The sequence below is a fragment of the Nicotiana tomentosiformis genome, chromosome 9, assembly GCF_000390325.3.
Source record: "Nicotiana tomentosiformis chromosome 9, ASM39032v3, whole genome shotgun sequence".
NCBI classification, from domain to species: Eukaryota; Viridiplantae; Streptophyta; class Magnoliopsida; order Solanales; family Solanaceae; genus Nicotiana; species Nicotiana tomentosiformis.
In genome coordinates, this window is record NC_090820.1 from 74205385 (window position 1) to 74277473 (window position 72089).

At 36.7% G+C, this 72089-nt stretch overlaps 4 protein-coding genes, 1 long non-coding RNA gene and 1 other non-coding gene across 10 annotated transcripts; 2 read left to right on the forward strand and 4 right to left on the reverse strand.

Moving 5' to 3' along the window:
- Positions 1-1147: 1147 nt before the first annotated feature.
- On the forward strand, positions 1148-3547 carry LOC104100582 (transcription factor MYB35). Its single transcript, XM_009607840.4, has 4 exons — positions 1148-1327; positions 1580-1709; positions 2184-2604; positions 2904-3547. Exons 1-4 carry the CDS (start codon positions 1195-1197, stop codon positions 3219-3221), a joined length of 1002 nt encoding a protein of 333 aa, XP_009606135.1. The 5' UTR covers positions 1148-1194; the 3' UTR covers positions 3222-3547.
- Positions 3548-3627: 80 nt separating this feature from the next.
- On the reverse strand, positions 3628-9047 carry LOC104100583 (uncharacterized). 2 transcript variants are annotated; one of them, XM_070185645.1, is made up of 9 exons: positions 8658-9010; positions 7919-7990; positions 7492-7743; positions 5692-5897; positions 5375-5537; positions 4832-4960; positions 4535-4729; positions 3978-4100; positions 3628-3898 (listed from the first exon to the last, which is right to left on the reverse strand). In XM_070185645.1, exons 6-9 carry the CDS (start codon positions 4907-4909, stop codon positions 3806-3808), a joined length of 489 nt encoding a protein of 162 aa, XP_070041746.1. In that variant the 5' UTR covers positions 4910-4960; positions 5375-5537; positions 5692-5897; positions 7492-7743; positions 7919-7990; positions 8658-9010; the 3' UTR covers positions 3628-3805. The 2 variants fall into 2 exon arrangements, with proteins under 2 accessions (XP_070041746.1, XP_009623358.2); XM_009625063.4 differs by lacking the exons at positions 3628-3898; positions 3978-4100; positions 4535-4729; ... (1 more) ...; positions 5375-5537; positions 5692-5897 and having other exon boundaries at positions 7407-7743; positions 8658-9047.
- On the reverse strand, positions 6732-6803 carry TRNAN-GUU (transfer RNA asparagine (anticodon GUU)). The gene has a single exon. It is a non-coding gene; the product is annotated as a tRNA-Asn (tRNA).
- Positions 9048-10194: 1147 nt separating the features above from the next.
- On the reverse strand, positions 10195-13124 carry LOC104114572 (protein transport protein SEC13 homolog B-like). The gene is made up of 2 exons (XM_009625055.4): positions 12793-13124; positions 10195-11312 (listed from the first exon to the last, which is right to left on the reverse strand). Exon 2 carries the CDS (start codon positions 11276-11278, stop codon positions 10370-10372), a length of 909 nt encoding a protein of 302 aa, XP_009623350.1. The 5' UTR covers positions 11279-11312; positions 12793-13124; the 3' UTR covers positions 10195-10369.
- A 23262-nt stretch (positions 13125-36386) lies between these two features.
- Positions 36387-51550, reverse strand: LOC104089412 (uncharacterized). Of its 4 annotated transcripts, XM_009594311.4 has the most exons (15): positions 51329-51547; positions 51147-51244; positions 50174-50274; positions 49961-50039; positions 49554-49614; positions 49349-49395; positions 49179-49271; positions 48968-49058; positions 48218-48266; positions 45520-45636; positions 45286-45433; positions 44316-44408; positions 44171-44239; positions 42711-42753; positions 42343-42631 (listed from the first exon to the last, which is right to left on the reverse strand). In XM_009594311.4, exons 1-15 carry the CDS (start codon positions 51384-51386, stop codon positions 42531-42533), a joined length of 1248 nt encoding a protein of 415 aa, XP_009592606.1. In that variant the 5' UTR covers positions 51387-51547; the 3' UTR covers positions 42343-42530. The 4 variants fall into 4 exon arrangements, with proteins under 4 accessions (XP_009592598.1, XP_009592618.1, XP_009592611.1 ...); XM_009594303.4 differs by lacking the exons at positions 42343-42631; positions 42711-42753 and adding an exon at positions 36387-36650 and having other exon boundaries at positions 51329-51549; XM_009594323.4 differs by lacking the exons at positions 42343-42631; positions 42711-42753 and adding an exon at positions 36387-36650 and having other exon boundaries at positions 51348-51548.
- A 13188-nt stretch (positions 51551-64738) lies between these two features.
- On the forward strand, positions 64739-69354 carry LOC104089436 (uncharacterized). The gene is made up of 4 exons (XR_684750.4): positions 64739-65053; positions 66535-66645; positions 68185-68303; positions 69165-69354. It is a non-coding gene; the product is annotated as an uncharacterized lncRNA (long non-coding RNA).
- Positions 69355-72089: the final 2735 nt, after the last annotated feature.

The following is a 72089-nucleotide window of genomic DNA, read 5'->3' on the forward strand; positions in this document are numbered from 1 at the left end:
GATGTATGGAGATAGCAAGAGAGCAGGAATGGCTTGTTCCTTATCAAGTCATATTACGAGAGATTACTAAAGAGAGAAGAAATTACCTTTTCAAGCCGTTCTGTATGGATTCCCAAAGAAGGTGTGTATTTCTTTGTGTGGCTGGCAACGAGGGAAGTGATTTTAACAGCGGAAAATTGAAGGAAGAGGAAGATCACCTATGTTTCTTTTTGGTGTACTTACAAGGTGCCTATATGTATAGATGATTGAGTTTTTTTTGTAGGAAAATCATAAAAATTTGGTGTAGGTTCTCTTTTTCTTTTTTATATACAACTAACTATATATGGAGTTCTCCCCTTCGGTTAATAATATTATTTACGTTATCAAAGAAAAAATCATTGAGAGCAAGTTGAATCCTACTTGGGATCACTAAAGCGAGTAACACAATTTGTCATTTTCTTTTTCTTATTAATTAATTTACAACTCCGCTTCACTGCCTTGTATAGTAGTATTTTGGATGAAAAGAAAATCATGCTAAGCCAAAATGTAAAAAACTCTTGAAGAAAATGTCATGCTGACTCAATTTGTATTGTGGCTCTAGTTATAACAGATTCGGATTTGAATATGGATCGGCGAAGAGTTATTGCTTCAATGTGATTTCTGGCCAAAGGGAATCAGCTAAACCAAAAAAGTTCAATTATTATGAATTTATGTTCTATGCATTAATATCATAAAAAACTCTTACATTATCATATCAAATTAACTTACAAGTTACAACATCAGGTAATTTTTAGAATCAAAGTCTAACCTAGATAACGTGACTGATCATATTGCATTGATATTTTGTACAAAATATAGACACTTGTTAGGTAATATAACTTAAACTCCATTATTATTCTCTTGGGTCGACTGTGAGAGAGAGAGCATGCATTATTTTGGAAGTCACGTCAAAAAGTTTTCTTGAGCAGAATCATGCAAATGTTGCTAAAAGGGAGCCAAATTACATGCATTTCATGCCCTTTTTTAGGTTAATACTCTCCCCCCTCTCCAAACTTGCTTTCAGTGCTAATGAAAATTGCATTACCATTATATCAAACAATCTCTCTATTATTATTATTATTATTATTATTATTATTATTATTATTATTATTATCCTTCTCCATTCTCTGTCTCTCTTTGGTACTTGCAAATCTTGATTTTGTTTATCGTCTGATAATGGGAAGGCCTCCTTGTTGTGATAAAGCAAATGTGAAAAGAGGCCCTTGGACTGCTGAGGAAGATGCAAAAATTCTTGCTTATGTAGCCAGTCATGGAATTGGCAACTGGACCTTGGTTCCTCAGAAAGCAGGTTTGATCAATGTACTAAATATTCCATTTGCCGAGGCGAATACAGTACGAGTTCAACTAAATCAGTATTTTTACACGGAAATATATAAATATGTATGTGAAAAATATGTATGTGAATATAACGAAAATTTCAACAAAATACTAAATTTCGAACTCATACTTTTGGACACTCCGAATTTATCTCTATTTGTCGAATCATATATATCTACTCAAAAATGATAATTGGTACAAAATCTATTGGATGAATTTGAAGGTCTGAATAGGTGTGGAAAAAGCTGTAGGCTCAGATGGACCAATTATCTACGTCCTGATCTTAAGCATGACAACTTCACACCTCAAGAAGAAGAGTGCATCATTGAGCTTCACAAAACCATTGGTAGCAGGTTAGTTTTTTTTTTTTTTTTTAAATCATAATCTTCCTTGGTTCGCAAGTAAATAATTTGGTGTGTTTGGTTGACAGAAGTTATTCTACAGAAAATTGTTTCGAAAAAGGACTTATTTTGTGGTAAATATTTTCAGTGTTTGATTGAAGAGAGAAACATATTTCGAAAAAAATATTTATTAAAGATTGATGATATTATTAGCTAACTGGATAGTGATTTTAATGAAGTATTAAGAATTAATAATAATGTCTAAGTGTTGGTTTAAGAACTAATATGAAGTTAAGAGTTCATATAATTATGAAGGAAAATGATGACTTTCACGCAAAAGTGAGGGAAGTCATTGTCCCTCTTTTGGTGGAAAATGTTTTTCCTTGGATTATGCTTTCTGACAACCAAACATCTAAAAATATTTTTAGGAAAATATTTTTATGGGGAAAGCTTGATCATTAACAGCTTGTGGTTTGTATTTATCAGGTGGTCTTTAATAGCAAAGCAATTACCTGGGAGAACAGACAATGATGTCAAAAATTATTGGAACACAAAACTGAAGAAAAAGCTTGTGAACATGGGAATTGATCCTGTAACACATAAACCATTTGCTCAAGTCTTTGCTGAGTATGGAAAAATCAGTGGCCTCCCAATTCAAAATGCAAGAAATCATATCTGTTTGCCCAACAATACTACTGAAATATCAAAGCAACGTCCATTCTCATTACGAGAAAACTACTCCACTCAAAAATACACATGGGATCCTAAGGCTCAGTATCAAGTCATCCATGAGGAGACTCTTCAAACACACAGTTTTAGTGAAGTCTCCCCCTTGATTTCATCAGCAACTTCTTTTAACCCAACAGTATTCAGCTCATCGTCTTCTTACGCTTCCGTGCAATCTCAGGTTCGAGTCAATTTCACGTATGATCATTGAAAAAACCCTCTAGAATAGTAAAAAGTAACTAATCTTTATACACTATAATCGTAAATCCACAAAACTTTGCCCACAATAATAGTAAAGTCACATTGATGGGTATGTTTTGTCGTTATAGTGGATAAAGTTTAGTATCTTTCCAGTTATAATGGGTTAAGATCAATTACTTTAATATGACAAAAATACTTTGGTGACTTTACTATTATAGTGGTACTTAACTGTTATAGTAGAGAAAGTTGAGTGACTATACGTAAAATTAATCCTATCAGGTTCATACCACGGCATCTTCTTCGTCAACATCTACTTGGAACGAGTTTGTATTTGGAGATCTGTGTACATCCACAGATACAGAACAAAAACAGGAATACCAACTCCAAGCTGGGATATATTTGTCAAAGGATCTGTCAAATTCAGTTCACAAGGACAATCCTACTTGTGGGGAAGTGACTGAAGTTGAGGAAAACCAATCTGTTGTAGAAGCCACTTGTTCCTCTGCTGTGGATTCGTTCGTGGACACCATCTTGGCTCGCGACAAGCAAATGCTAATGGATTTTCCTCCACTTTTAGATGTATACCTTGATTATTGACTATTGATATACATGGTGTTATAATTTCGCGAGTTGGAATAAATGTTAAGAGGACCTTTTTGCTTTGCCAATTCCCTTTACCCCTATTGCTAGGAGCCTGTTTCGAGTTCCTCAGCTTATGCTCTAACTTCTAATAGTAACCATAAGAGATTTTCTATTTCCTTTTTATTATAGCCAAAGTAAAGGTTTCAAGAATGAAATGCCCTGCAAAGCGAACCGAAGAAAAGATTTAAACTCACAAGAGTGAAAGTATAGTCATCTATATGCCTAGAGAAAGCGAGAGAGATCACTCGTAAAAGCATACACCCCCCCAAGTGCATCTTGAATCTTTCTTACTCCGGCTGTGAAGAGACTTGAATCCACTTGACCAACACAACTTAATTCAGAAATTCATAGGACCAAGTGCTGAAGAAAATTCTCTTTTACTCATGTTTTATTTATACCAATGCACTTAACAAAATAAACTAAGACCTTATTTTGTAATTAAGTCAAACATAAGGAAAGAGAGTTTAAGTTCCTATGGAGTAATGAGTAGTCTTTTCGACCTGTCATATAGGTTCACCATGTCGAGCCGTGTACTTAATTCAGAAGCCTAGCTGCTGATAATTGGTGTAGTCTATCTCTTTCAATCTAATACTGCATAACATATTTTCTGGCAAGTCCTCTGCCTTGTTTCCCTGCAGCAAATTTACACGGCATATTAGATTTAAGTCTTGTTGAGCAACTTCAATCATCCTCGGGATTGCTAACAGCTACCTGAATTGTCAGACCAAAATCAAGGACAAACTTCTTTAATCTGTCTTTACAAGATTCCAATCCTTTTCTGGCAATATAACTGAATCTATGAATGTCAAAATCAATCTCAAAATAGTTTTTTCCCTGCAAGTAACCACGACAAAAGATTTCAGTAGGAACGTCAGGGATACATGCTCAATCCCCAAAAAATAAAGGGAAAAGGTCTCATCTTCTATACAAAATCGTCGCATATTTGCTTGCCCTTGTCCTTGACGGAGCTCCAATATGGACTTGGTGATTTCCACGTGTCAACATATTTCGGGAAAAATATCCAAATTTATCTCTCTAGTCTTGACTATGATTTAAAATTACCCTCCGCTATACTTCAGATTGGAGCTCTTTTTGGGTCAAGGGCAAATATGAGACTTACTATTTGTTAACGGCAGGAGTATGAATGGACCTAGAGTATAACGTAAGATAAAGTTTAAGATATTTCATATATATCCAGAGAGCTTGGAGACAACAAAATCGAGAGAGACAAATGCTCTATGCAAAAAAGTTTCTTAGTTTAATTTTACCAAATAAAATTCGTGTTGAGGACGTGAGAGCACAGGCTTTTCATTGTAAGCGTTCATGAGCTTTTGCTCAGCTGCACTTAACTGAAGATCCTCTATGTTTACAACTCGTGCCAAGAATTTCAATCTGTCCCGGAAGGGTACATTTTTATCTACAGGAAAACCTCTGATCTTCTCTATTTCACCACGAATTAACCTCTGACATGCAGATAGCAAGCAAAAGAATAGTTAGTCGGGAATTTATTCAGAATTGCCAAAATCATTAAGTGTATATTTTTTAAGCGAAATGCACGACTGTACCTGTATATTCTCTTGAAAATGGACTGGAAGTTCTTTTGAGTAATTTTCTGAGAGCTTGAAGTAGAAAACAAAACTCATGCCTTCCCCATTGTGTTCATTTTGGAAGATTGTGGGAGGGTACGATGGTATCTGAGATGATAAAACAATCAACCATTTAGTGCCAAAAAACTGAAATGAAAAACAGTCAATCATTTCTTCTCTGCTGCATCTTCACTTGTCTTGTTCTAAAAGCTTGACCTTGGCATAAGTATTCAGTCTAATATTTTGATTCAGGAACAAAATGTATGAGGCAGTTTGCTCGATGATCTGTTTACCAACTCAACCACTTGAAAATACTAAGTGTATATTAATTTGGTAAAAGAAGTAACGCCTTAAAATCAACAAAGTTTCGTACCTAAACTGACTTTACAAGTCGAATTGTAATTATAGACCTACTCCGCTTGTGTAAATTTCCGCATATGCCACCGGAATGGACATTGTTTGACAAGTTGTTCAACAAAAGAATAATGATATATATAAAGTGTTAGAGAAGTAAGGACACACCTGAAGATTTACTACAAGGATTGGAGGAACTACTCCAGATGAATCAACGGCTGGAAGTTCCACAAAACGTGCAATGTGATCAATTTTACGTGGTGATAAGAATACATCAACCCCAAAAGGATAAAATGCAGCATGGTTTGGAGCAAACTCTTTCTTCTTGTCCCTGCCAAACAATTTAGTGGGGTTAAACTTGATATTTAATTGAACAGAAGTAACCAAAGGAATTTGATTAGAGTTAAAAATACAGTAGAGTTAGACTATGTGTTATAAAATCTCATTTAACAAATCTGGTTCATCAAATAGTGGTATTATCTTACCTAATGTATCTTTTACCACGAACTCTGAAAGTATTTGGCTCAATTGATGACCAAGAGTTGGACAGTTTAGTCCGCCGCGGGCTGCATGGAACTTGAGAACCAGCGACCAGTCTTCGCAGAGAGGCCTTTGACGACACTGAAGATGCAAAAGCAGAAATGTTAATAATAAGTATTGATAGAAATAGTCAATATGTGTCAGGTGCAGCCTATGAATAACATATGCTTAGCAAGGAAACAACTGTTATCTGCAGATTACTGAGTATCGATCTATTCAAGATGACATAAGAGTGTACTATCTACTTTTCCATTTGTCCAAACTTTTTTAGCCTTTTAATTACATCCGTAATGTAATATTGACGTCAACTGGCTTAATATACTATAAGCATAAAATTCAAGGGAGAGAAGGGAAAGCGTAGCTGGCACGTTGAACCATGTCTGTCAACGGTGAAAGATAGCCCTAAAGTGAGGGCCCCGGAGATAGTATTTCTCAACTGTCGATCGACGTGACAATCATGCCTGCTTGACAAAGCCTTTTTCATTCAGTCTCCCAATAAACGAAAAAGGATTTCTGGTGACACGAAAGCTGTGCTCGACGCTCTCTTTCCTATTCCACTGCGCTAAGTGGTCTTTCCCTTTATTGCTGGATGACTACTATGGAAAAAGATGACGACTACTCCCTACTTCACCGCAGCTACCATGATCATAGCTGTCCCCACTGGAATCAAAATCTTTAGTTGGATCGCTACCATGTGGGGGGGTTCGATACAATACAAAACACCCATGTTATTTGCTGTAGGGTTCATCTTTTTGTTCACCATAGGAGGACTCACTGGAATAGTTCTGGCTAATTCTGGGCTAGACATTGCTCTACATGATACTTATTATGTGGTTGCACATTTCCATTATGTACTTTCTATGGGAGCCGTTTTTGCTTTATTTGCAGGATTTCACTATTGGGTTGATGTCCCACGATTCTGCTAGTTTAGAAACAAAGGAGAAGGACAGGGGTCGCTAGGTCAGAAAAGCGATAACTAAAAAATCTCCCCAAGTAGGATTCGAACCTACGACCAATCGGTTAACAGCCGACCGCTCTACCACTGAGCTACTGAGGAACAACGGACTTAATGTTGGAAGCCGACTCTCGTTCTTTGGACCAACCTATGACCGAATAAAAATGAGTTCGTCACTCTTTTTCACATACACCGGGAGAAAAGGTTACGATAGCAAGCCCCTCCCCGGCCGGAGAGCCTCCAGGACAAGGAGGCGGCGATCAACCATCCACTCTCGAGATTCATATTGATCAATAGATCTCCGCGTCGAATCAAAGATTTTTTAAGTTCGTAAGTAGCCCGCTTCATAACTATGAGACAATGGGGACAAAAGGGTTGTGCATCCATAGCACGGGAACTTAAAAAATCTTTTTAAAGGGCACACGTGATGAGTATGGCAGAGGGACTAGTTTACCCTATTGTTGACTTCACCAACCAAGGCTTCCATTCAGTACAGCTAACCATTTCATCTCTTCAACAAGTTTAGTAATTAGCATAACGGCCCTATTGTTCCGATGGAGAGAAGAACCTATGATTAGCTTTTCGGGAAATTTCCAAACGAACAATTTCAACGAAATCTTTTAATTTCTTATTTTACTATGTTAAACTCTATCCGTAGAGTAACAGAAATGGAGTTTCTCTTATTCGTATTCACAGCTACTCTAGGAGGAATCGGTGCTAACGATTTCATAACTATCTTTGTAGCTCCAGAATGTTTCAGTTTATGCTCCTACCTATTATCTGGATATACCAAGAAAGATGTACGGTCTAATGAGGCGACTAACTCCTTCAGCTCTCGCAGCATTTCTGTCCATGTTTCTGCTAGACACTTTGTCAAGAGTGAAACCATAGTCATCTCTGACAATATTTGGTTCCGCATTTGCAAATGATTGTTCATGTTTTACTGCAGAGTCAAAAGCCGCATTACTGTTGCAACAAACAGTATCATAAAACCTTGGAGAAATCGCAGTTGAAAAAGATCCACTGCCACTCTGTGAAAACACTGCAAATTTTGAAGTTACAGAAAGCATTGATCACTTATCCTGCCCATCAATTTCTATGTTTTTACAAGTGAAAGAAATGACGAGGGATGTAACACGAGGAGACATCATGTGCGTCAAATTCATGAAAGACATTAAAACAACGACTAAGAATGTTTATTTACTCAGATGAATTACCATCTTGCGCGCTATGAAAATCATTGCTACTTTCCGATTCAATCATCACCTCTGGGTCAAATTCTCCATTTCCTGTTTAGGCCAAATAAAACACATGGAGTCATATTCCAATCTAGCCAGTCCTACAAAATTTGCCGAGGGGAAGCTATAATCCAAAAGTATGAAAAGAACACTGTGCTTTTGTCTATGTTCCAGCTTCATAATTTTACCAAAACAGTCGAGACATTTCAATAGGCAAGCATATATTAAAAGCAAAAACTAAGAAATCTAACATGTAGTCAACAAATAGAAGCAGAATTCAACATAGTAGTCAAATGTTTCATGATCAAAACTAATCCTATATTGTTATTAACTCATCTTTAAGCTAAGAAAAAAAAAAGACAATGCTTTAGTGCAACAACAGAATCACAATCAATATAGATGATGGCTTGAGAAGGAAATCAGCTAATCGTTTTCCTTTCTTAAAATAATTTGTCAGTCCAACTTGAGCCGCCTCGACTATTCTACTGGGAATTTGCTACCTTTTTGGGGGTATAAATATTCAGACTAATCCAAATTCACAAATGTGGAGGGAATTCATCCATCTCACCACACTCGTTGATGGTACTTGCTACCTCTCACCAGTTAGATACCTAGTATCAGATAACTCTGCCACCAAAATTTAGACAACCGGTACCAAATAACTCTGCCCCTAAAGCAGCTTAGACAGATAGGAAGAGAAATCAGCTAAGAATTATACCTTTGGATAAAGAACTGGAGCAAGAAATATTCTTAGAAGCAGAGGGTTCAATCTTATTGAGCTTGTGAGATACAGAGTTCCTCCCTCCTTGATGTTTCTTCCTATGAAGATCATTCATTCCAATGCACCTTCTAGCTTTTGATCCACATGCTCCCATTTTCTTGTTTCAATTCTCAAAAGCACAACAAATTGGAATTATCTAAGCAACTACTGTTCTAGTAAATTCATCTTTTGAGAAAATTCCTTTTTGGGGTTCTTAAAATGATACCAAATTCATCAAACTGCTACTGCAATTTCCAAAAGGGACAACTTTATAAATGGCAAAGTTTAATTGGTTGGAATGGATAATTTATCAACGACAATATTCCTCGACCGTCCACATGACTACGGTTGTGTACCAAATTTTCATGTGCGAGTTCCGTGTTTCTTTATAATTCTTGCTACGTAAAATTCCATAAAATATGCTAACTTATTGATCACGTGTCTTAATATAATCCTTGTCACTTTCACAAGAAGCTTGAAGAATATAACCAGATTATCATATAGAAATGAATCTCTTAGTGGGTAAATAACTTATTTATTCACCAATGATGTTAATAATCAGAGCCGGGAAAGAGGTTGGCGGTGAAATTTCTTTAATGTATATAGTATATATTAAATGTTGAATCCATTTAGCTCTTCATACGCTTATTTTTTTTCGATAAAAATTCGGTCTCCGCCACTATACACTAATTTAATAAATGCAAGACATATACGCCTTTCATACACATAATTGTCACTTATCCATAATCAAAATGATATATATTCTCGGATTAAATTTTTAATGTTAAAATTAAATTACTTGATTTGATACAAATAGAAAATGCCGGTAAGTATCAGCTCTAGGGGACCCATAACTGAACTGTAAAAGTTGGAGACATGATTCTGTGGTACAAACGCGTCTGCAAGTGGAACCACAGCAAACGTTGTAGAAGAGAGAAATTGCAATGTTGTGAGCACACGTGTTACTTCTTACAAGTTGAAAACTCTGAATGTTAATAATGCGTTCGATTAAATAAAAATCTAACAAACATTGTTTCCGTTAAAATGATTGAAACGTCCTCAAAATCATTTAAAACATGTAAATTGACGAACAACAAAAATGATATGAAGAGGAATTAAGGATTTTGTTTTCAGAATATTATTTGAAGGATTACCAAAAAAATATTAGAAATAAAATAATAAAAATATTAGTCAAACCAAAAGTGCTCTTAAGATGAAAAGCCCAAGTAACCAACTTATGGCTTATGTTTATAAGCACTTTTGGTGTTCATAAATAAACAGTAATATCAAAGAATGCCATCATTCATCACTATGTCATTTATGTGCAATAAAAGTGAAATTCATGGGGAAAAAAGAAAATTCAGCAAATAAAACCTAGATTCTGATTTAGTGCAAATATAAGTCCGGACTAATTCAATCAACAAGGGGCAGAGGAATAAAAATTCCTCTAGGAGTGCATTCAGAAAGCAATATAACATATAGGACATACCAGCACTGGCCAAAACTAAAAATAAGGTATATAACCAACTTTTTGCAACTCCCTTAGCTTTAGCAGATTGATCATCACATGTACCAAATACAAACAAAAGGATCAAGTAAAACCAAATAGAGTAAAACTTAAACCAAAAGGCTAGTTCTCACTTGAGCTAGTAAATATTTTTACTTCGATTCTATTGGTCGACAGAAGTGACCTGTTGCCACTCCCCATCAACTGCTTCTTTCCACAATGTAACATTGTTGTCCCCAGCCGCCACTGCCAACAAGTTTCCGGTTAGAGACCATGAAACCCTCCAAACAGGAGTCTTGAAGTCTTTAAGAACCTTTCCCTCCCACTGATCTCCCTCCTTCGCCACAGTCCATATGACAACTGTACCATCCTCTGAAGCACTAGCAATTGTCGATTTAGGAAGTCCCAAGTTTGGTGCCCAGGCTACATCCCGCACCCAGTTAGTGTGCATCTGTAGTGCAGGGAAGCAGTCCATCTTCCAAACACCATTATATAACTTCCAAACCTTCACGGTGTTATCACAGCCACCGGATGCCAGCTTCTGAACAGGTTCAAGAACACCTGAACCAACTAACGCACCAGGAGCCATTGATGGCGCCCACGAGACTGCTATTACCCCAACTGGATGGGCTTGGTCAATTTTTGTAGTGTCCCAAAGACCATCTGACCTAGCAGTGTGAACTGAGATACAACCATCAGAAGAACCACAAGCCAAGCAAAGCCCAAGTTCATGAGGAGCCCATGAAATAGAGTTAACCGATGATTTATGGTCGCTAAAAACATGAGCTTGTGTCCACTCATTTTGATTGCCTTCCTTCCAGATTACAACTTTTCCATCATAGGAGCAGGAAGCAAGGATTGAGCCAAATTTTGGGTGTGCCCAAGCAACTTGCCAAACAGGACCAGTATGGCCACTCAGAGTGGCAAGGTGCTGTGAAGTTGAGTTGTTGCTGACTCCAACTATTTTTATGGTCATATCAGATGATGCTGTGGCCACACGTTTCCCATAATAGTCCATGGAAACATCATGAACTATGTCATTGTGACCCGTTTCAATCTTCTGTGCAGGCATCTTCCCTTTGCCTCTACACAATGTCTCTCAGCTCCTATAATTTATTGGTCAGTTGATTTTTGTAAATGTCAGTTTAATTGATCATACACACAATTCAAGCAACTATACAAACTATTCATATACATCATAAGTGATTCGCATGAATAACTTTCAATGCTTTCCGTATCGCAAATCAAAACTTTATAGTGAGCATATTGGTTAAACTTAAACACTCTAGGTTCCATATTAAGGTCAATCAAAATCCTCTCCACTAACCCAACGTGACACTGTCCTAGTGAAAATTAGAAAGACTACCTCAACCCGGATTCCTATTATCAGTACCAAATTTTCGAGTTGGCTTCTTTATTCACATACTTGTGCCATGAATGATTCAATGTCCGTACGATGCGGACTAACATTTTTTTTTTGAATTCCAGCAAAGGTAATCCATTGAGATGAAAAGACTAAAATCATATACCCTACCCTAAACTAGTCTAATACTACCAGATATATTTTAACTGTGAAATATCTACTAAAGTTATCAGGCTACTTCCATATAAAGGACAATATAGATTTCCCCAAAACTCCTTTCCATAAAGTGACTACTGTCCACAAAAGTTATCACACTTTCTTTTTCTACTAACCAAGATATCTCTGAGGGCTATGGCGCAATTTGAAACCTGTGGATAATGGGTCCACCACTCTACCCTTGTGGCAGGTTCAAACCTATGACGTGAGCGGTGCACCTAACCTACACATCACGTGTTGTGCTCTTACCACTAGACCGAAGACCCGGGGGCTCAAAAGATATCACATCGTTCTAAAGAAGCACCCAAAGAAAAAGGATGTGCATATATTCAAAACACACATAGGAGAACAATGCCTAACAAGCATAAAATTATATTTAACTCATCCAGACACTCATAAACAAATTTTTGAATCTAAAACAAATGTTAAAAATAAATATGATCTTATATATTTGTGGATCTCCTATAACTATCTTTTAGTGTACTATTGGACCAACGGGAAATATTTTCTTAGCTTCCTATATTAGGGAAAAAATTGATCTTTTTATGACGGTGTTGTGTGGTCCAGCGTGCGCCCATCTCAACTATTCCATTGAGTAACTTTAGCTCTACCTCCCACTAGCACATATATCAAATAACTCAGCCCACCGAGGCTTAGGCTGATTTGGAAAACATATCATCTTTTTAGCTTACAATTAATCAAGTAGCACGAAAACACACAAGAATCTCTCCAAAATTAACAAACTTCAGATGGGTAAAAAAACAAATCATGGATGGATGAAACCCAAATTACACACAGAAGAATCGGAGTCCAAAAATATAAAAGACAAAAATACAAACGTAAGCTTGATAGATCTAGCATTTTTCCTTGGATCACAAACCGGGTCGACCCGAAAAAGAATAAATCAAAGGGGGAAAAAACAAGGTAAAATTATGGTTTTGAGGACGAATATATACAGATCTTAATATAATCTGATGAAATTATGGGATAACGAGGAAGCTTTTTACCTGTAACTGTAATAGAATGTTTCAGAGTCGAGCAACGGGATAGAGAAAATAGCGCAACTCGAATCTGCAGAGAGAGAACGGAACTGTCTAATGCGGTAAGCTTATTTGTGCAGCAAATCTATATCCGAGTCCAAGAGGCAGCGTTACCCCGAAAAAGAAATTATTCATACTTGATGTTTACCTCGAATTTGAGTTTTCTTTTTTCTGTTTTTCTTTTTCCATCTCTTTTGTTTTTTTTACAATGCATGAAGGAAATTTCATACCCGAGTTATATTTTATTACTTAGTATTCCTTCGTTTTTATGTGTCACTTTTTCGTTTTTATGTGACACTTTTTTTATGTGACACTCTATTTAAAAAATAATGATACTACATTAATATTTGCAAATAAATTTAACTTTAAATTTTACTTTTTCCTTTTGATAATATATTTTATAGCCACAAAAATATTTTAATATATTTAAGAAAATAAATTTCAAACAATTTTCTTTTTTTATTTCGGTATATTATGTACTTAGTCTATGGCTGTCCAACGGGACGGGACGGGACGACATTTAGCCAGGACGGTGGCGGGACAGGACGAAATGAGACGGGACAAACGGGACGAAACGGTAGGCCCATCCCGTCCCGCTAACAAACGGGACGGGACGGACGGGACGGACGGTAGGCCCATCCCGTCCCGCTAACAAACGAGATGGGACGGGACGGGACGGGTTCGCGGGCCTTAAGTGCCATTTTAAAAAAAATTATTTAAGCATTGAGTTTGACAACGGATATTCTTTTGGTAATGACTAAGTTTTTAAAGTTTGCAACATCTAGTTTTTTGACTTATTCAATAAATTTAAAAATTAAACAAAAATTAGAAAACTAAGTAAAGAATTATAAAATTTTAAAACAAAAGACTTGTAATAAAATATTCTAGCAATTATAAATATATAATAGAGTTATAATTTATTTAATATAATTTCAATCCATTAAGTAACTAAGTAAGAGTGTAAGAGAATTCATAAAACAAATTCAACGCTTAGAGCCTTTTATTTTATTAATAGAACTTTCAAATCTCACATACAAATATAATTCTTTTGAAGAGCACATAATCTATGCAGCTACCTTCTAGGAAGGGTTCTGTTTGAACTTTGAACTAGGCCTCTTAATAGCCAATAAAAAATTATCATACTAATATTTGTAAGCTCCTATATAACTTCATTGTAACTTATCTATAATTTCTCTCGGACATTGTTCTGGAATTGGCAATGTTGATTGATGTTCCATGAGTTCCATGCCGTCATCGCTCCCAGTGCTAAGTATCTCATTGTATTCTTCTTCTTCCCTAGTGGTTAATTTTTCAAAACCAAGATTTCTTCTTTCTGAATTAATCCAATCTCTGAATAATACGAAAATCTCTAGGCTGTCCTCCGCTAATGAATGTCTATGATCTCCGATTTGAAATCTTGCCGCGCTAAAAGCACTCTCTGATGCTACTGATGATGCTTGAATAGCAAGGATATATTGGGTCATTATGGAAAGTATTGGAAAAGCCTTGCCACGCTCCCTCCACCATGCCAAAAGTTGTTCGTTGCCTTCTTCGTCTTTAATACTTTCCAATCCTTGATTAAGATAAGAATCAAGTTCATCATCAATAGAGGAATCAAAACCTGATATATCATCCATATCTTCCCATAGAACTTCTACTCTAGACTTAGAAGTAGAAGGAGCAGTTTCACCACCTGTTGTTTTCATAGATTTATATTTATCAAATATTGATCTAACATAAGAATATATGTTTGCTTGGCATTCTTCGAGAGATGGTTGTTCATTTTCTTGAATTGCTAAATTCTCATAAATTTTACGAACAAGTCCCTTTGCACCTCTTAATTTTAAAGATGGGTTAAGTATAGTAGAAATTAAATAAACTTGGGGAATAGGGAAAAATACTTTTTAAATTTTGTAATCATTTCATTAATGGCCGGTGCATAAGTTGGATTAGTTTTATACTTACCAAATACAACAGAAATTCCACAAATATACCATAATATTTGTGTAATAGTAGGATAATATATACCAGAAAATTATTTTGTAGCATAATAAAAAATTTCTAAAATTTTAGTAAGCTCTTTGATCTGATCCCAATCAGAATCAACAATTTGATCAGCGTGGATACCATTATGCATATTAAATACCTTTTGTATAGGCACCTGATAATCATAAGCAACTTTAAGCATTTCATAAGTAGAATTTCACCTAGTACAAAAATCTTTTGGAACTTTTCTATATGGAAGGTTAGCACTAGCACATTGTTGAGCAAATTCACGAATTCTACTCGCTTTATTAGCCCGAAAAATATAGCCGCAAGCATGTTGTACTTTACTACAAGCATCAGAAAATAAATTAATACCATCTTTTACAACCAAGTTAAAAATATGGCATGCACATCTAACATGAAAAATTGCCGGATTAATTGGACAAAATCTAGTTCTTAAGCTAGTTGTTGCAGTTGTGTTAGCAGAAGCATTATCTAAGGTGATAGTTAAAACTTTATCAATGAGTCCATAAAAATCAAGTATTTATAGAACAGTAGTTGCAATATATGCTCCAGTGTGTTTTGAATCAATAAATTTATAACCAATAATACGTTTTTGCATGTTCAAGTGATGATCAACCCAATGATATGTAACAGTTAAATAATCACAACCATTAGGACTATGACCTATATCAGATGTGATAGACACTTTACAATCTAAGTGAAAAAATACACAACGAATATACTGAAGATATTCGGTTTGAAATTTAAAAACATCATTTCTAACTGTAGTCTTAGGAAAACCTTGAAAAGAAGGATTATAAATTTCTTGTATATAATGAACAAAAGAAGGGTGAGAAGAAAAAGTAAAAGGTAAGCCACATACAGCTACCATTTTTGCTAAGTTCTCACGATCTCTATCTTTGTTATATGGGCATAAAATCATACCAGAAGCAAGGTCAAGCTGTTGTTGTAAAAAATTAGAACCCCCGCCAGATATACTAGGAGTGCTAGTACCAGTGCTAGGATCCGGTATTTGCTCAGCTTCTATTTTAGCTTGTATCCATAAAGCTTTGTGGTCCCTGCCTAAATGCCTAGAAAAACCTCCTGTCCCACCACTTTTGGTGTGCACAAATCGTTGCTTACATATTTCACATGTAGCACGTTGATTGACTTTATCATGTTTAAAAAATTTCCATACAAGTGATGTTTTGGGACGTTCACCCTTAGGCTTACCCCTTACAGGAGGTACAGGGGGTAAAGCTCCAGATCGAGATTGACTCTGAGTTGGAGCTTGTGTTGCGGGACTAGTGGGTGTTTCATCTAATTCTTCTTCCTCATTTTCTTCATCCTCATTTTCTTCGTCCTCAATAAAAATATCCTTGCCAAATTGTCTTTGTAAAGTTTCATGATCTAGTTGTTCTCCGAAATTAATATTATAACATGCGGGGGTTGGGAAAAATGAAGTTTCATCAACATGAGTCATTTCATCTATATATTTTCTAATTATAGGAGAAGGGCTAGGAATAGGACTAGGATTAGGATTACTACTACTTTCACCTTTGCTACTTTTTTTACTAGTTTTTTTTAAATACGCCAAATACATTTTTAGGTGCCATAATTTAAATACGAAATTAAATTTAAAAAGTTAACACAAAAATTAAAAACACAAATGAAATACGAAAATATAACACGTAAAGTAAACACAAAAATTAAGCACTAAAATAATGCGCAAAAAATATATATTAAAATTAGGAGATGGAACGAGTGCACCGTGATTAAATATTGAAACTTGAAGAAATTGCCCAAACTATTGCTCCAAATACTTGATAAATTAATTTGAAGCTTGAAAGTTACTCCAAATATTTGTCCAAATACTTGAAACTTATCACTTGATTGCGAGAAAATTGAGAGAATAATATAGATAGAATGAAAGGGATTTGAGAGAGAATAATTTATTTTTGTGGGAAGAAATGAAGAAGGATTGGGGTATTTATAGTAGAAAATAGGGCTAAAGTATAATTTAATAAACTTAGGGATTATATTAAAAGTTTGGGGGTAGGGGTGGTTTGGTGGGAGTGGGGGCCAAATATGGCCGTTTTTGGCCATTGGGAACGACTATTTTTACAATTATAGCCGTTGCCCAACGGCTATAATTATATATAAAAAAAAAGAGACGCGGGACGGGACGGGACGAGACAGGTGGGATGGGACGGACGGGACAGACGGGATGGGCGGGACGAAACGGGAGGAAATGGGACGGGATAAACGGGACGAAATGGTCATCTCGTCCCATCTCGTGTCCCGTTTAATATGGGGCCATCCCGTTTAAAATTAAGTGGGACGGGACGGGACGCGGGACCGGACCGGGACGGGATGTCCCGTCCCGTTGGACAGCCATAACTTAGTCAAATATAGACGGAAGGATAATTCTTTTTACAGGAGTGGCAGTAAGTAAGAAAGGAATTTTTTTAGAGAAATGTATATTATTAGCCGCTCTCAAAAATTATAAATTATTTTCGATTTTATTCCCGTTTAACGTATAGCGCATATATATACCTTAGTTCGAAACCGGTCATGTATAGCTCATGTATAGCGAAAAATAAAAACCCCTTCTTTCCCCAGCAGACACACGTCGACGGTTTCCTCCCCCATTTTTTAAATTTTTTTCCTCCATTTGAGCCAACATAAGTCCCACAAAAAAGCGTGAATTTTATTTTTTCGAAGATTGAAGGTCTATCAGTGGCGTAGAATAAAGTAGGTGGTCGAATTTCGAGAAACGATGGTCCATATTGCCATTCAAACTTTTAAAAATTAGATATTTCTTAACACTTTTCTCCGTATTAATTATTTACATTATGTGTATTACATGTGTATTAACTATTGCGCACTTTATTTCAGATCTTTTGTGCAACTTTTTTTTTCTTTTGTAAGTTGTAGTAATTATATAATAGATTTTGGGTTTGTTTTTATTTAAATTTCGTAAAATTATTAGGAACAGTGATAATTTTTGTATAATTTGCGATATTTGTTGGTATTTGTCAATTTTGCCGATTATGTGAAATTTAGCTAACAAAATTTTGTTATTTATTTATTTTGTTGAATATTGTTTAATTATTTGTTAAATGCTGACTACTTTATTTATTTGCCAGCCAGAAAAGTAGTATTTTGATTCCTACTTTGCCCGCCATATAAGTTGAACCAATAACATACTTTAGGATTCTTTGACTGTTGAATAAAAATTGAATAGTTGGCAATACAGAAGATACTCCGTCGATTTTTTATCATGAAATTCGAAAAACAAACGTACAAAAATGTATGAATTTATTAAATGATAAATAATACTTTGTATCTAATTAATTGTAACACCCCGAAAATTTTTGAAGTGTTTTAAAACTATTAAGAAGATTGGCGGGTGCTAGTTATATTAATTCAGGTATGAACAAGACTGATAATTTGAATGATATCATTTGATCATGATAATACATGTATGAGGTGCATTAAGAATGGTTTATGGTCTAAGAAAAAGCCTTAAGGCTAAGTCAAGTTGAAAATTATATGATGGGATAAAGTTTCAAGTGAGTTCGCACATGACCTAATTTCAAACGAGCACAACTCTCACGATATGAATAGTTATGTGGTGTATAACTATCAAATTAAAGCTCTTTGAGTCTAATTTCCAACGCATTAAACTTTTTGTCATTTGGATATGTATACATAAAGTTATGGCCATTTGACTAGACATGTGTCATATGCGCGCCCAGATGCGCGGCCGCGCATATTTGAGAGTTTCTGCCTCAGGTGCGCGGCCAGATGCCCGGCTACTTGCCCAGGTGCGCGGCCGCGCACGTAGGAACTCATTAAATACCCCCTCCCTCCCCAAGGTCGGGTAGAGAGAGAGCCAAGTCATTTCTTTGAGCTAGAGCTTGCATATCAAAGGGAATCCGTCCAATACCTCCCTCCCATGAACCAAGGTAATATTTTTGGAGTAATTTTGAGTTGATTACTACTCCTAAATACTTGTATTAACAAGGATTAATTTTTAAAATTCATAGATTTCTATTTAAATTCCCAAATTGGTCAAGAATACTACAAGTTGGGATTCTCAAGAGTTTCACTATAAGAGGTATGTCTACCATCTCTGACTAATCTATGGTGATTATTTATGTATGAAATATGTGTTAAAACTTATGGTATGATGATTGGAAGCCATAATTTCCCAATTTAAATACATAACCATTGTAGAAATTGAAAGGTGATTATTTAATGGAATTTTATTGGTTGGGTGAGAATGGTTGGTCACACGTGTGATGTTAGGATTATAAGTTGTTAAAGAATGATGGTGGGATGAATTGTTGGTAAATGATGGTAGTTGGAAGAACTAATTCTATGGTTAAGAAATGTATAAATGTATGCCCACTAGGTGTTTGGTAAATTGTCTAAATGGCCTAAACTATGGAATTGGTTACTAATGTTTTTCCCATTGGATATTGCTATTGTAGATTAAAATTTCTTAGTATAGTAGGTCGTTGTAGTATTATTAAGGGGTGAATTTCAGTTTCGGATCGTTGGCATTGAATTGAAGAGACAAGAAGGCATTCAGAGGTGGATACACGCGGAATGGAATTTCCTGAGTATTGATTAGCTTGCTCGACGTTGGGTTCGTCTTGTTGAGGTAAGTAACTTTTCTAATTTTGGAGCTGAGGGTATGAACCCTGATTATACGTGTTATGTATTTGGTGTTGAGGTGACGCACATGTCAGGTGACGGGCGTGTGGGCGTGCACCGTGTGAACTGTGACTCCATTATTTCTGTGGTACTATGTACTTACCTGAACTTATCTATAATCATGAAATCTCTACGTACTAGAGTTATCGAGCTGTGATATGTATTAGAAACCATGTCTAGGCTACATACTTATTTTGTTGGGACCCACTGAGGTCATTACTATTGTTGAGTTATTTGCTTACATTGTAATGTTATACTCAGTCATATTCATTCATTACATATCATATCTCAGCCTCTGTTGTTATTTATTGATACATCATATCATCATTTACGAGCTAGTTTCATGAAATTATGAGCCCGTGAGAGAGAGACTGGAGAGATTGATGACTGAGTGAGGCCGAGTGCCTGATTGTGAGGGTATTGATACTATAGTATGTGAGTTGTCCGTGCGAATTCTGATATTGATACTATGGCACGTGAGTTGTCCGTGCGGGTTATAGCGCTTGGGCTGAAGGAGCCCCTCCGGAGTTTGCATACACCCCTAGTGAGCGCGGTTGATTTATATTGAGGGATGGATCTTCCCTGGACATGGATCTTGTCCGAATCATTTATATTGAGGGATGGATCTTTCCTGGACATGGATCTTGTCCGAAGCATTATATACCTGGAGATGGATCTTTTCCACGGGGTGGATTGGCCCTACTTGGTACTGAGTGCCTGATGATCAGTTGATGTGTATATTCTGGGATGGATCATCCCTAGGCCGGATTGGCCATATACAGTGCCGAGTGATTGAGCATGATGAGTGGAATGTGTGAGAAAGTGAGATTGAGTATTCTGAGAGTATGAGTACATGAGTTCATCTCTAAGATACATTGCATTGACATGCACACATGACATATAGATGTATTTTCCTCATGTTGTACCGTATCACGTCATTCATAGCTTCTCACACATGTTGACATATGGGCATAATGATGCATTGGTTTTACACTGGCTATCTGGGAAAAAAAATAAAACATCTTATTTATTGAAAGAAAGGTTTTGGGAAAAATCACAGTTTTCAGACTTACTCATATTTTGGTGATTTTAGTGAAAAGAATTGAGCTTTACTATTATACTTGAAAAGAAAATATTTATTTTTTCGGAAACTGTGAACGAGCTGAGCATTTTATTATTGAGTTATTCTTTGTGTTGCCTTAATTTTATTGTTATGAGATGTTACTGGATATTGGTGTGGACCCTGACCTTTGTTCCAGCTCGTCACTACTTTCAATCTAAGGTTAGGTTTGTTACTTATTGAGTACATGGGGTCGGTTGTACTCATACTACACTTCTGCACCTTGCGTGCAGATTTTGGATGTTGATGTTGTTGTGCATGGCGGAAGCTAGAAATATCTACTGCACATTGAAAAGAAATATCATCCATGGTCTCCTTAGCCATTTGTATCCCAATACCAAAAGGAATACCATTAATGAATCTCCTCACTCTCTCTCTCTCTCTCAGTAGGAAGCAAGACAACTGCATGGCGAGCTAAATCTACGAATCTGGTATCATACTAAGTAACAGTCATGCTACCCTATTAGAGGCGCTCAAAATGCCTACGGTACTCCTCTCTCAAGGTAAAAGGAATGAACTTCTCCAAAAATAGCTGTGAACATTGATCCCAAGAGTGTGGCGGTGAACCTGCTGGTCTGCTCCGCTCATAATCCTGCCACCACCTCTTGGAAGGGCCAATCATCTGAAACACTGCAAAGTCGACTCCATTGGACTCCACAATACCCATGTTGTGCAACACCTCATGGCAACAGTCAATGAAGTCTTGTGGGTCCTCAGAAGGTGTGCCACCAAAGTGAATAGGAAATAACTTTGTGAACTTGTCCAATCTCATCAGCCTCTCAGAAAACATCGCGGGCCTCTCCTCTATTTGTGTGGCAACAATAGGCTGAGCCACTCCCAGTAGCGGGAACTACTGGAGTCTGATATCCGTGAGCCATCTGCTCTAGTGTGTAAGTAGCGAGAGTCTGGGCTCCTCCCCTAGCCTGAGAGATAGCTAGTGCCACCAAAAATGCATCGGCCTGGTCCACGCTCTCCATAAGGCTCACTAAGCGGACTAAAGCATCATGAAGTATCGGGGTACCAATAAACCCCTCTAGGACCTGAGCTGGTCCAACTGGCACAGTATGAATAGGAACCTCCTCCTCCTCCTGCTCGATCTGAGGCTCCGCAATAGGTGATGTTACACGTGCTCTAGGCTGAGCTTTGCCTCTACCTCTGCCTCTAGCTTGAACTCGGCCCCGGCCTCTACCCCTGGTAGTGGCAGCAACCTGGGGCTCCGGCTCCTGACCCTCCATGTTTTCTGTCAGTGTCCTCACCATCGTGCCAACTTTAGTGATAGAATAAAATTGCACGATAGAGAAGGAAAGAAGCAAAATTTTCCTAAAACTCTATAGTCTCTAGAAGATAAGTACAAACATCTCTGTACCGATCCTCAAGACTCTACTAAGCTTGCTCATGACTCGTGAGACCTATACAACCTAGTGCTACGATGCCAACTTGTCACGGCCTAGAATTTCCAACCTCGGGACCGTGATGGGGCCTAACCTCTACATGCTAGGCAAGCCGACATTATTAAATTAATTAACCAGTTTTAACAATTATTACAGGCAGAGGATAATTAACAATAAACTAATTCATAAATGAACACAGTGTTAATATAAATAACGCGATACTAACTACTCCCAGAAATCTGGAGTCAGAAGTACATGAGCAGCTAGAATACTACATATACGGTTTGAAATAAAGTATAACTGTTTGAAACAAAATAAATAGTAAAACTGAATAAAGATGGGGACTTCAGGGGCTACAGACGTCGCGCAGCTATACCTCAAGTCTTCAAAAGAAACTGAATCCAAGCAGTCTCGCTACACGCCGTTGGGACAAACACCGGTATCTGCACAAGAAGTGCAGAAGTGTAGCATGAGTACAACCGATCCAATGTACTCCATAAGTGTCGAGCCTAACCCCCGACGAGGTAGTAACGAGGCTATGACAAGACACCTACTAAAATCATGTACATATATATTCATAAAGAAGCAAAAATAATAAGTAGGGCATATAAAATAATAACTGGGAGGGAACATGTAGAAAGGGAAGTGCGATAAGAACGGCAAGTACAAAATTACCACGTAGCCTTCTTCCAAAATAAACAACAAATTCACCCAATTGAATCACCAATCAAAAAATCAAATAAAGTAGTGAAATCAACTATGGAACGGCATCACCTTTCGTGCTTATACTCTCATTCTCACCAAATAATAATGATACGATATATAAAATGGCACGGCATCACCCTTCGTGCTTTTAATCTCTTCCTCACATATTATGATAAATGATAATATGAAATCAAGTGCACGGCATCACCCTTCGTACTTTAATCCTCACCATTTCTCAAATAAATAATAGTATATGCAAATGAGGCACAAAATCCAATAGTATATGCTTTTCACTCTTCCTTAGCATGCAACAACGCTAATCCAAAATAGCAACGCAAGGTGGGAAGCAAATTTCATTTCAATCATAGTGTTATGTTAACCCAACTCAACTTTCAAAATCCCAACAACTTAAAAAATATACAATACATATGAAGGCGAACAATTAAAGAAGTAATAATCAATTAAGGCGTGCAAAGCATAGTCAATGAAACAACGTAATACAATAAAACAATTTCCAGAGGCATGCTTTAACCCAATGACAACACATATATACTCGCCACCTTACATATACATCGTCCCAACACATAATTCACGTAGAAAATAGACCAACAAGTCTTATAGCCTGTTTGGCCAAGCTGGAAAAATCAGCTTATTTTGAGAAGTCCTTTTCGAAAAAGTACTTTTGGAGAAAAGCAGTTTGTGTTTGGCTAATCAATTTGAAAAGCACTTTTGAACAATAATTTGTGTTTGGCCAAGCTTTTCGAAAAGTACTTTTAAGTTTCAAATTACAAATAAGGACATGAAGAGATTTGCTTAATAGTTAATATTATATAAGTAGATAAATAATTATAAATATTTATTATTAAAGATAATAATTAAGTTTTTTATTTTATTTAAGTAAAATATAAAAATAAAATTGAAAAATACTTTATTTTTTCAAGATAATTTAAATATATCAAAAAATCATTCAATAAATATGAAAGTGCATCCCAAAAGTCATTTTATATTACTTAATAGTTTAAACTAAGTAAGGTTATTTTGGTATATATAATATTTTGCAAAGGGTATTTTTGGTAGGAAGAAAAGTCAAAACTGCTTCTACTTCTACTTATGGGGAGAAGCTACGTTTTTTTGCTTCTTCAAAATTGCTTCTGCTTCTAGCCAAAAGCACTTTTTCCCAAAACAAGCTTGGCCAAACACCTCAAATTGAGGAAAAAAGCACTTTTTTGAAGAGAAAAAAAAAAGAAGCACTTCTGGCTTGGGGAGAAGCTTAGCCAAACAGGCTATTAATCCTTCAAGTCAAAGTTAACCACGACACTTACCTCACTCCACAACTAAATCATTGCACCGCGGCCTTTCCATTAGAATTAGCCTCCAAACCAATAAAATCTAGCCAAATATAGTTCAAACAATTTAATATAGGCTTTAGAAACTACCCACAAGTGAAAATGATTCAACCTTTAATGAATTTGGAAAAAGTCAACAAAAGTCAACCTCGGGCCCACTTGGTTAAAACCCGAGATTCGGACCTAAACCCTATTACCCATTCATCCCCGAGCTCGGTTATATGATTTGTTTCAAAACCAGACCTCAATTTGAGGTCTAAATCTCAATTGTACAAAATCCCCAGTTTTTACACAAATCCCTAATTTCTACAATGAAAATCCTAGATTAAAGGTTAAAATAAATGGGTGATTATGAAAATAAGTTAAAATTTACTAACCAATGAAGTGGGGATGAAAAAACTCTTCAAACTCGCCTCTAGACCTAGCTCTAACTTCAACAATTGGAGAAAAATGGTCCAATCATTACACTCAACTCTTTTAATACATGTGCGTCAAGTGTTCTTCGCATTCGTGAAGCACCTAACGCTTTCACGATGCACTGGACAATTGTCCTTCGCATTCGCGAGGTAATCTTTGCGTTCGCGAAGGCTTAATTCCCCGCCTGCCTTCGTGAGCCATTTTTTGGTAGAAACCAAGCAAGTGGTCTTATTGATGATAGTGATGAAATACGAGAAATGTGTGATAATCGAGGGCTAGATTATGATCTCCTGGGTCCAGACGAATACAAATAAGATGTTGACTAAGAAGACGAAGAAAATGAAAATGAAGACCTCAACGACAAAAATGATGAATTTGTGCCCAACAATGACGATAATGACGAATGAAAATGTTTCATTTTTTTAATTCTATATGTTATGTAGTCTATTGAATTCTTAATGCTAATGTATCAATTAGAGTTAACACTATTGAAAATATAATTTTATTTTATTGATATTACAAACACACCATTACAGACACTTGTTCCTACTACACACTGCAAAAAACACTAATAATATGCATGATAACTGCCAATGTTGGATGAACTGCCACCATGAGCTGAATTACCACCACACCCAAAATCGGTTGTAGGGCATTTATGATGATCATATCGTATTTGGGAACAAAGACCATATTTACGCGCGTATACGATATCCCAACATCTATTTGGTTCTGTATCCGCGTTCTTTTTTGCACTCCCCTGCGATACAAAAAATTACTTATTACAAACCATTATAAATGATTTCGGCGACCAATAAAAGTCAGAACCCACTGGTTAAAAGTGTCCGATGTAGGTGCTTGCGTATGCAGCCACACTATATTCTCTATCAACATATCTCGTCGCCGCAAACCGAGTATGTTGAAAGCACTTCATGGAATGAGAGCATAGTATGTGATAAATCGTCCATTTACAACATGAACATAACCGCGGGCTCCCATTAATGGTGCGAGTATTATTACCGCGGCCCTAGTGCAAACTAGTTCGAACTTCAAAAATATTTCGGTCACTGCAATATTGCAAATATGTATGCCACTGTGACCGCTTCCTATAACGCTCAAACCATTGCATCAGTTTTGGCATAATTTGAACACCTATTTCAACCAAGGAAGATGCACTGCAGAATCTATCAACGAATCTCTCTGCCAGCTACTTGAATGACATCCACACCATGGCAGTAACTGGCAGTCCACGGGCTGACTTTAACAACCCATTAAAAGACTCTAAGACATTTGTAGTTAAAATTCCCCATCTTCTGCCACCATCCTTATGCAGAGTTTATTTTTCAATCTCAAGATCCCTCAATCAAACATAAGCTCCTTAGTCTTCCTTCCTAATCAATTCCATTCGCATCAAGTTCCTCTCTTGATGATCTGTTGCAGCCATCCACATTAGATCATGAAACCTCTTGTTCAGATAAGCCCGCTAGAAGTTAGCCTTCAAGTGCCTAACATAGTAGTGGTGGTAGCCGTGCGAATCCTTCCATTCATCCAAAGTACGAACAAGACTTAAAATCCTAGCGTGTCGGTCATATATTAGACAAATACCTGAACGTTTTCTCGCAACGTGCTCTTTCAAGTGGTTTAAAAACTATATCCAAGTCTCTTAACTCTCACTAGCACAAATAGCAAAGGCGAGGGAAAATATTAGGCCATTATCATCTACCCCAACGGCAAGCAACATCTTTATATTGTACTTCATATACACATGTATGTCGTCTATGGAAATTATCGGCCAACAATGAACAAAACCATCAATGAATGATTTAAATACCCAGAACACATATCTGAATATGTTTTCTGGAATGTTAGGACGTCGGTCGTGCTTCCATTCAATAATTGTCCCGGGATTAAAGTGTTGTATTGCAACCATGTACCTCGGTAGAGCCACAAATGACTTATCCCAGTTGCCATAAACAATCTCAAACGCATGTTTACGCCCGAGAAATACATTTCCTTTGGTAATGGTACACCCATATACCTGCGCAACTAATGTTATGCACTCCTTCACTTTTTAACTTATGGATGATTCAATGAATGGAATCAAGAAATGGGAAATCAAATGAACATTCAAGTTAAAATGATTCTCATTGAATGTGTTCATGTTACAAGTATGCTTGCCAATGTATTTCCCTACCACCCATATATTAGTTTTCAACCTTCTCCCACGCAGTATCCACATTGTCACAACCCTAAACACACTAGTTGTGATGGCACCTAACCCTAATGCTAGGTAAGCCAGACATAGAATAAGGAACTCAACGATCTATTATTAATAACAAGAAATAAAAATGACCAAATTTGATACAACCTCCCAAGGACTGGTAGTACAAGTCATGAGCCACTATGATTTAAATTTACAAACTGATATGAAGAATAAATATTATATATGTTTGAAGTTTACATAAACGGAAATGAAATCCCAAACTACCATGAACAAGAGGTAGTTTGAATCTGGATCGCAGGTACGTCTTAAATACAAGGCTCCGTCTTCCATAGCTATGAAACTCCAAGATCAGCACTCAAGGTGTAGAAGTGTAGTATGAGTAAAGCCGACCCCATATACTTAGTAAGTATCTTAACTAACCTCGGAGAAGTAGCGACGAGGTTTTAAGTTTTAAGATACTCACTTATTATTTTTTTACATGTGTAGATGATAAGCAGAAAGAGCAATACGAGAAAGATAAACAAATAATCACGTAATAAATGAAACAAGAATAAAACGATAGTGGGCCCCAGAATATCATCACTTCTCAGTCTTACAACACAATACGATAAAAGAAATCAAAAGACAAGAATAACCATAATGCATATTATCCGTTGCGGCTTGAACCCAATCCCATATATATATATATAATAAATACAGTTGCGGTGTGCAACTCGATCCCAATATCAATAAACACTGTAATGGCATATAACCCGATCCTAAATATATAATAAACACCATTACCACGTGCAACCTTATCCCATATATATAATAACCACTGTGTGGCGTGCAAACCAATCGAAATATTCAGTAATATCATATGGAACCACAATAACAACCAAACACATGATACGGCTTCCACAAAGCATAACACACAACCAATCTAAAAGTCACCCAATCCAGTTAAACAAAAGAGAGTAGGACATGAATCGAGTAAAGATGTTTGTCAAGTAAGAACATGAATCAAATGAAGGCATTCATAAATGAAGGCATATGGTAAGTAAAAGCATATAGTAAGTGAAGACATGTAGTAAGTGAAAGCGTGTAGTGAGTGAAGACATGTTGCAGGTTAAGACATCAAACAAGTAAATCACGTGACAATTAGAGGCATGTAATAGGTATGACTAATAACAAGTAAAGGCATGAATTCAAATAGGACATGTAGTAGAAGTAAATCAAATAAAAGCGTAGGTGTAACAGTAATAGGCAAGGTAAAGACATAACTATAACAGTAACAGGCCAAAGGGAAAACACAGAGGTAACTACATAAGGAACTCAAATGGAATGTATCATAGAAAACAACAAACATTAATAGAAATCAAAGTAAAGAGCATGTAAGTGCTTAACGAATGAGTAATCATAACATAAATCCAAATTCCTTTCTTACTGCACGGTAATAACCAACAAACCAATCTCATTTCATTCCACACGGAAATACTCACCGTGCCAATATCATATCAACCGCACAGAAATACCCATCGTGCCAAACATAGCCCTAAGGCCCCAATCATCATTTCTTATTACGTAAAAAGAAGCTCAAGTAACATAACAATGACATGTATAGATATAGGTTCATGATACTACGATCAAGTTAAGTATGCAAACAAATCTCTAAAACAACACATTAAATTCTTTTTAACATGTCATATATCCGAACATGATTTCTAACGTAGATAATTGAGTTTATTAATCATCGAATTAAATGAAGCATAAGTTAAGGGATCATCAAGTTCAATAAAGGCGCAAAGAAATATATAATTCCCTCTCCTGAGCATGGAAACTCTAGCACATACACATACGTTCGTCACCTCGTATATGCATCACCCCCGCATGTAGCAAACAATATCAATTAGTAGGAAAACTTTCCCCAACAAAGCTAGGCAAGACACTTACCTCATTCCAAAACACAATCAATAATCAACCATGACTTTTCCATTAGAACAAGCCTCAAAACCAATCGAATCTAGCCAAATATCATTCAAACAATCCAAAATAAGCTTTAGAAACTACCCGCAAGTGAAAAGGTGTATTCTTTAACTAAATTGAAAAGGTCAACAAAAGTCAACCCCGGGCCTTGTGGTCGAAATCCAAGATTCGTACCAAAGCTCGATTACCCATTCACCCACGAGCATGAATATGTAATTCATTTCGAAATCCGACCTCAATTTGAGATCTAAATCTCAATTTTGCAAAATCCCTAAATTCTACCACAATACCCCTAATTTCTACCATGAAATTCATAGATTTGATGTTAAAAACTCATGAAACGTAATTGAAATTGATTGAAAACTAGTTAAAGATGTTTACCAATGAGTTTGGAAAGAAATGGTTCTTCAAAAATCACCTCTAGAGAGCTTAGGATTGAGAAATGGTATAAAATGAGCTAAGTCCCAATTTTTCCCTCTTTTACTGAGCTGCAGATATTGCAATTGTGAACTCTTCTTCGCAATTGCGAAACACTGATCGAAAAAGCGACCAGTGCAACAGGACCCCAGAAGTTGCAAATGCGACAGGTGTTTCGCATTTGTGAAGCTCCCCCAGTCCACATTTGCTATCAAAACTTCGCATTTGCGAAGTCCCCATTCCTCATCCCCCTTCGTAGATGCGAGCAGTCACTCGCAATTGGCACCAGCAACAGATATGCATCAGTTGTTCCAAACTCTTCTATAACACTTCTGAAACTCACTTGATCCCCTCGGGTTCCAAATCGAACATGCACACAAGTTCAATAACATCCTACAAACTTGATCGCTACCTCAAATCAACAAAATAATATCAAATAACATGAATTGATCATCAAAACTCAAAAATTTCAACTTAAAACCCAATTTTCACAATCTTTCACATAATGCGTCGGAATGTGCTCGGGTCACCCCGGATCCCAACCAAATATTTGTACAAGTCCAAAAATATCATACGAACATACCAGAATCATCAAAATACCGACTCGAGGTCGTTCACCAAAAATGTTGATGGTGGTCAACCCAAACCTCATTTTAAGTCAAAACTCACTCTTTCTACAAAATTTCACGTAAGAGCTTTTTGAAAATCGAAACGGACCATACATGTAAATCATTAAACGTAAAATGAATCTATGAGAGGTCTCAAAACCCAAACATTAAGGCTAGTACTCAAAATGACCAGTCGGGTCGTAACATTCTCCCTTACTTAAAAATATGTGTTAATCCTCGAACGTGCCAAGAGTTGTACCAAAACCGTCACTTAGCTGAATGAACTCATCATACCCATATCCCTGAGTGATCCCATGCTACCTCGGTCTACCTAAGTCCATGGCCATTCCCCTGACTAAAGTTTCTTCCTTCGACCTTAGCTCCACTGGGCGTAGAACCAAATTCCAACATCCGGAATCTCCTATGAGACCTGATATTTGTATGTACATAATGTATCAATCACAACAAGCTGCATCAAGCTGTCAATATATTGCTAAGGTCAAACCCCACGATGTACCACACAACTTATGTACTTATAGCAATAACTTTCGACCACATAAAAGATACTCATCACCAAACCTGATACCAATAATATACTTCATATCAAATGAAACCTCGCTCAGTACCACCCACAATGCTGCTAATGATAAAAGAAATATGTAAAAACTCGTAACCATCCATGAAATCAACAAGTTGAGAAGCTCCCTTGTCCGACAAGGACCATTGCCAAATTTTGAGCGAAAATGTGGTATTAATCTTCCGGACATTCCTTATCCCAATACGATAGTGCAAAACTCAGGTCCAAAAACCTTGTCTCACCTAATACAAGCATCCCAACTGACAAGTCACACCAAAAGTCAAATGGAACCTCACATAACGCGGTTCATACACCAAATAAGCAATAACTCAGATATATTCAAAAAGGGAAAGAAACAAGGTGAAAGGACTATCCAATTGGTACAATTGATAAAAACAAAAGCATAATTTTCATGAACTCATACTACAAACTCTGTTGTTGCACGCAACCCGATCCCAAACATATCAATCCACATAGGGATACCCATCAAGCCATAGTGCTCATGCTCACTAAGCACATGTGCATCAACATTAAACACAATAGAGTGCACAAATATAATTGTGGGGAGGTTTATAGACATAACACCATACGAAAAAGAGGCAAGCACAACTAGGGTGCAAATAGGCAAATCAACATCACAAGATCCATCTCGCTCATATATCGCCACAAGGCCTAAACAGAATTACAACATGCGTGCTAATCACCAAATAGCCTCACAACACAACGTAGCATAAGAGAGAAACACATAACATAGACCAAGTCACGAATAACATCCATTATTCCCGATGATATACCCACAGTAGCAATTGTGTAAGAATAACCAAACCCGATTTGATATAAAATACATATTCTCATTAGACTTACAAATAGCCCCCAAGCCAATTCCTATCATCCCCAAACAGGTAAATAACCTTCCAAAAGTTCATAGCAACCTATCCATAACACATACCATCAGTTATCCAATTATTAATATATCTTCACAGTCAGTAACCAAGGAATAGTCTGCATGCGCGAACATTTAGTCTCTAAACCTCAAGAATATCGGAATCTCCATATCCTATCCTAAATCCACTACTCAAATGGCTAACACATCACTCGTACTCCGTCATCTTATGAAAAATACTCACATAGATCATCTGCGCCACGTAGCAAAACCTGAACCTCAACAACCCAAAACCAGGCGATCACCGCAACACCTAGTCAAGCATCTGCAAGTCAAAACACAATGTGTCTCCTAAAATGCACATCCTTCTCAGGCGATACCAAATAGGGTCAGCGTTCTCTTGAACATCTAAAATCGTCCGTACCATGTAGAACTCATACATTCCTTACGAAACTAAACCTCAACCTTGTACTTGCAACTTCCGATCCCACACGACGCATCGCATCTATCATGCTAACTCGTGAAACTATGTCAATCTCATAATCAACTCTAAATCACAAGCATGATGAATACCTCATCAACCAAGAACCTTCAATTTAAGTCAATCCGGGAGGACATCACCACACGCAACACACCTTCTATACCCGTAGAATACATCAACCCTGAATCGTGGCCATAACCATTACGAATTATTCAAAACCAGTTAATGCATAATCAAGTCATCAGAACCGATTTCCTCTTACTCAACCGAGTCACGTAGATTGCCAAACCCAAAAGTAACTCAATCTGAAATACTCGCTTTGAAGGGTCCTTCTACGAATCCGAAGTCGTTTCTTGCATCACTCTAATTCTGCCATGTCGAGTCATTATTGATATATAAGTACCGCAAATCCAGACACCATTCACTAATGATCTCAAGCTCTAACCATACACAAATCTGAAAATATTCAAATGCCACATATGAATCTTGAACTTTTCAGAACCTTTTCGATGGTCATCTACCTTGCTCTAATCTTCATTACACAACCAATCCACATTGAATAACCCGCACTTCGCCAGCACATAAATAACCAAAAGAAGTAACCAAGCAATTCCTTTTCCTTGCACACTACATCCACAATGAGCATCAAACTTGAATCATCCACGAGACCTATATATACCCGTAAGGCATATTACATCACGTTCCCAGCAAATCCCTTACCCGAAATCATTCTTGACAACACCTTTCTCAAATCATAGCTAATCCACGAGCGTCTCTTAGTCCAGAAACTGATATAACACTTGACCCTGCAATCCAATCATCGATAGCATACTCCCCTACTTGGATCGAAGTTATAGATCACATTATTAGAAATCCACAGTACCATTCCTTCATAGCTGCACCGGTCCCACACTGTTAATCAGTTGTATACTTCATAAACTTCTGCAACATTAGTCATAAAATACTTCAAAGACCCTGCTGAGTATATACTCATCCATGTGATAGTCAAGTTGACTTCCTCAAATGCTCCGAAATTATAAGATATGCATTCCACTAACTAGAAGCCTCATACAAAACATATGACCTCGAATCTTCATACAGGAGATAACCTCACGGCTAGACTCAAATCCAACACCTTCCCATGACCCTACCATGATAACAACAACTAGGCAACCAATTAATCCTCCCGATTCTACACCCGTCGCCAAGATATAAGAATCTGCTTCATCCCATAAATGAACAACTGGTAGATCTACCAACATATCAACATCAAAGCATGGACAACTGTCATGACCCAACATCTATCGGAGCTGCAACGGTGCCTAACACTACTTTCCAAGCAAGCCAACGGTCTCATAATAGCTAAACATTTGAATAAACATGGTTTGATAAACTTAACAGCGGAAATATCAGAATTCTATGATAAAAACAATAACAAAACTACTACAACCATCCCCAAAATCTAGTGTCAACGAGTACATAAGCACTACTGAGTATCAGAATATAAACCAAATCCGTAGTACAAATGTTTGAACAATAGAACAGTAACAAGAAAAATAAAGGAAAGAGAGTCAAGATCTGCGACGTCATAGCATCTACCTCGAAGTCTCCAAACACTGACACTAGCAAGGATCTATAAATCGCTACGTCCAGATGTACCTGAATCTACACACGAAGTGTAGAGTGTAGTATGAGTACAACCGACCCCATGTACTCAATAAGTAATGGAATTAACCTTGGGCTGAAAGCAGTGACGAGCTCAGAAGAAGACAGTCAAAACCAATGTAAACAACAACACAAATATAATGATGACAATAGCAATAAGTAACTCAAAATAATTATCAAAATCTGCTTATTCATATTACAGGAGTTTAGATATGCTTTCAAGTATAACAATTAGGGCACAACACTGATAAGAACATGTCAGATACAACTAGCATGAGGAATAATACATCTTTATACCTACATGTCAAGTATGCATGACAAATGAATAAATTCACGGTGATATCCCCAGATACTATCACTCTCAACATACCCAAGATGTCTGTCTCAAATGCCCACCTCATCACACACACAATTACTTAGCATTGTACGGATGCTTGACATCAATGCCCCCTACCAAAGCATGTGTATATATCATTGTGTTTGTGTTCACTGCTAGTATATCAGACTTCAGAGAGGCGTATCTTTCCCAAGTGCTAATCAAAAGCCAATAAGGCCTGATGTGGCATGAAGCTCGATCCACATAATAATAATTATAATAGTAAATCCAATATGGCCTGCTGCGGTGTGCAACCCGATTCACAATAACAATCTCAATACGGCTTTAAGGCCCACCTCAGTCATCAATCTCTCAAGTCTCAAGGCCTTACAATCTCTTATCACTCAGCCCAACAACTCCGCATACGGAACAACAATGATAACATGCGATGTAACATTGAATGATGAATAGAGACTGAGATATGACATGCCAATGAAGAATCATGACCGAATGTAAAAATACAATTAAATCAAATAACTCAAAATAATAGAAATAGCCTCATCATGTCTCAATCAAATAACCACATAGCCTAAATATGATTTCTAACATGAAACATGGCTCAATTAATCTAACAAGTAGGAAAGGTACGGATAAAACAAGACATGATAGAAAATAGTCCAATAGTCAAACCGGAACATGATTACCAGGTGCACGCCCACACGTACGTCACCTAGCATGTATGTCTCCCCAACACATCACAAATAACATGTTTCTCGGGGATAAATACCCTCAATTCCAAGTTTAGAAATGTTACTTACCTCAAAGCGCGCAACTTTATACTCCAACAAGCCCTTGCCTCCGAATCGGCCTCTGAACGACTCGAATCTAGTCACAAACAACTTAATACATTCAATAATAGCCGTAGGAAACAATCTCAATTGATAAAGCTAAAGTTTTTAATCAAAATCAGAAATTCAACCCAAAAGTCAACCCTAGGCCCGCACCCTGAAACCCAATAAAATTCATAAATTTCGAACACCCATTCAATTACGAGTTCAACCATACTAATTTCATCTGATTCCATCCACAAATCGACCCCCAAATCCTCAAGTATTACTCTCCAACAACATAGTCTAAAATCCCCAATTTCCAATTCAAATTCACATAAACTAGGTGTAATAATCAATAAGTATTTAATATTTATCAATAAAAGTGATGAATCTTCACTTACCTCTTCAATTGTAGCAAAAACCCTCTCAAAAGTCGCCCTTATCTGAGCTCCACAAGTCCAAAATAAGAAAAATGGCTCAAACCCTCGTTTTAACATCTACCCGGTAATTGTCGCACCTGCGGTCACTTAACTGCATCTGCGGTCCTGCAGGTGCGGTCCAAAAGTCGCATTTGCGATCCCTCACAACCTCTAACTTTTTCACTTTTGCGGACAATGTTCCGCATCTGCGAGTTTTCTTTTGCGGGCACCCTCCCCATCTGCAGTCTCTGAAGCCCTCAACCTCTTCTGCATCTGCGGACAACCTAGCGCATCTGCGCTTCTGCAAATGTGGCTCCCCTTCTGCATCTGCAACCATAGCCTTGCCCAGTTTTTCCCGCTTCTGCGATATATCCGTCGCTTCTGCGACTTCACACCTTCAGCCATAATTTCACAGGTGCGATCACACTAGTACCTGAAACTTTAGCATTTCTTCAAAGTGCAAACATGTTCCACCAATTATTCGATTCACACCCGGGGCTCTGGGGACCCCATCCGAACATACCAACAGGTCCTAAAAGTCGGAGCCTCAAATCATATCAAACAACATTAAAATCATAAATCGCACCCCAATTTAAGTCTAATAAGCTAATGAACTTTCAACCTCTAAAACTAATGTCAAATCATGCAAAATCAACTCCGAATGACCTCCAATTTTGCACACTAGTCCCAAATGACACAACATACCTATTCCAACTCTCGGAACCAAAATCTAAATCCATCATAAATAAAGTCAACTCTCAGTCAAACCTATCAACCTTCCAAACCTTCAACTTCCAACTTTTTCCAAAAAGCCTCAAATTAACCTAGGTCCTCCAAATAAATATTCGGACATAGGACTACATCCAAAATCACCATACGAAGCTATTGGAACCATCAAAACTCCATTCCGGAGTCATTTACATAATAGTCAAACACTGGTCAACTCTTTCAACTTAAGCTTCCAACCATGGGACTAAATGTACCAATTTACACCAACACTTCCACGGAACCGAACCAACCACCCCGGCAAGTTACATAACCACAAATGAACATAGAAGAAGCGATAAGTAGAGGAACGAGGATACAACACATGAAACAACCGGCTGAGTCATTACAATAACACATCGCGACGGTAATCAAACATCCACAACCCTTCGCAGCCCATCCGCAATATTACAAGCCTTCGGCGCATAATGATACATAGTGCTCAATATCACATACGGACGAATAAGAAGAATCAAAGTTGCAATTTTCAAGCTGAAACAAGGTCGCACGATAAGGAAAGAAAGAAGGAAAGTTTCCTAAATGCACTGTAGCCTCTTGAAGATAGGTATGGACGTCATCATACCGATCCGCAAGACTCTACTAGACATTTGCTCATGACTCATAGAATATATGAACCTAGTGCTATGATGCCAACTTGTCACGACCATAAACCCCTAGTCGTGATGGTACTTAACCCTAATGTTAGGTAAGCCAAACATAGAACAAAGAACGCAACGACAGATTATTAATAACAAGAAATAAAAATGACCAAATTTTATATAACCTCTCAAGGACTAGTGTCACGAGCCACTATGATTTAGATTTAGAAACTGATATGAACAATAAATACGATATTCGTTTGAAGTTTACATAAACAGAGATGATATCCTAAACTACCATGGACAAGAGGTAGTTTGAATCTGGATCGCAGGTATGTCTTCAATACAAGGCTTCGTCTTCCACAGCTATGCGGCTCCAAGATCTGCACGCAAGGTGTAGAAGTGTAATATGAGTACAACCGACCCCATGTACTTTGCAACTATCTTAACTAACCTCGGTGAAGTAGTTGCGAGGTTTTAAGTTAAAAGATACTCACTTATTATTTTTTTACCTGTGCATATGCTAAGCAGATAAACCAATATAAGAAAGATACACAAATAATCACCTAATAAATGAAACAAGAATATAAACGACAGAGGGCCCCAGAATATCACCACTTCTCAGTCTCGCAAAACAATACGATAACAGAAATCAAAAGACAAGAATAACTATAATACATCTTCTACATTTCGGCGCTCAACTCGATCCCATATATATAATAAATATTGTTGCGGCGTGCAATCCGATCCCAATATCAATAAACATTGTTACGGCGTGCAACCCGATCTCATATATATAATAACCATTATTGGAGCGTGCAATCCGATCCCAATATACAGTAATATCATATGGAACCACAACAACAACCAAACGCGGGATAAGTTCACAATGTAACACGGAGAAAATGAACATACGATATTCAACTAGGTAATACAACTCAAACATAGTAAGATGAGCAGTCCAGTATCAAAACCTAGGTCATCGTATATAATGATAAGGCTTCCACAAAGCATAACACATAACCAATCTAAACTTCACCCAATCCGGTTAAGCAAAAAAGAGTAGGACATGAATCTAGTAAAGATGTTTGTCAACTAAGAACAGTAATCAAATGAAGGCATTCAATATATGAAATCATGTAGCAAGTAAAAGCACTTAATAAATGAAGGCATATGGTAAGTAAAAGCATATAGTAAGTAAAGACATGTAGTAATTGAAAGCATGTAGTGAGTGAAGACATGTAGCAGGTTAAGGCATCTAACAAGTAAATCACATGACAAATAGAGTCATGTAATATGTATGGCTAATAACAAGTAAAGGCAGGAATTCGAATAGGACATGTAGCATAAGTAAATCAAGTAAAAGCGTAGGTGTAATAGTAATAGACAAGGTAAAGATATAACTATAACAGTAACAGGACAAAGTGAAACCACAGAGGTAACTGCATAAGGAACTCAAACGGAAGGTATCATACGAAACAACAAACATTAATGGAAACCAAAGTAAAGGGTGTGTAAGTGCTTAACGAATGAGTAATCATAACAAAAATCCAACTTCCTTTATTATCACATGGTAATAAACAACAAACTAATCTCATCTCAAGCTGCACGGAAATACTCATCGTGCCAACATTATATCAATCACACGGAAATACCCATCGTGCCAAACATAGCCCTAAGGCTCCAATCATCATTTCTTATTACGTAAAAAGAAGCTCAAGTAACATAACAATGACAGGTATAGATATAGGTTCCTGATACTACGATCAATTTAAGTATGCAAACAAATCTCTAAAACAACACATTAAATTCTCTTTAAGATGACACATATCCAAACATGATTTCTAACGCAGATAGTTGAGTTTATTAATCATCGAATTAAATGAAGCATAAGTTAAGAGATCATCAAGTTCAACAAAGGCACAAAGAAACATATAATTCCCTCTCTCGAGCATGGAAACCCGGGCACATGCATATACGCCTGTGACACACCCTGGCAATTAGTATGAAATATTTTCCCAACAAAGTTAGGCAAGACACTTACCTCATTCCGGAACACAATCAACAATCAACCACGGCTTTTCCATTAGAACAAGCCTCCAACCAATCGAATCTAGCCAAATAACATTCAAACAATCAAAAATAAGCTTTAGAAAGTACCCACAAGTGAAATGGTTCAATATTTAACTAAAGTGAAAAAGTCAAAAAAAAATAATCTCAAGCCCGCGTGGTCGAAATTTGAGATTCGTACCAAAACCCGATTACCCATTCACCCCCAAACCCAAATATGTAATTTGTTTTGAAATCCGACCTCAATTTGAGTTCTAAATCTCAATTTTGCAAAATTCCTAAATTCTACTCAAAACCCCTAATGTCTACCATGAAATTCATAGATTTGATGTTAAAACTCATGAAAAGTAATTGAAATTGATTGAAAACTACTTAATGATTTTTACCAATGAGTTTGGAAAGAAAAAGTTCTTCAAAAATCGCCTTAGAGAGCTTAAGGTTGAGAAATGGTGTAAAATGAGCTAAGTCTCGATTTTTCCCTATTTTACCCAGCTACAGATGTCAATTGCGAAACACTGATCGCAAAAGAGACCAGTGCAACAGGCTCCCAGAAGTTACAATTGCGAAAAAAGCTTCGCATTTGCAACTGTCCCTCATGTGCAAATACGATCAAAGCTTCGCATTTGAAAAGCTGACTATCCTTCCCAAGTGTCACAAATTCAACAGGTGTTTCGCATTTGCGGAGCTCCCCCAGTCCACATTTGCAACTAAAACTTAGCATTTGCGAAGTGCCCACTCCCAATCCCCATTTGAAGATGCGAGCAGTATCTCGCATTTGTGAGATCTGCAGGTTAGCACCAGCAACAACAATGCATCAGCTATTCCAAACTTTTTCGTAACACATCTGAAACTCAACCGAGCCCCTAGGGCTCCAAACCAAACATGAACACAAGTGTAATAACATCCTACTACTTGCTCACTACCTCAAATCATCAAGATAACATCAACTAAAAAGAATTGATCATCAAAACTCAAGAATTTCAACTTTAAACTCATTTTGTTTTTATAATTTTTCACATAATGTGCCGAAATATGCTCGGGTCACCCTAGACCCCAACCAAATGTGCGTAGAAGTACAAAAATATAATACAAACCTATCGGAATTATCAAAATACCGATCCGAAGTCGTTTACCAAAATGTTGACCTAGTCAACCCAAACTTCATTTTAAATCAAAACTCATATTTTCTTCAAAATTTTACGTAAGAGCTTTCCGAAAAGCGACACGGAACACGCACACAAATCAATAAACATGAAATGAAGCTATGAGAGGTCTCAGAACCCATACATTAAGGCTAGTACTCAAAAAGACCGGTCAGGTCGTAACACTTACAACCTTGATCCCATCTATGACAAATCACCTTATATGATTTTTTAGTTTAGATTACTAAGCAACCTCGATCTCACGGAAGTTTTGTATGCTATAAATTTGCACCGCCCTAGTGAGGCGAGTCTTGTCATTCAAAAGCATAATTTTATAGTGCTCAGTTAGTCTACTTTCATCCTGTATTATTGTACGAATTTCATCAAGATCCCTTGTCAGGACATCCGCATCCGGCATACTTGGCAAGTGATCAAGGTAGGGAATCTCCCTTGAATGAAAGGGCACACGCGACTCGTACACTCCTGGTCTAACGGTAGGTGGAGTCTTCATATACGAAGAATGCTCAATGGTGGCATCATGCTCCATCGTCAATCTGGTTGCTCATTGTCACTCTCATCTGTGAAATGTGGTTCCTTTTTATGCTCTCATCTAAGAAGGGTACTTCATCGCCTGACTAATCAGCGTTATTGTCATAGTCATTATCATCTTGCTCACTCTGTGCATCTGCCATATCCTGATTCAAAACATCGTCATCGCCCAACTGAGTTAGGACAAGACCGTCATGTTGCTCATTTTCCCTACAAAACCAATCAAATAATTAATATTTTGTATATCTCAACATAATATATTAACTTTAACGCTTAAACATACTATTTATAATTTGTAGATAGCCCATAATACACATTATCAAATTGTTGATGACTCGAAGATGGACCAGCATGATCCATCCCTCCAAAAGTAGGTAGATTCCCACTGTTGGTTGGTTTATAACTTGTAAAATTTATATTTGGCCGGTAACCCTTATGAAAGAAATAAGAGTTAACTCTATATTACACATAAAATTAATAGTTATATTACAACAAGCTAAGTTATAATTTACCACTCGGCATGTGAATTCTGTAAACTTGGCGACCCTCAATGATGTTGTATTGGCGAGAAGTTGTGTCATCGCTCCTCATTAACCCGTGGAGATAAGTTTAGATCATGCCAGACTCTTTCACACGGTACATATTCGGATAAAACAACTCCAAAACACCACCAGATGGTTGAGTGTTAGCCGTAATTTGCAGAACATCAGTCTTGTTGACGTCTTCAGACATTACGTGTATTTCCATCATGCTTAACACAAGAACATCCATGTGTTAATCCAGAGTCCTCAAACAATCTTGCAAAGTTTTATCGTCATCGATGTTAAACCCAACATAATAAGCCAAACTTTGTGAAGTAAACGAATACGGATACTTTTCGGTTACCTTAAGATTAACCAAGCATTTACTGACACTCATTCTTTTACAAATCAGAGATACCAACATGTGATACTCCAATATGAGTGCCAACTTAACAGTACACCGTAGAGAACAACTATAGTACATCGAGTTATTTTTCACCACAATCTCACCGCCCCAATATAATGCAACCCTAACTTTTCGATCATCAGACATCGTAGAAAGATTCGAAGAGAACTTTGTACATATTGATAAAGATGAAGAGATGTACAAAGGATGCTGAAGAACAAAGGCAAATTTATTCAAATTCATGCAAGAATGAACATTCGGCCTTAAGTGAGCAACTATAAATTCCTTAGGTCCATATAGCGCATGTATTACATGTGCTATACTATTAATTACCATGGCAATTATTATATGCAGTATAGCGCATATTTTATATGCGTTATACGTTAACGGGGCACGGGGTAACTGGTCGTTAACGTAAAACATGTGCTATATATAAAATGCTACTCAGTTCTTTTATGCACCAATTTTGATCTCTTGAGTCCAAAAAAATAGTTACTTAGGTTCCAGACTCCTCACACAATTGACACTAGTTGTGTGAGGCATCTTTTTTCTCACAAGTTGGTGGACCCAAATCTTACATTTTTGGGCTCATTAACCCGTAGGACAAAAAAAGTTCTCACAAAACTAGTGTTGATTGAGTGAGACATAAAATAAAAATTTTGTAAGGAAAAAGGGGAAACTCCAATATCATGTTGTAGCTTCAATGGTTTATACAACTCCTAGCATGTTGAAAGTGCAGCTTATTTTAGTCCCTCTTAGTTTGTTTTAGAAAGAATGATAATGTCCCGTATTTAGATACCTTTTAATTTCAAACTTTTGTTTTATCACAAGTGAGATGATTCAAAGTTAATAATGGAATGTGTATCTACAGCACGATATACACTATTTCCAACATGTTTAATTTAAGTTTGCCCTATGTTAGTTGAGGAAACGAGCTAGAAGGATGTGCACTATTTCTAGCATATTTATTGCAAGTTGTCCCCGAAACGAGCACCTCCTTGTATGCTCTTGTTCAATTCTTACCTAATGAGAAAACTTTTAGGATTGAGAAAAATTCAAAATCTATTTCCGTAACAGTAGTCATGCATTAGGTACCAAATCTGGTTAGGTGCTAGTGTGACCGGGGTATTAAGTTTATCAAACATTGGTTAGGCCATTGGTATTATTCTTCTAACTTCGTGACTAGTTTTTAAGGTAGAATTATGCCCAAAACTAATTTTCTTAACATTTATGGTTTTGCTGCGTGCCTGACTAATGGTGAGCAGTATGGATGACATGGAGCAAATGCAGTTGAGAATCAACAATGATGGTCGTGGAGTAGGATTGAGCTAGCCATTTCTCGGAATAACTGAAAATAGAAAAGAACGTAAACTTTTATAGAATCAGGAGAAAACAAAATCAGCCTGCAATCTAAAATCAATATAATAAGAAAACATTCATGGAGTTTATTTTAACTCACATGAATTGACATAAACAATTAACAAGATGTAAATTACAGGTTAGTACGAATAAGCAAAAAGTGTCTTGGACGATCCTCGCTGGTACAGAGCTTCTTGGAATCAAAACGTCGAGAGTTTACAGAATAATCTCTTCCTGTACACTTAAATTAAGTGTCTTATTTGGAAGGACGATGCTGTTAATCACGACGACTTCATCTTCAACAGTCACAGCTTCGCCTGCAACATCGACAAAATAATGTCAAATTAGCAAAGCAAGAAGAGAGTGTTACAAATATAGCTAAAGCCAAATTAGTACCTAGAATTGTAATCCCAAGTTTAGAATTGTAGTCTCCTTCAGCCTGAATCAGCACACAATACTCGGTCAGACATACAGATTCAGCTATGTCTTAGTAAGACCCCCGATTTTTCTTTTTATAGTGTTAAGTGTGTGGTCATCCCATCTAAAAGTTTAGGAAACAACATTTTTAGTCCCTAAATTATTGCAATATTCTGGTTTTGGTCCCCGTGTTATTTGACTAAGCACATTAAACCTTTAATTAATATAACCGTGTGATTTTAGTCCTTTAGACTAACAGAAAGTTAAAGACTTAACAATATTTTATTTAAAAATACAGAAAATTAAATTTAAAAAAGAAGAGCACATAGAGAGAGTGATAGAAGTATTTTCCTCCAACTAATTAAACATTGCTCCTTCAAAATCTCACCCATAAGAAGATGAAAAGTTGAATAAACTAATTTCCTCCACATGTGCCTAACGAATCAATATTGAAAATTCCAAAAAGTAGAAGCTTGTTTTCAACATTTGAAGAAAGGAAAAAACAACTTTGAACACATATCTGCTCTTCTTTTTCTTATGTTGAATTTTTTGTATTTTTAAATAACAATTATTGTTAAGTCTTCAACTTTCTGTTAGTCTAAAGGACTAAAATCACACGGTTATATTAATTAAAGGTCTAATGTGCTTAGTCAAATAACACAGGGACCAAAATCAGAATATTGCAATAATTTAGGGACTAAAAATGCTATTTCCCCTTTGAATTTACTTTTACTTAAATATATCTTTAACATGTCCCTCCACATGTGGGTTTAATTCTTTTTCATTGGCTAAGCACGTGGAATTTCCTTCTTGTTTTAAGATAATGGGTGGCAGTAAGACACTACCTCACGACACCTCTACCTGCTTTGATACCATGTTGAAGTATGTGACTATCTCATCTAAATGCTTAACTTGTTAGAGAGAGCATACTTTTATTTACGTAATTATGTCTTTAACAGAAAGGATCAGATAGGAGAGCCACTACTACTCTTTCATCATACACAATGGTAGGGCACCAACAGCCGGAATGACTTATAAAAGTTGCCAGCTTAGGCAATAATATAAAGAAGCTGCGTCTTCCTAGCAATTCCAATAGCACAAATGCACACTAAGAGATGACACTAAACAAAGAGAACATGTGGTTATAGTAACATACACTAATAGGAGGTTGACCCTATTGAAATAGTTATATCTGCATATTTGACCAACAAAATGATTGGATCGCCAGAAAGAATGAGAGATTTTCTGATAGTCCAGCAAGTCTTGCATTGAGAATGTTGTGGAAGTGACAAAGGCGTATTTAAGGACCACTTAGCAGATAATGGAGAAAAGATTGTTGACGAAAACTAACTAATGATCTTTGGGAACAAGTCAAAGCTATGAGTTAGTTCCAGTGATATAACCTGGATACTAGACTCTTCCCCAATTTTCTGAATTACCTGTACACGAGACCATTTCCCAATGGATGATTTCCATCCCACTATAGCATGCATGACAACTGCATTTTCCTGCAAGTTAAGAAAATATCCAGTTATATCTGACATTTTTGTTTCACTGCATCGCTAATTTCTTTTTACATGATACCTTGATTTCTACGTCATCTAAAATGATGCAGCTGATAAGTCTTGCACCAGCAGCTACTCGAACATTTGCTGATATTGAAACATTCGGACCAATCTGTTTGTCCAGGGACATACGAATTCAGCGAAAACAAAGAAAAACAACAAGCTTCAACAATCTCCAAACCACAACTCCTTAAGTAAACAGTCTCATTTGAGATAAACCAAGATGAAAAGAGCAAGTCAGACATGCAGTAACAACTAGCTATGTAATATTGGAGAGTTCAAACTGATGCCACCAAAAACGTAAGCTTTTTAGAAAGTACTAGAATGATCAAGCTGATCCATTATTTGTGGTTACAACTCCAGGGATTACAAGGGTTAGTAACCTAGATACTCCATTAAACTTCCTCTACATAAAGCATACTGAATACTTAGGATTTGTTATGAGTCAGCCCAAACCCATCTCAACTAAAACCCACTCATACCAGCACATATATTGGGTAGCTCTACCTACCAAGGCTAAGGCAGATAGAAGCATTGACCTAGTGTCGACTTTGCTTGAATTCAAATCTTGGCTTTAGGTTGTAGGCCATGCCCTTGGGGCAAAGGAATTTTAATATTTTTTGTTAAATAGTTCTTCAATATTCTCCATGGTAAAAGATTCACAAGAGCTATACATTATTCTTATCAAATAATTGTCAATCAACACATCTACTTTGTATAGATAGAAGTGCAAACTTAAATAAGGATTAAGGGGAAGATGTTGCGATGTCGCGCTTAAATTTTAACAAATTGTATCTTAGCTCCGCACATAACATCTCATATAAGTGTTAGTGAATCACAAATTTCTGAAGTCTCTGACCCAGTACTGAACTACAAAAGTGACATTTGAACATAAGGTAGGGCAAAAATGTAGTTTGACTCTTTGACAAACGGTTTTTGCTGAAAAGGCCCTAGTGCAAGAATGACCTTAAAACAGAAGATGGAACTACCTTTGCAGTTGAGTGTACTTTGGCTGATGGATGAATGTAAACATCCCCAACAATTGTGGCATTCTTGGTGCCATCTCCGCTAGCAAGTAGATGGGCAGTGGTATACTGGAATTGCGCGAGATACAAAGCAGAACATTTTAAAGACATCCTGAAAAGTTAAACACACACATCGTCATGGTGGTCAACATTTCCGCACATAAGAAAAGTAACCAGTAATGATAACGACGACCATACGCTGGAGTCTTGATCTGTTCCCAGAAGTCCATGGTCTCATATGTGTACAGTTTCTTCTTTCCAGCAAGAGGTGATAAAATGTCCTGATCCAACCTAACAAAATCTGTAGGAAGGGACCTATTGAAAAGGTAAGTGGAGAAGACAATTAATAGAAGTAAAATGTCTTTTAACACCACTTTGACGGCTCAATATAGAGAGAAGTCAGTGGGTGCAATCCTAACAGTTGACCAGTGTAATCAAAGGCGCGCTTAAACCCTGAAGCGAGGCGCATAACATGTTGAGCACTTCGCCTCGCTTAGCGGTCGCTTCAATGTTGTCATCAAGTCACTAAGGCATGCTTTTCCTTGCTAATGAGTGTAATCCCGAGGAGGCGACACTAAACAATTGATATTTCACTTTGTTACAAATTTTGTTTTTTCAATTTCTTTGTCCATATGTTTGTTATTCATGCTTATAATTATTACTCTTGACTACACACATATTTGTATTTTTTCTCCATTTGCCTCTTTTTTTCATTAAAGTCCACGCTTTATTTGCGCTTTTTGCTTAAAGCCCCCACGAACCTTAGAGATTTCTTGCGTTTTTCGCCTTTGATAGCATTGTCGTTGAGCCAGCTATGTTGCATAATCTTATGACAATAGACAACCAAATGTTAATAAATTTGTTAGAAAAAAAATCATGGTGGTTATGAAAGTGATTTGCCTGGGTGATGGATGAACTAACACCACATCTAGGGGGTAAGTGTCATGGTGCATGTTATTTGCGGACGACATAGTATTGATTGACGAGTAGCGAAGCAGAGTCAACTATAGGCTGGAGGTTTGGAGACAAACCTTGGAGTCTAAAGATTTCAGGTTAAGTAGGGCTAAGAATGAATACTTGGAGTGCAAGTTCAGTGACGAAACTTATGAGACTGACGTGGAAGTGAGGCTTGTTACACAAGTCATCCTCAAGAGAGAAAATATCAAGTAACTTGGGTCGATAATTCAAGGTAATGGGAAGATCGACGAGGATGCCACACATCGTATTGGAGCGGGTGGCTAAAATGGAGGCTTGCATCCAGTATCTTGTGTGATAAGAATGTGCCACCAAGAAAAGGCAAGTTCTACAGAGTGGTTGTTAGATCGACTGTGTTGTATAGGGCAGATTGATGGCTGGTCAAGAACTCTCAAGCCCCGAAGATAAAAGTAGCGAAAATGGGGATGCTGAGATGGATGTGTAGGCATATTAGAAGAGATATGATTAGGAATGAAGATATACGGGATAAGGTTGGAGTGGCCTCCGTGGTGGATAAGATGTGGGAGACGAGGCTGAGATGGTTTGGGCATGTGAAAAGGAGATGCACAGATACCCCAGTGAGGAAGTGTGAGAGGTTGGCGATGGTAGCTATAATGAGAGGTAGAGGTAGGCCGAAGAAGTATTGGGGAGAGGTGATTAAGAAGGACATGACACATCTTCAGCTTGTCGAGGACATCACCCGTGATAGTAGGTAGTCGAGAATTAGAGTAAAAAGCTAGTAGGTAGTCGATCATATCTTTTCCAGACCAGTAGCATTAGTATTATTATCGTATTTTCTTATTCTTAGATTTCTATTACTACTTGTTTTACTGTGCATCCTTTTTCTATGGCTTCTACACTTTTGTATTTCTTTTTTTAAATGTTGTGACCAATTTTTCTATGAGCCGAGGGTATGAGCCAAGGGTCTAATCTGAAACAGTCTTTCTATCTTCACAAGATAGGGGTAAGGTCTGCGTACACAAGGATTAAACTGGGTATATTATTGTTGTTGGTAGTGGTGGTTATAAAAGTGGAATGACTACTAATGGACTCCGCGCGACAGTAAAAAATGCGTCCTAAAGACTGATCATACCAAATGCAGACTTTGCGCCCAGTCTCAAAAAATAAGCTAAAACACTCACTTTAAACAGTGGTGTGGCCTCTTTCTGGATATCTGTGGTGTTTCATGGGTGATGCCCAACAGTGTTAGAAGCTTATTGAAAAGTTGGAAGAGCCAAAGGATAGATGAGAGTCAGCAGCAGCTCTGGAGTAATATCCCTATGTGCATATTTTGGACCATATGGAGGGAAAGGAACAAGATTTTTGAAGGCAAAAGGTACGACACCTCTAGAATAAAAAAGCAAATGTTTGCATAAACCTGTACTTTTGGTGTAAGAGTAGTATACTGGAAAATATGGAGCAATATATGGAGATTCTGGAGTTGTTAGGACGGAACATGTAATACGCTGCTCATATGTATCTATTTGTTTTCATGTACTCATTTTTACCATCTTGGTACTTTTAGTTAATAAAACCTTTACCTTATCAAAAAAGTTTAAATTCTCAGTGTAATACTAGAATAGTGCAATGCCAGAACCTTAAAAGAAATATCAGGAAAAGGTACATGGGATCAAGTGGTAGCAAATTCACAAACAAAAGAACGCCTCAAGAAAGCCAATAAAATACAGGGTTATTATGACTTTGAAATGTAAAACATGGTTATGAGTTATGACTCAGGAGAGAGTAACACTATATATTCTCAAAAGAAAATAACACACTTAAATGGGTGAAAGTAGGACCTAGGTTTGATATTGAAGCTCTATTAGACCTTTCTTATTTCATGACTAATTAGGCTACAACACAAAACCCATGCTGATATGCATGATTGAGAGGTCAGAAAGTCAAATAACACTTGAATCACCTTGTCGCAAGCTGGAGAGCTTCAAAGCTGGAAAAATGAGACAGGGTAGCTGAAATAAGAGAACAACAACCACAAATGAAGCAAAGGTTATATCCCAAACTCATTATACGAGGAAAAAAATTTAAGAAAAAATAATAAACTTATCCCATCTCATAACCTGAATAATACAATGAACAATTGAACATATACCGAATGGCGTGTAAATAGATAGTAATTAGAACTAGTTGCTAAGAGAAACGTCGTCAAATTGGATTTATAATGGTAAATAGATCCCTAAACAGTACCACACTATCACCCCACACTCTTTTTTGGCATGTAGTCTGGGAAGGGCTTAGGATGTATTTCATCTGTGAGGTTCTTGCACCACTGCATAAGATCTACAATTTTTCTAAGATAGCAGTAGTGAAAGATGTAAGGCACGTCAGCTATGCTAATCTATTCTCCACAGCATGGTAAGGAGCATTTATCCTATCTAAAACAATTAGCTGGTATTATGTGGTAAGGATTAGGGAAAGTGGGAGACACAGCTATCAACATTCTTAAAAATGCATGAAGAAACTATGTTGCGCGGACTCTCCAAAATAGCTGCCGCATCCGTGTCGGATCCTCCAAAAATACACTATTTTTGAAGGATCCGACACACACCCATCGATATTTTCGGAGAGTCCGAGCAACATAGTGAAGAAACATAAATGTTAAGCATTTTGTGGTAAAACCAACTGGATAAAGGAACATTATTGGATAAATTACCTCTATCTTCTCTGTTTAAGGACACGTCCTGGATGGCACTAAATATTTCTGGGGTAAAGACATAAACCCCGCAATTTATCAGATCACTTACCTGCATTTTATGAAATGTATATAAGGAAAGGCATTCAGAAATGAAGTATAAAATCTAGTTGCACCCCAGAAAGCATCAGTACTTCAACAACCTAAATAGACATTTAGTAATAACACGTACAAATGTCTCAGGTTTCTCTGTGTAATGCAACAATTCTTTACTAACAGGATCCGCAACCAACTCTCCAAACTGGTTGGCTGATTCAGCCGAAACCTGTGTATGTACAAATATGATAAGAGGCCGATCTAAGTCAAGAAACTAAGCAGTCAGTCTTCAGCTTAGAACTTTACCTTGATAACTAGCAATGTACCCATTCCACCATATCTTCTATGGGCAACTGCATTCAGAATTGTCAAATATTTGAGCTGAAACTATAGAGAGCCTGAGAATTATTACAAATAATTTTGTGGAAAAGAAAAGAGCTTGACTGCTCTCTATCTTCAATTTAATTTTTAAGGGGGTGGTGGTACAACTGTGAAACTAGTGCATACCTACCAAGCATCTCTGGCAGTGGAAAATTGCAGCACACGTCGCAGTTTAGCAGAAAAATGTGAGACTGCCCGTTAAAGAAACAAAAAATAAAAAAGGATCACCAAGGGCCAATAGAGAATGCTAACAGAAGAAAAATAACATGATAAACGTATCCATGCACCATGGGATGTTTGCACAATTTTAATGCCTTCTTTTACCAATTGTTCGTCAAAATGTACTACTCAGTCTGGTATGCAAAAAGCAACGGCACAACCATAAATAGGACATGTTCATTGAAATTCTTTCTGGCCATGTGTGGAAGAGGAGAGGGCAGATGCAGGATTGCAGATCAGCACATACAATGTGTTCCTGATCAGTTCAACGCATACAATGTCTAATTAATAAAGCTACAATAATTCTGTTGGACGTACCGGAAGTTCCTCCGTGATCAAATTTCTGAAATAATAAAGGCCACCAGCAGACCCGTGAGGTTTATCTTCCTTCAGATATCTAAAGAACCATTGACAAAGAGTCGTGTTTAAAACCAACAGGATAACCTCAGTCTAAAAGAATTCTCAACAGAATATAGAAAATTCGCTCAATCAAACAGCACACTATCAAGTGAGACCAATGCCCTAGTTCACCTGACAGGGACTTTAAGCTCTTTAGATATTGAAGAGACATATAAGGCAAATTCCCGCTCCTCGTAAAATCCAATGAGAAAAATTTGTGCCAAGTTGGGTATCTGCAATACAGACATTCAGGTTTCTGTCATAAACCACTGTACAATAATTTTCACATCATAGCCTAGTAGGTGGACTTGAAGCAAACGCAGAAAAGTCTTTAATCTAAATTACACAGATAAATGCTAAAATTAATCAAGTTATCAAATAAATAAAAACTAATCAAGAATCAAGGTAACACCACAAAGTGGAAAAAAGGCTTAATCTTTTTCACTTCCTTTTTTTTGTAAGTATGTTGAATTCCTGATCTTGCAGGTTCCAATCCCGGATAAAACAGGGTTGTGGTAGGTTGATAGTCAACCTAAGAATATAGTCAAATTATGATACATCTTTACATCTTTAAAAAGCAGAATATTTCGCTGTGACGTATAGGTCACGGGTTCGAGCCGTGGAATCACTCACTGAAGGGTAGGTTGCCTACATAACACCCCTTGGGGCCCTTCCCCGGACCTTGCGTGAACTTCACGTAGGATGGTTTGTGTACCGGGCCGCCCTTTTATACAAATATGATATATACAACCAAACCAAACTAGTTAGTGCTTCAGATATAGTTAATTGATTGATACAGAATTCGAGGGATTTAATTTAAGGTGGTCATTGAGCTTTATTCACTACAAAAGCAAAATTACAAAACTATTATTGCAGTATCAAAGTAACTGAACCTTACCCAGTATACAATAAATAACGACTAAACCTACCTATCAAGGTAAATTTACTATTATAATGGGTAGAATGTTGTCATTTTACTGGAGTATTAATTAACATGACAAAGTAGTTTTGTGGTTTTAGTGTTACGGTGGATACAGTTCAAGAAGGAGAAAAACAGTAAATTAACTCACAGCACTAAGAAGTACAAAGAAGTAGAAGAACATACTTTTTTGCAAGCAGAAATCGGGTGGTTAACCATAGGCTGACCAGCTAAAGGGAATAGCGGCTTCGGTGTATTAAAAGAAAGCGGCCGAAAACGAGTACCTACAATTTTCCATTAGGATACAGATGAAGAACAAGAATCAATAATAATAATAATATCTAAAATAGCAAAAATAGTGAAAAGACCTTTTGTGGGGCCACCAACCATGATCACAGCTACCACCTTCTCCTCCGAAGTTGCCATTTAAAGCAATTTTTTAGTAGTTATGAACCCAAATCGTTAAAACTTAAAACCACAAAGTCTCTATTCTGTTATACTGATGAGAACCAGCGGATCTTTGATATGCTGACAGTAAACACTACTCTCTGCCAAAGTAGAGACTTTTTATTATTAAAGACTTCGATTCTTTCGAATGTTGATATTTAGGATATGCAGGGAACTGAGACGTAAATACGACGCCGTTGGTTAACGAGAGGCAGTTTTTTCTTATTTTCTTTGTTTTTCATTCGGTGTCCATTATTGACATTGAAGCTCTAATAAATCCTGATTTTATTAAAGGGGACTTTTTAAATTTCCACTCCTAAGACCTCTAGTTAATAATGGAGAAATATTATTTATTCCATCATAATCCTTAGAGCTTTTAAATTGGTCAAATCAGCTTTTAAACTCTTTTTAACTTTTTTTAGTGTTTGGCAAAGTCAAAAGTGCTTAAAATAAGTTTAAAACTGCTTAAAAACAACCAAAAGCAATCTCCAACTTATTGCTTTTTGACTTAAAAATTATTTTTGATGAAAAATCACTTTTTTAAAACCAGTCCAAGCAGATTCTTAGTAGTTTTTGTAATTAATAATTTATTGTTGAATAAAAAAAAATTGCATTTACATATGTTTTTCGGACGCAAATTATATACACATATAATATAAATAATTGTTATTGTAAGCATTTAAATTTTATTGGATTTAAATCCATAAAATAATTTGGACCATATTAAATTCAAGACCTTAGTCCAAACAAATATTGTGGATAGTAAATTGGGCTAATTATTTAAATTCAATATATGTGTTGGGCTAGTCCATTTGATTGGACTATAAATTAAATGACAAGCCCACTTCAGTAGTCCAAGGTCCAAATAGCTATTAGCCCATCTTAAAGCCCCAGCTCATGCCACGTGTTAAGTGATGTGGTAATCCAAGTCAAAAGAACAAGCCAATAAAATCATTCGACGTGTCAAGTGACGTGGCAATCCAAGCCAAATAAATGAGCCAATTAAATCATGCCAAGTGTCTAGATGGTATTGGTCAGTTCAAACGGACCAATCAAATACCGAGGCGTTCAAGATCAAATTACTTATTCGTGATCAAATCCAAATTCAAGCTCAAGAAAGAGATTCAAGACCAAGTTTTACAAGCCCTTGAATCAAAATTAAAATCAAGCTTATCAAGATAGTTTACATTCTTGAAGAATCAGAGGAATACTATAGAGATTGTAACACTCATCATTTACTGAAACCAAATACTACATTTGTTGCGTAATTTTTCAGTCTTGATTATTTATTTTTCTCGACGCGAAAATTTGTTGTTACAAATTTCTGGCATGCCCAGTGGGACAATCTCTACCTATCATCTCTTCAATTATCAAATTTCAAGAACACAGAAATGGCTCCTAAGAAGATCAACTTCAAACTCACTACTGCTAAGGCTACGGATTCCAAGTTTTCATCTGATGTGAAAAACTTACTGGATGCTACTATGAAAAACGTAGGACATGACACTAGGAACAAGGCAAACTTGTTGGGACAAAAAGCATTTCAAATGTCGTCTGCATCAATTCCTATCTTTAATTTTCGATCCTCAAAGGGGGCAAGATCATTTCCATCTGAATTGGAAGAAGGAGCGAACATTGTTGAAATCGTTAAGAAGACATTGGCTCTACTTCGCCCATCTAGATCTAAGAATCTCATCACACAGGATAATGATGATGTCTTGATCACTAGATCTGCTCTAAGCACTCCACGTGAGTTGTTCCACTCAAAGTATGGTGTAAGAGAAAATCCATGCTTTGCTCCACCATCCACGACAGTTATCCAAGCAATGGTGACTAAGACTTCAACTATTGAAGAACAACTCACAAATTTGACAAAGGCAATTGAGGGATTGATGAAGCATATGCAAGATCAAGATAATCAAATTGTCAAGCTGGAAGATAGAGTTGAAAGAATGATGGAGGGAGATTCAAGTCATGCACCTGGAAAGCTCCCTATGATGCAAGATAAAGGAGACTCATCTGCAAGGCAGACAACGACTCCTAAAGAATTTCAGATTTCATCTGATGGGGTTATTTCCATTGACCAATTGAAAGACTTCATCATGGGAACCATAAAAAATAAGCATGATGTTGCTGCTAAGTCTTCTCTTGCATATGCGAAGCCATACACTACGAGAATTGATAGTTTGAAGATACATGCAGGTTATCAACCCCCAGATTTTTAACAATTTGATGGAAAAGGAAATCCAAAGCAACACATTGCACACTTCGTCAAAACTTGTAATAATGCTGGAACCTATGGATATTATCTTGTCAAGCAATTTGTCTGTTCCTTAAAAGAAAATGCTTTTGATTGGTACATTGATCTCAAGGCTGGTTTCATCGTTAGTTGGGAGAAACTTGAACATGAATTTCTCAATCGCTTCTATAGTATAAGGCGCACTATAAGTATGGTTGAAATCACAAACACGCGTCAATGGAAGAATGAACCACTCATTGATTTCATCAATCGATGGAGGAATGTAAGCCTCAACTGCAAAGACAGACTTAGTAAAATTCTTGGAATAGAAATATGTATCCAAGGAATGCATTGGAGACTCTGTTACATCCTATAGGGTATCAAGCCTAAGTCTTTTGAAGAATTGGCTACACATGCTCATGATATGGAGTTAAGCATGTCTTCAAGTGGAAATCAAGGGCCACCTGTTTATGAACCTCGTAAAGTGAAGGATAAATAAGAAATAAAGAAATGAGGAAAGTACGTGCCGTAGTTTGAGAGCAAGGAATCAATGAATGTTAACGCCTCGCCATTAAAGATCACTACAAAAGTGAGTAAGAAGCAAAGTGTGAAGACAACATCCTTACAGGATATAGTTAGCCGAAAATTAACTCTGAAGGAAATGCAAGCGAAAGAATATCCATTCTTGGAGTCTGATGTTCCAGCAATTTTTGAAGAACTCCTTAAGTTGAAACTCATTGAGTTACCTGAAGCTGGAAGGACTAATGATCCGAATTATTGCAAGTATCATCGGTTGATTGGCCACCATATTGAAAAGTGCTTTGTCTTCAAGGAGAAAGTCATGGACTTGGCCGCTGAAGGAAAAATCTTGCTTGAGGATGAGAAAGACAGTTCGAATCAAGTCTCTTTCATTTTTGGTTCACTTGATCCCATTTTCCTTTGCAATTTTGTCAAAGTACATGAATGTGATGGCATCTAAACTACATCATCACCAAATATGATTAAATTTGGTGACTTTGAACCTATCGATGTGAGCAAACCATTGCTTCTCCCTATAGTGTATAAAATAATAGTAGAGGAAAGATCTCAAGAGGAAGGTGAATCACGTGATGATCAAACTGATGATGAAGGTTGGATTCTTGTGACTCGGCGGGGACTCTGCAAGACAAATTCACAAAGGGAATCAAATAAGCAATTGACTAGGGGGAAATGGTGAAAAGACCCAAGAAGAAAATGATAAAGAAGAATTGGAAGAAAGCAAAAATGGCGGAGAATCACTATCAAAGGCTACGTCGTCCAGTGACATTGAATGAATTCCTGCCAAGCTGGTTACACCCACAAGCTTCCTGTGAATATATCAAGGCCTCATATTGTAATATAGATGAAGAACAGACAAAGAAGGAGGATCCATCATTGTTGTCACCTCCTTTGCCTGAAAAACTCACTAAGAATTTTGAAAAGGCGAACATTTGTGATGCAAAAAATGACATTTACTAATGATGATCTTTTCTTGGTGAAACATACCATAATCGTCCCCTATTCATGGTTGGCTTTGTGCGAGAACAAAGAATAAATAGAATCTTGATCGATGATGGATCTGGCGTCAATATTCTCCCAATTCGTACTGTCAAAGAGCTTGGCATACCGATGGATGAACAATGTGAAAGTCTTTTGATGATTCAAGGGTTCAATAAAGGGGCAAAGAGCTATATGGGCTATCAAATTGGAAATAAATATGGGAGATTTGCATTCGAGTGCATGGATGCACGTGATCGATGCAAAGACCTCATATAATATCTTGTTAGGAAGGACATGGATACACGAGAACAAAGTGGTTTCATCTACCTACCATCAGTGCTTGAAGTACTGTGAAGATGGGGTCGAAAAGAAGATAGTTGCTCATGATAAGACCTTTACCGAGGCTGAATCATACTTTGCCGATGCAAAAATTCTACTTAAAGATTATATCTTAAATGAGGTTAAGGTTGATGACATGACGCCAACCAAAAGTATTGCAAAGAAGGTTGATGTCACAACTAGCAAGGCAAAGATTACAGTTGAAAAAGATCAGGTGCTTTATGATAGGAACAAGATGAATGAGGCATCTTCAAGTAAGAAAGTGACTCATGTTCTTCGTTATGTCCCAAAGGCAAGGAAGGTTGAAGATCCATCTTCTGAACTACAAGGTAATGTGTTAGGAGACTTGACCCTTCCTATCAAGCGAATTGATGCAATTAAGTCATATACAAAGTTCCTTAAAGGGTTTGTCAAATCATCAAACCACAATTCACTTCTAAATCTAGCACTTCCTGCAAAGCGCACAGATGGGGGCTTTGACCCAAACGCCTACAAGTTGTTAGCAAAAGCTGGATATGATCCCAATGAACCATCCAAGTTGGGAAAGCTCCCGCCTGAAGCTTCAAACCCTACTCAAAAGATGATGATGATGGAAAGGGTACCCACTGAAGCAATCACGTGAAGGATTGGGTTACAAACAACCCCTGCCAATCCGTATTTCCATTAAAAGGGCAAGTTGTAACTTACTGCTAAAGAAGTGTCTACGACGCTTAATAAGAAGCCTTCTATGTTTGATCGACTTGCGAAATCAAGGACCTCAGTATTTGATAGGTTGGGACCACTGAAGAAGGAGAACAAGCGTCATGGAAGTGAAGGATTGGAGCACCTATCTTTGCTAAAAAGGAGATTTTGACCAGACTGCCCAAGAGGTAAACACATTTACCGTGAATGGTGATGATGTTTTCACCTCTTTATATAGGGCCAATGGTATCAGTTTCTATAATGTCCTACTTGGAGATGGAAATTATCTTGATAAGCCTCTAAGGATCCTATTCCTATCCAATCTTTGAGGATAGCATGTTCCTATTCAAAAAAATTTAAGTCAGTACATGATGAATTCGGGGAGTGCTAGGACTACACACTGAAGTATCCTCAAGCAGTGGGACATGACAAGCAGTTTAAGTGATAAGTATAGAAAGAGTCCTTAACAATGTTGGATATAGGTCATGATGACGCCCAACGTCACCGCTAGGCAAGCCAACGGTGAACTAGCCATGTAATTATCCTTTTTAACATTTTAGAAATGGTCGATTTTTAATTATTAAATAAGTGAAAGGTGAGAAGTCTAGTAAAATAAAGTGTGAGCAATTATAAAGACAAGTGTGATGAAATAAATTCTCAAAAATCATCAAATGTCTACTAGCATAATTCCAAGACCTGGTGTCACAAGTGTATGAGCTACTAGTAGAATATACAAAATACTAAACTTCTGTCTGAAGTAGAGTAGACAAAAGTAAATACAAAAGAAATTTTTCAGGTGCTGCAGAACGGACTCGAAAGCAGCTCACCACTAAGTCTCGGAGTATCAGGGGTGCGCGTCGGGATGTCTACCTAATGCACCTGCCTCAGATCCTGCACGGTTAGTGCAGAAGTGTAGCGTGAGTACATAAATAACATGTACCCAGTAAGTATCCAGTCTAACCTTGAAGAAGTAGTGACGAGGGGTCGACATGGATACTTACTATGGGCCAATAATAAAATGCAGGAATTATAAACAGGTATGGAATATGGAAAATAATAATAATAATAATAATAATAGTAATAATAATAATAATAATAATAATAATAATAGTAATAGTAATAATAATAATAGTAATAATAATAATAATGATAATAATAATAATAATAATAATGATAATAATAATAATAATAATGATAATAATGCTAATAGTAATAATAATAATAATAATACTAATACTAATAATAATAGTAATAATAATAATAGTAATAATAATAATAATAATAATAATAATAAGAAGAAGAAGAACAACAACAACACCATAACAAGCAGTGAATAAATGGTCCCTCAACTGATGCTAAAATCCCAAGAATCTCTCTAGCCAACACCTACTAACCCTGATTCAACTTTTGTCATTAAATAAATTATAACCTCACAAGCCATGAAATAATATTAGGTGTAATCAGGTTCCGAGTATTATCACGCACGATTTATGCCTAGGTCATACGACCCGATCCGAAAATATATTATGTGCACTGCCGAAGGTCGAATGGCACGAACCATAGAAGCATCTATTAATCTGCCGAGGCGAACGACCCGCTCCCATGAGAGTAGAGAAGCTTACCTCACTCGCGAAAGTACTTGCAACGCAAGTGGATATGTATTTCTTAGAGTTATTATATATTCCTCAATGATTCCCAAAAATAGAAGGTCTAAATTGGAGAGTTTCAACCTTACAATCCCTAATCTCAACTTTATTTTAGATAATTAACATGCATAATAAACATAGCAGTACAGTCAAGGCATGATGTAAATCTAAGACTACCCGGACATCTCATGGGATATAGCTATGCACGGACTCTCGTCGCCTAGTGCGTACGTAGCTCCCCACACAAGTAATTCACAAAGAAAATACACCTAAGGGGATGAGTTCCCTCTTACAAGGTTAGACAAGAGACTTACCTCGTTCTCAAGCTCACTTTTGATCCACAAATACGCTTTAAATCCTCAACTCGGTGCCAAACAACCCAGAACTAGTCAAATATTATATAAATTAATCAACACATGTTCAAAAGTTTATAATCTAGCTATTAGAGTAATTACCTTACCCAAATTGGAAGATTCCTAAAATTCACCCCCAGGCCCACGTGCCCGGATTCCTGAAATGTTAGAAGATAATTGTTACCCATAACCTTACAAACTCAAATATATCATTTTTACCCAATTCCACAACCATTTTCATGGTTAAATCCCATTTTTATCAAAACCTAGATTTTTCATCTAAACCCATAATTTTTACAATCTTACATGTTAAGATCTACCCACAATCTATGTATTTAACTTACATTTGGTAGGAATTACTTACCTTCAATAGCTAGGCGGAAATCCCTCTCTAAGAAGCATCCAAAATCGGCCAAGAAGTGAAATAAATGAACTAAAAATGGCCCAAATCCCGTATTAAATGGACCTTTCTGCCTCTAGCGATTTCCGCTTCTGCGTAGAATAGGCCGCTTCTGTGGCTCTGCATCTGCGGAAGGAGTATCACAGATGCGACTCTCCCTCAGCTGGCCAACTTCTGCATCTGCGGACAATGGCCCACTTCTGTGAGCCCGCGCCTGTGGCGCACGTGTCGCATCTGTGCCCTCTCTCACTTCTGCAGTTTCCTTCTTCTCACCTGCATTTTCGCAGGTGCGGTCCAAGCTTCACTTCTGTTATCCCTGGGCAGCCCACGCTAGGCCACTTCAGCGGTCGTTGGCTCGCTTCTGCGAGCTCGCACCTACGGCTAGCTCTCCGCAGGTGCGATTGCACCAGAAGCTCTGCTGCTTCAGCCATTTCTCTAAGTCCAAACGACTTCCGCGCATCGTCCGAATGGCATCCGGGGCCCCTGAGGCCTCGTCCAAACATATCAACGAGTTCGAAGTCGTAAAATGGACCTGTTCAACCTCACGGAACACGAAAAATAACTCTAAAACTAAGAATCACACCCCAAACCAAATCAAATGAACTTATGAACTTCAAGTTCTTCCAACTTGCTCTGAACGTGTCGAATCATACTTAAACTACTCGGAATGATATCAAATTTTGGGTGCAAGTCTTAAATTACCATACGGAACTATTCCCGAGCTCGTAATCCCAAACAGACCTCGATAACACCAAAACCTACTCCAAACCAAATTTAAAGAATTTTAAAACCTTCAATAAGCCAACTTTCAACTTTAGGCGCCGAAATGCTCCCGGGTCATCCAAAACCCTATCCGAACACACGCCCAAGTCCAAAATCTTCATACTAACTTATTGAGACCATCAAATCTCGATTTCGAGGTCATTTAATAGAAATATTGACCGAAGTCAAACTAAACCCTTTAAAGCCAATATTATGGAACTAAGTGTTCTAATTTTAACCTGAACCCTTCCAAAACCGAACTAACCATCTCTGCAAGTTAAAAAAGAGCAAAAGCACATACAAGAAGTCTTATTTAGGATAACAAGGATCTAGAAAGTAAAACGATAGGTCATGTCGTTATATTTACGAAGATTTAGATATAATTCTTCCTAAAGTTGTTGTCAGGCTTGTCAAACCTTTGCACTTCCTTCTTGCTTGTCAATATATCTGGTATCCCCTCGATTACTTTAATTTGATCCAGATCAACTTCAACCCCTCTACTGAAATCAAGTGTTATGATCCACATTCCCTTATTTGAGACTTCCCCTAGGTTCATTTAGTATTTTATGACATGCGGTTATGGGTGTTTCGGGTCCTGAGAGGTTTGAGAGTGATTTGGTACACTTAGTTCCTAACTAAAGACCTTAAGTTAACAGAGTTAAGTAAAATTAATTTTTTGAGTCAATGAGCTCATATTGGTAATTATAATGTTCCGATGGGTTCGTATAATTATTTTGGATATGTACGTATGTTTTTAGCACCCGAGGGACTCGAGGGTGATTCGAGTGTGTGGATTCACATTTTTGTATTGCGGCATCTGTTTGGACGTGTGAATTCATGTTCCTATTTTGGGATATTTATTTGGATGTATGATTTACGTGTCATATGTATGTGGATATGGATCCATTCTAGAGTCACTAAACATTGAAATCCTGCTGGCAATGTATGTGCAGGGTTGTGGACACATGGATTTGTGTCGATTTTATATAAAGTGAAAGTTTTTATCATGCATATACATTTTAGACTCTTATTAATTCAACCTTTTTTAATGTTACTTGATGAATATTTATTTTTTATGTTGTTTTGAAGTTTTAGTACATCTCTTGATCATGATACCTGAAGGAATAGCTATTACCTCTCATACTTTTAGTATGCTTAGTAAACATGTTCTTTCTTGTTGTTCCTTCTATATTACCTATGATTATGAACTGTGCAGGTTTATGGAAAGTAAGTATTCTAATCAAAACCTTGCCATGACTTCGTTGGAGTTAGACTTAATACTTAATGAGTATATATTAATTTTTATATGCATACTACACTTTTGTATATTTTTTTCAGATATTAATCTGGGTACGAGTGTGACCCAGGAGAGAGCCTAGTAGTGGATTGCTTGAGAGAGTCGAGGTAGAGCTGCTTTTATATCTGCGGTGCCTTAGAGTCACTTTCCTAATTTGTTTATAATTGTTATCTTATTTAGACTATGATGTAATCTTGAGATTTATGTATATTGTTACTCTTAGCACTCATAAGGTTATGACACCAATTCCGAGGGGTATTTATGGTTGATTTTACATTTATTATTATATTCAAACTTATGTTATAATATTAGCTTTATTTATGACTTATCTTAGTCTTGTGTTGTTTACAGTAGGTTTCATTTGTTGGTTCGCCTAGAAAATTAAGTTAGGTGCTATCACGACCTTGTGGGATTTTGGATCGTGATAAAAAAAAATAAACATTTTACTAGAAGATACACTAAGTGCAAACTTCTCCTGGTTTAACTTTATATTATATCTTTTGAGAGTTGCAAATATTTCTCTCAAATGGCTTAAGTGATCCACTGACTAGACGAATTTTACCAACATGTTGTCGATATATACTTCCATAGTTTTACCAATGTATTCCTTGAACATCTGGTTCACAAGCCTCTAATATGTGGTTTCGGCATTGCTAAGTTCAAATAGCATTACTTTGTAGCATTAAATCCCCTGATTTGTGATGAATTAAGTCTTTTATTCATCTTTTGGGTCTATTTTTGTTGTACCCAAAATATGCATCTAAAAAGCTGAGCAACTCATTCCTGACAGTTGCTTCTATGAGTTGATTAATGTGTGATAGTAGGAAAGAGTTTTGGACATCTTTTTTCAAGTCTATATAATAAACATGCATTCTCCATTTGCCCCGTTATTTTTTTTAAAACTATCACATGTTTGCTAATCAGTTCGGATGCTTGACCTCTCTGGTTGATCCAATCTCTAATATCTTGGATATCTCTTCTTCTATAGTCTTATTTTGCGTAGATCGAATCTTTCTTTTTTTATTGCTTGATCGGTAAATGATGCTGGTCAATGTTGATTCTTGCGGAACTTATCATATCAACATGGGACCAAGCAAATAAATTGGTGTTAGCTTATAAAAATTCAATTAACTTATCTCTCAGTCTGAGGTTGAGTCCCAAACCCATGTAGAGTTTTTTTCTCGAAATGTCATAAAGAGGATGATTGCCTCTAACTATTATGTTGTTGACTTAGTAGCATCTGGTTCTTCAGGGTCACTAATTGCATCTGAATTCTTGGAGTCTTCCTATTTCTTGTTATTCAGTTTTTCATCAATTGAGGGGTATGGGTTTTTGATGAACCCTATTGCTTTGATTGCTATTCATCGCTTCCATCTTTGGCCAGGATGTTTGCTAAAGCCACTAAGTTACTTTCCCGAGCTACTCTTTGATCCCCTTTGATTTATCTGATTGCCACATAGATGGATTTTTTATTAGCTAGTATAAAGTGGATGGCAAGACATCCATGTCATGGATACATGTATGCAATGGCTGCATGTATCACCTAGAAAGGGGTATCCTTAACCTTACCCTCCGCAAAAGTAGGTAAGATAATTTTCTTGTGCGTAATTTCACTCGGACTATTGAACCCAAGAAAATATTTGTGCCTTTAGAATGATTTGATCTGTCATCTGCATTTCTTCCAGGACTCATATGTGCATGATGTTTATGAAGATACATGGATCAACTAAAACACATTTAATATCAATATCAATATCTGAGACTCATAAAGTGATTACAAATGGGTCGTGATATGGGAAAATTAATTCATCGGCGTCTTCATCATTAAAGGTTATGCCATCTCCAATTAATGTTTTCCTACGCCTTTTTCATGAGTAATTTAGATCTTGGCATACTTCTTTATAGTTGTTTATGTGATATTGCTGACCTCTTCTCCTTCGAAGATGACATTCAATGTGCTCCTTTGCGATAATGCTCAAGGAGGTTCTTTGTTACTTATGTTCTTCATATAGTGCTTTTTTTTTTCGCTAAGTAATTTCTTAAGATATCCTTTCTTAAGTAGATAATCTACCTCATTTTGTAGAATCTTGTAATCTACCTTTATGTGCCCATGATTTTGTGAATTCACACCACAACTCTTTTCTCATTTGCTTATACCATCTCACATTTTCTCCCATATCTCTTAATAAGGACACCAACCCGAAAATATTAATATTGAAGTTGTAATCCTCAAGCTTTGACACCTCAGATTCCTTGCCAGCCTGAGAAGACAGTGTTGTTATTTTGGTTGGTATGTCTTCTGCCCCTATTTGGTTCTGTTCTTCTATCAGAATCCCGTCGAGAAGATGTAGATCAAGGCTCATAGTGGCTCCTCAAATTTCTGCGTTTGGGCTATGATTGTCTTGATGTGCTGTCCCGATGATCAGTGTATCTGCTTCTTGACTTGCTGTCAGCACCGATATGAACTACCATCTCCTCCTTTATTTGTGTTTTGGTGCTATACCAGTTATACACGTCGTTCTAGGTTGTTGGTAAAAATTTTCGTAGACTTTCCTTCAATCTTACAAAGGCTATTGCAGCCTAATTGTCCAGAACATGAGGTAACAACATTCTCTCTCTCTAAAATTGGTCCACAAAATTTCGGAGTGACTTCATGCTCCCTTGTTGAATCTTCAAAATATCTTTCATCTGCTTCTTAACTTTCTAAGCTTCGATGTGTGCCTTAAGAAAAGCATCTGCAAGCTCTGCAAATAAAATAATTGAATTTTCAGACAAAAAAGAATACCAGGTTAATGCACCTTTTGTGAACGTTTCTCCAAATTTCTTTACGGGTACTGATTTGATATCTTGCTTTGTTAGGTAATTTTTGTGTTAACTTTAGTTGTATAAGGTATGACATGATCCTGGGATCAAATATTTTATCATACTTTAGAATATCCGACATTTGAACTTCTTCGGTATTGGCAACAGAGTAGCACTCTACTTTCAGGACTATTGAGAGTACTTATCCATGTCTATCCCCTTGATAATAGGTGAAACTCCCAAGGTTTGATCAATGCGCTCATTCTGCTTCTTTATCTATTTAAATGGGGTTTATTGTATTAGTATTGAATTTTGTAGTTCGGGGTTAGCAGTTGTACCTGAACCTTCAGCACCGATAGCGTTTGGGTGTCCCTCGGTACTAGAACTTCTAGGTGCATTAGGTAACTCCGACTAGTTTCATTCTTGGTGATGTCGGTGACCTAATACTTGCATTTGTACTTAGGCCATAATATCCTTATTATCTGCTAATTCTAGTCTCTTTGTTGCCAATTCCATCTGAGATTCAGACGCTTCACTAGTTATAATATTTTGACGTGATGGTTCTCTAAAACTATACGATGGTGAATTCCTCGGAGTTTAACACTGGCTTAATTGTGATAACTGTATTCTATTTTTTTCAGTTTGTTCAACAGTGCCATGTTGATTTTCAATTGATGTAATTGATAGATCTCCAGCAATGATAATTTGCTAAGACTGAGAAGAGCAAAGATTAATACAAGTTAATAATTTTGGATGAATAGTAGAATTGCTTGGGTCCCACGGTGGGTGTCAAATTATTTAAAGTAAAACCTAAAATTTAGATAAATCAGTCAAATTTGTGTAATAGGTCCACAAGAAATTATAAAAATCCAATTAAACTAATCTTTGTTGAACAAATATAAGTAATTAAAATTAATAATTACAAATGAAAAATAATAATTATAGATTCACTACTAGAAAATGATTTTATTGGAACGGTTATTGTGCAACGGTTTTGTAACTGTTACAATAGATCATATATTGAAACGATTTTAACCGTCTCAATAGAGTCAAAAGGCTTTTGGGACAGTTCTGAAGAATAACCGTTCCAATAGTATAATAACTGTTCCAATAGTATAACAACCGTTACCAAAAGTAAATATATGGAGACGGTTTGTAAAGACGATACGATAGAGTTACCTCTGGGAACAGTTTGATAAAATAAAAGTATATTGCTTTTCCCTCCTACATATTTATTAAAAAAATAAATAAATGACCCCACTAATGTTTTAATAAGTCTTTAATATAGAAATGTTCCGTCACTCTCTCTAAAACTCTCAAAACCTTGAAGACCGTCTCTCTCAGCCTCAACCTAGAACTCATCACCATCGACGAACTATGTCGGCCAGCTCCGGCGAAGGACACAACTGCCGGTGAATGACGACCAGTTTCGGCTAACATACGAGTAATCTCCGAGGTAGGCTAAACCTTGAAGACATCGTCTCTCTCAGTCTCAACCTAGAACACATTGACCTCACCATCAACGAACTCTGTCGGCAAGCTCCGGCGAAGGACGACAACTGCCGGTGAATGACGACCAGTTTCGGCTAACATACGAGCAATCTCCGAGGTAGGCTATCGATTTTTCCCCTGTTTGATATTTGTATAACTATTCGATTTTCACTTATTTTTCCCCTTATGTTTTTTATATCTGGTAATAGTTCTGATAAACACATTATTTTGCTTCTGCTTTGTTTGTATTACATGATACATTTGTGATTTCTAGTTTGCAAAATTGGGGGATTTATTTGTTATGTTTTGATTTTTTGTTTGAAACCATGAGATTTTCTTTGTTCGATGTTTGCTATCAATGTTCGATCTTCGCTGTTCGCTGTCTTAGTTATTCAGAAAAATCGTTTCGCTGCTCCTTTTTTCTTTCTCTGGTAATATTTTTTTATAAACACATTCTTTTACTTCTGTCCGATTATGCTTGTGCTGCTTTCACTTAAAATTGTGTGATTTGTTCATGTATGTGCTTTAGTCTAACGGGTAACTGTTTGCCTTCACGTCTATTAGACATTGGGGTTATTCTTCTCAGCAAATTGCTTGCCTTTCTAAATTTTCTTGCTTGGTAAAAATGATGCTATCTAATCCTTAAAATCCATCTAATAAACTTTCGGAAGTAGAGCTTTTTCGACTTATAGGTAGTTCGTCAATCATACTCTCATAGTTGTAATTAATAACTTAGTGCAATGAACGAAAAGCTATAAGCATTCTGTTCTAGTTGTAAACTATTGAGGTCTTTTCTTTATAATTATGACCTAGGAACTTAACTTACCCATTTCCAATTACATATTTTGTCCAATTTTATGATGTTATTTGGTCACAATATGTCCCAGAATAGTAGAACTTTCCTAGAATAGTGAATATCCAAACCTCTTTCTAACCTCAAGTCCTTAAACTATTATATGTACAGTAAACTTTTAAGCAAATGAAAGGGACACCTCAATTACAAGCAAATGAGTAGACTGTTTCTAACATAATTATTGCTTCATGTCATGTAATAGCATAATAATTGCATTATGGTGAAAGCAAGTTCATCACAGAGTGATCCTATGAATCTTTTGGAGAATAGAGCTCCTTTGGAGTAAAGCAGTGATGTTGCAGTTAGAGATTAAGAATTAAATTGTCCCCTGTCCTTTATCTAAAAGAAACTTTTAAAGAGTTGAAGTTATCATGAATAAGTGTATTAGTATCTGTATGAATATAAGCGTATAGAAGTACAACTTGTCCACCCAAAAAAGGAAAATATTATATAACTAAAAATAGAAAGAAAAATAAATCTAGAAGTTCAAGTGCTCAACTGAAAGGATGGTTATTAGAAAGTTGATTCATTTTGCAGTTTCAGGTTCGCTAAGTAGTATCTGAGGTAGTTTTAGATGCCTCATCTTATTTATGAAAACGATAATGTGCTGTAATTGTTTGAAAACTGTGACATGCATTTGGAAAATGAAGTGGTGATGTCCCTACTTGTCTTTGGTTGCCCCCTTCCTCATGTCTTTCCTCCTCTCCTGGACATCATCAAATCTTTGCCTTCTTATTTTTTCTCAGGGTGTTGCTCGCAAATTAGCTACACAGAGAAAGAATATAGAGGTCGTTGAATCTGTTGGTGTAGCAGGGAAATCTGATCCCGATAGGAAAGTCAAGTACTTCACACTGGAGGTAAGTGTGCTTTTTCCTTTCTCCCACAACATAGTATCTAGCTGCTTTCCTCGATGAGTGTTGAGTACAAAGGGCCAGTTAAATTTGCAAGTGAAACTGCAAATTGTGACATTGTAATCTCTATCAAAATAAAAGTGGAGAGATGTGATGTATCTGAGCGTGTTAATAAATGGAATGCTGTTTTGATGATATAGTATACTTATGTTGATGTGTTGAAATGCTGCATAATGTGGTTACTGCCGAGTGCACCACTATTCCTTCTGCTAGCCCTTCTCATCTCTGCCGTTTGCTCCCCCCCCCTTCCCAAACCCCCAAATATGGAAAATGAAGGGCCATATTTGTTCTGGTCAACTTGCTTGTAATTGAGGCGTAGTAGTAGTTGTTGTAGGAGTTCTTCATCCTCAGTTTCTTGTCCTGTCTGATGAGTGTTTAGAATTTGGTCTCAATACATCTTCTAAATAAGATTCTGCTCATTTATTAGAATTGGCATTTGTGACTTTATAATCATAAGGGTTATTAGATGTGCATGAGTGATAGAATATGGTATGGTATGTATATCGTTTTCGTAGAGTATATATTCAGATCCTGCTTGTTCTCTCTCTCTTTCTCTCTCACACACACACACACATATTTGATAGGCATGCATTAGGCAATAAGCTGGTTCCCTTTCTATGTTAAATGCTTAATTCTGGCAAATTTGTAGAAGAAACCAAAAAGGTAAAAAACCAGAACTAGAAGTAGTAACTCATACAACTTAGAGTCGCCGGTTTAATGCAGCTCAATTGATTTTCTTGCATCTTCATACCTGCTGTTTAAGTTAGATATACCAGATGAATATAGGTACTTAGACATATAAAAGGATACTGGCAGTATGCTGGGAAAGAGATTAAGGAATCATAAGTTTGCCATACATATTATTTTGCTATGCTTTGTACCTAAGATAATATCATATTAATTTGGAACCTAAAGAATAAGCCCCTATGTTTGCCCAGCAAAAAGTTTCGTGATATTATTAGGATTGCCACTTTACGGACAAGGCTTTCTGAACTTAGGTTATTTGTTGATCATTCAACCCAGAGATTTGTAGTTCTAAGAATACAGCTTCTAGTAGAGGGTAAAAAATAAATGAACTTAACTACATCATCTTTCAGATGACACAAGACATATCAAGTTGTGCTTAAAAGCAAAGCTAACAGCAGAAGGTGCTTAAGCTATGTATATACCACCTTTTTATATGTCAATTGTACATCTCCTTATGTATGGAGACATTAATCAATTTCTGATGAAAAGCTAGGACAAACAGATATATTTATATGAATATCATTGATTCTGCCAACATCTCTTGAGAGCTATACCATTAGATGCATTTTTAAATAAAAATATTGATAAAGCTCCAATACACCATTCTCAACTGTGAAATTTGTACATGTGTTTCTTCCACTTCTGTTTCCTTATCCACAATACATTTAAAAGTTTGACATGCAAAAGAGTTTGCCATAATCTTGACCTTAGAATATATGACGTGTGTGTTTATGCCAGGGTTGTGAAAAGCGAGAAGCGAAACGTAGCGACCCCTTACCCGCTTCTATTATATGAAGCGACTCAGTTAGACAAAAGCGTGCGCTTCTTCTTCTTCAACAGAGATTCAACGGCAACAGGTATGCGATGATTTCTTCCTTCTTCTTCTTCTTCTTCTTCTTCTTCTTCTTCTTTCACTGTTTCAGCGTCCAAATAGCACCGAAATGCTGGCAAATTTATTTTTACCTTCGGTTCTTCTTTCTAAGTCTTCTCCTCTTCATATAATGATGATGATCTAACATTCTTCTGCTGATCTTAATTTTCAAGGTACACACTGATAAGATTGTGGCACGTCATTAACTTAAAAAAATTCATTGTTCTTGCTAAATCTAATAGCCACTATTTGTTAAAATCTACTGGTGTGGCATACACTGAGGGCTTGTGAGAAACTTTGTAAATCTAACCATGTTCAAGTATTGCTTGTTTCTGAGCCGTAGTATGTTTAGTTGTTGGTTGTAAGGTTGTTTTTCGTAATAGCATATTCTACTGTTGTTTTGGTTCAATTGCTGTCAGACTTAATATTGTTTAGGTGATGTTGTTTTGTGATGTAATAATGTTCGAAAATGTTAAGGCAGATTGTATTACTTAAAAAAAAAGACCGGAGAGTTGTTTGCTTTGGGTCTGTTGCGGATTCTGGTTTGTTGTGTGTTGTTTAAAGTACAGCTACTCATCTTGTGATTTGTGGATGGATCTTAGGTTCTGCATGAAAATTGTATCATGTTTTGAGCAGGTTGAAAAATTTAGAATAGTCGTATTTACAAATGATGTTTTGAGCAGGTTGAAAATTTTGGAATAGTCATATTTACAAAGAAAACTCTGCCGAAAAATTAAAGAATTTAGAGAGTTTGAAAATTTTCGAGTTATCAAATTGGTCATTCAATTACTTTGTGATTCAATTATCCTAAAATTTTTGTTTAATTATTTCTCATTGTCTTTTGTAGGTGTAGCGATTACGGATGAAAGCAGTGATGAAGACCTTACTTGAGTATTGTTGATCGTTGTTAGACTTTCTATTACTATGTTCAAGGATATTTTAGTTTAGAACTTTTTGTATGCAAATTCATCTATTTTGACTTTTGAATTGTTGATCAAACAATGTATTCACAATATATTACAAACACTGTTGCAATATATCATGAAAACCGTTGCAATAGACTTAAAAAATCGGATGTATTATTGTAATAGAATGGTTTATAACCGTCCCAATAGAAAAGAAAATCGCTCCTATAGATAGAACAATGGTAGCAGTCCAAACCGTTACAATATCCTTATATATGGAGACGGTTTTAAACCGCTGCAAATAACCGTTCCGATAGACCTATTGTAATGCTGAATCCCGGAACGCGTCCAAATCCGTCCCAATAGCCCTATAGGGACGGTTAGTGTATCTACGGCAACGGTTTTCGAAGGGTTGCCATAGCTGTAATTTCTAGTAGTGATTACAAATGAAAGGAGTAATTATTTTGTAAACCTAATGTAACTGTTCCCTAAAATCGTGTATGCCTGTTATGAATATTATTGACTCGTCCCATACGTCACACCTGGTGGATTTGTAATCGCCAAAGAGTTAATACTAACTCTCAGGTATTTCAGATTTTGTTGATTTGACGATCGTCTTATCTAGACATTATTGACTATTCAGCTGATCCCATCTGGGATGACATTGTCTGGTCCTGATATGTTAATTCCAGGAAATACTATGGTTGACCTTCTGATTAATAATAGCAGGTTCAACTGACTTAGAGCTGACTAAGAAATACTTGTCATGTATCGTCTGTTGCACTGGCCACGTAATATAATCGTATTTTACCAATACAATTGGTAATATCTTCTATTTTATTTTATGTGAAAGTGTGACAAGATATGAAACTTAAGATACTAATTTGACAGATATAATACATTAGTGAAGTGGTTAAGTGTGTTGACTAAATTTATATTTTTGCAAGTCATATAGAAACAAAAGTGCGCCAAAAATATTTTTAAACGTTCTAAAATGAGAAGAATGTCGTATAAATTTAAGCTAAATTACATTTTGCTCTCAAAAGAAAGAGGTAATTTGAAGAGGGGTTGCATTAAGAAATTCTTTTAAAGGGTTTTAAGAAATGTTGATACCATACAACATTAAAATTTTACCTAGATTTTATCGTTTAAAATGGCAAATACTTATTATACAATTCTGTCGTTGCAGTACCACTAGATAAACCTAAAGTTCATAGAGTGTTGTGAGAGTTTTGCCCTGATTTTTTTATCAATTTGGATTTACTCGTTTTGAAGTAAGGAAAATAATATTTACCATAATTGATGACTTTTATTTTTTCTAATAGGAAAATATAAATTTTTCATATTTGGTCAACCCTTTTCTAGGAGAAAAGGTTTTGGACTTTTATAAATTGAAAATCCTTCCGTCTCACATAATAACATAATAACATCCACGATATAGTCATTAAAAGACCCTTGTTTAGGGAGAAATTGTTCTCTCGATAGTTTTGATACTTTTTCTAAAATTAGTTTTCTCATATGTAGGTCAATTGACCAAACCATATTAAAGTATTATGCCTCTTTTAGTATATTTCTCTTTGTTTCTAATTTTACCATTATTTAAGGTTTGCTTTATTATCTTCCGCATGACGTCGTGTTATCTCGATCCCAATAAGTGGTATCATAGCGAGGTTAAAGATAGGTTCAAGGCGAGTTCAGATCAAGCTACAACCAATTTGACGATAATGAAGATTTCTTTCCAAAAAAATATTTTTTTTAACTCATGCTTACTTTTAATGCATGAACTCCACTTTTAACTTTTGCTTATTTTTAACGTATGGGTTCCATTTTTAGCCTTGTTGGCATGTCAATAATAATTGACGGTTTAACACAAACTAAAGATCTTAGATGTATTTGTAGATCGTGCCATCAGTACTACTGCTCAACAGTTACCAGGAAAATGAGACGTAAGAGACTGATCAAACCCTAAGGTCTCTAGCTACTTTAGAGGGTACGTGAGCACAACTTCATTTAGAAACCATGAAGAATTTATGTTCGAATTCAATGAAAAATAGGTAGGTAAATTGATCCGCGTGATTTGAATCAATTCATCACATAAAATAAAACGAAGGGAGTACGAGTAAACGATATAAAAGATCTAATACTAGACATTGTTAAGTATAACAATAGAGCCATGTAGGTAAGATGCACCAAAATCAGTACTCTAGAAAGTTCGATTAATTAATGAAGCAAATACAAAATAATTGATACAAACCTACCTGCACCTAAATTCACTTAATAGAACGGTTGCGTTTCTCTTCTTCCAGGATGATTTGAAGACATGAAAAAAGTTGGTTGAGACACAGGATGATAGAGCAGGCAGCTGCGCTTTGAGAGAAGCGATGGCAAATCTGTACCAAGTCGTCCTATTGGAAATAGCAAAAGCATCTCTCAATACTCAAAAGTTCATATCTGAATCGAGTTGCTCAGAGTTTTATAAAAGATTTACTAGCAAATCCCTTGACAAAAAATCTCTGTATCTCATAAAATCTGCTAGGTGGCAGGCTTATTACCCTCACAAGCTAGAAATTCAATGGACACCCATATTTGCCATAGGCAGAATAACCAGGTGTAGAAATGAACTAATATTTTTTTTTTTAATTTCTTGATGTAGCAAAGGATCGGACCAAGATGCTTGATTCCCCACAAAAAAGAAACTGACTTTTGATTCATTCATTCGTTCAAAATTTCTGGATCTTCTTCATCGTCATTATCCTCGTGAACAACAAATACATGTACACTCTTCTTGTGACGAATATTCTTCGAAGAAGGTGGTGATGATAATGATGATGTTTTGAGATTTTTAGGATGAGAATAATAATGGTAAT

Excerpts from the sequence above, each read along its gene's own strand:
- LOC104114572 (XM_009625055.4), bottom strand. The coding sequence starts at position 11,278 with ATGCCTGCACAGAAGATTGAAACGGGTCACAATGACATAGTTCATGAT.
- LOC104100583 (XM_009625063.4), bottom strand. The coding sequence starts at position 8,814 with ATGGGAGCATGTGGATCAAAAGCTAGAAGGTGCATTGGAATGAATGAT. Across the intron at positions 7,991-8,657 it reads CTCCAGTTCTTTATCCAAAG|GAAATGGAGAATTTGACCCA; the intron begins GTATAATTCTTA and ends TGGCCTAAACAG. Across the intron at positions 7,744-7,918 it reads TTTTCATAGCGCGCAAGATG|TGTTTTCACAGAGTGGCAGT; the intron begins GTAATTCATCTG and ends CAAAATTTGCAG.
- LOC104089412 (XM_009594303.4), bottom strand. The coding sequence starts at position 51,386 with ATGGCAACTTCGGAGGAGAAGGTGGTAGCTGTGATCATGGTTGGTGGC. Across the intron at positions 48,267-48,967 it reads CTTAAACAGAGAAGATAGAG|CTACCCTGTCTCATTTTTCC; the intron begins GTAATTTATCCA and ends CTCTTATTTCAG. Across the intron at positions 45,434-45,519 it reads GAACAGATCAAGACTCCAGC|GATGTCTTTAAAATGTTCTG; the intron begins GTATGGTCGTCG and ends TTAACTTTTCAG.
- LOC104100582 (XM_009607840.4), top strand. The coding sequence starts at position 1,195 with ATGGGAAGGCCTCCTTGTTGTGATAAAGCAAATGTGAAAAGAGGCCCT. Across the intron at positions 1,328-1,579 it reads CTTGGTTCCTCAGAAAGCAG|GTCTGAATAGGTGTGGAAAA; the intron begins GTTTGATCAATG and ends ATGAATTTGAAG. Across the intron at positions 1,710-2,183 it reads CACAAAACCATTGGTAGCAG|GTGGTCTTTAATAGCAAAGC; the intron begins GTTAGTTTTTTT and ends TGTATTTATCAG.